Source organism: Procambarus clarkii, chromosome 47 (genome assembly GCF_040958095.1).
Source record: "Procambarus clarkii isolate CNS0578487 chromosome 47, FALCON_Pclarkii_2.0, whole genome shotgun sequence".
Lineage (NCBI taxonomy): Eukaryota > Metazoa > Arthropoda > Malacostraca > Decapoda > Cambaridae > Procambarus > Procambarus clarkii.
In genome coordinates this window covers 7,735,435-7,807,523 of record NC_091196.1, presented here as the reverse complement: position 1 = coordinate 7,807,523, position 72,089 = coordinate 7,735,435, and positions in this window count along the sequence as shown.

The following is a 72,089-nucleotide window of genomic DNA, read 5'->3' as shown; positions in this document are numbered from 1 at the left end:
CTGGGAGTATGGGTTCGAGTCACTTCTGGGGTGTGAGTTTTCAGTCGCATATAGTCCTGGGGACCATTCAGGCTTGTTCGCATATATATATATATATATTATAGGGAAGGGAGTACCACCTCTGGCTGGAAGAAGGGGGACCCATAGCCTCGGAGGAAACCACACATAACGCATTGGAGGGAATGTAGGTCCCCTCCAATACAGTTTCTGTGTGCTTTTCTCCTACCACCCCCTTCCCTTTTTTTTTCCTTTATTGTGTATTTAAAGGTTACAAAACATACATATATATGTATATACATATATATAAAACAAACATATATATATATATATATATATATATATATATATATATATATATATATATATATATATATGTATATATATATATATATATATATATATATATATATATATATATATATATATATATATATATATATATATATATATATATATATATATATATATATATATATATATATATATATATATATAAGGCACAACTCTCCTAAACACGAGAGTGAAGTATACAACTTTAGAACACTTTCCCACCAGGAGACTCGAATCTCGACTTTCGAGTCTCCTGGTGGGAAAGTGTTCTAAAGTTGTATACTTCACTCTCGTGTTTAGGAGAGTTGTGCCTTAAGCATAGACACAGTGTTCTCCCATATTAACAGGGACTGGATGAAAAAACGTACAAATGACCCCTCACTTGCTCTAGTGCTCTTGGGAGGTGGTATATCTTTGGAGTGTATAAATACTCCGAATTGACCATCTCTTTTAAGGGTCTGAGCAGGTGGTGGAGCGGGTTAAGGCGTACCTGTTATGCCAGTTGCTGGAAGGCTTCTGTGCTGGCTATGGTTCGAGTCTCCTGGTGGGAAAGTGTTCTAAAGTTGTATATATATATATATATATATATATATATATATATGTCGTACCTAGTAGCCAGAACGCACTTCTCAGCCTACTATGCAAGGCCCGATTTGCCTAATAAGCCAAGTTTTTATGAATTAATTGGTTTTCGACTACCTAACCTAACTTTTTTGGCTACCTAACCTAGCCTAACCTATAAAGATAGGTTAGGTTAGGTTAGGTAGGGTTGGTTAGGTTCGGTCATATATCTACGTTAATTTTAACTAAAATAAAAAAAAATGACCTCATACATAATGAAATGGGTAGCTTTATCATTTCATAAGAAAAAAATTTGAGAAAATATATTAATTCAGGAAAACTTTGCTTATTGGGCAAATTGGGCCTTCAGTATATTACCATTTTTTCCTAAATTTTCGGAATTATGCCCCCTTAAGTCAAAGTTGGAAAATATTCCAAGATTCAGGTTTGAGTAGCAACATTTGCAAATTTGCTGATGATACAAAAATCGGAAGGGAAATAAACACGGAAGAAGACTCACTATCACTTCAAGTCGATCCTAAATAGGGTTTTGAATTGGTCAAAAGATTTGCAGATGCAGTTTAATGCTGATAAATGTAAAGTTTTGAGGCTAGGCAATGATGACAGAGTTACAAAATATGAGCTAGATGTGTTGAGATTGCGAAGTCGGATTGCGAAAGGAATCTGGGAGTTATGATTAGTAATAATTTATAACCAAAGGAACACATGCATGAATGTTAGTAATAAGGCAAATAGGACACTGGGATTTATTAATCAAAGCGTTAGTAACAAGATAGGCGCAGCAACAGTAACAAGTTAGTTGCAGTCAGGCGCAGCAACAGTAACAAGTTAGTAGCAGTCAGGCGCAGCAACAGTAACAAGTTAGTAGCAGTCAGGCGCAGCAACAGTAACAAGTTAGTAGCAGTCAGGCGCAGTCACAGTGAGAGGGTGTGTTAACTGGATCTCCGATTGTTGTAATATTATTATAGCAATAATGGAAGGTGTAGTGAAGGAACTGTTGAATCTTGTTGGAGCTCTGAGGACAGAGTTGGATTCCCTACGAGAGGAGGTACGAGAGCAGAAACAACATCAGGAAGAAACAAAGGAGGCGACCGGTATTAAAAAGACCTCGTCTTAGCAAGTTGTAAAGGACAGGGGCCTATGAAGACTTTGACAAAGGCGCCTACTGATATCCTAAGGACTTCTAATGCATTTCCCGTGTTGGAGGACGAGTGCTGTGGTGAGCCTGCAGTTCGTTCGAAAGGCAAAGCAACGAAGTGCAGGACCCTCAAGGTGCTCAAAAGGAAAAGTAAGGCACTAAGCGACTTTTGGTTGTGGGAGATTCCCAGGTGAGGTATTTAGACAGGACGTTTTGTGCCAGAGATAGGGGAACAGATTAAGGGTCTGCTATCCGGGAGCTGGAACTGGAGATATTGTTGGCAACATGAATGATATTATGATGGGAAATGGGAACAAACCCATTATTTGTATTAGTGCAGGTGGAAATGATGTTGGACGAGTTAGGAGTGGGGAACTGATACAGAGGTTTAAGAAAGCCATCCATAGAATTAGTTAAGAGTAAGGGAGGAATCCCGATCATATGTGGCATTCTTCCAAGAAAGGGAGTTGGAAATGAATGGTTGTCGAGGCCACTTGGTGTCAATTGCCGGCTGGAAAGATATTGCAAATCAAATGCAATATCTTTCCTAGATAACTGGAAACACTTCTATGGAAGAAATTAAATGTATGCTCGGGATGGGTGCATCTATCGAGGGCTGGGGTTGTTGTTGTTGTTGCGAACTCGTTGGAACCAGTAGTTGGATGCGTTTGTTTGGGTTTGGGTTTAAACTGTTAGTAGATAGTGGTATGGGAATTCATATGGAGGAAGGAGGTAAAAAAAAGTATGTGTTTGTGGGAGAAACAAATTGGCAAAATGATCAGGGAAAGAGAATGGCCTCAAAATAACAATTCACTTAGGGCATATTACACTAACAGTAGAAGTCTAAAAAACAAAATAAACGATTTAAATGCTCTTGTCTGCACAGAAAAAAATAGATATTTTTGCAATTACCGAAAATAAGATGAATGTAGAAAATAGAGAACTATTAGCTGAATATAAAAAAATGGATTTAAGCTATTTCACACAGACAGATATATTAGACGAGGAGAGAGAGTAGCCATATATATATCAGGGAAAATTTGAGAAGTAGTCTCAAAGAGGGATTCAAAACTGAGCAACACACAGAAATTATTTGGATAGAATTAAACGAAAGAGCAAATAATCTTATAAAAGGAGTTATATACAGGCCACCAAAGTTAAACAGGATCGAAGCAAAGCACCTATGGGATGAAATAACTAGAGCATCTAGGTCTAGCAATATTTGTGTCATGGGTGACTTTAATTTTAGTGGAATAAATTGGTTTAACAGAGCAGGGAATTATGAAGCAGAAGATTTTCTAGAATTAATTGATGATTGCTTTCTTAGCCAACACATTAAGGAACCAACACAAAAAATAATATTTTAGATTTAGTGTTAACTAACAGGGAAACACAAATTAATGACATCGAAATAGGTAGTAATCTAGGGAACAGTGATCACAAAGAAATCCGATTTAGCATAGAATGGAATAGATCTGTAGGAGAAAATTCTGTTAAAGTGCCAGATTTTCGAAAAGCTGATTTCAATAGCCTAAGAATTTTTGGGGGTCAAATAGATTGGAAAGTGTTGGGCATGGGGGGTGGGCATGAATGCACATGAACCCAGCGATAGGTGACATAAAAGGGGATTTCGATGTGAATTCAAAATATAACATATTTAAAAATATTCTAAGCAAAACACAGAAACGTAGTATACCATACAAATTGAAAAGATTGAATACTAATGACCCAAAGTTGATAACAAAGGATCTGAAAAACCTTATAGGAAAAAAGAGAGCATGCTACACAAGTATTAAGAATGGGGTAGTCAGTTTAGAACAGAAATTCGTTCAACTGATTAGAAATGTTAAAAAAGAGATAAAGAAAGCAAAAAGAAACTATGAAGTTCGCCTAGCAGGGCAAGCAAAGACTAATCCTAAAGGTTTTTTTTCAGTTATATCGAACAAAGACTAGGGAAAGGATAGGTCCATTAAAAACTGAGACAGGTCAAATAACGGATAATGACGAGGAGATGAGTAGTATTTTTAATAAATATTTTGTATCTGTATTTACTAAAGACGAACTTAACAATATGCCTTCAGTGGAACAAGTCTATGTGGGTGGGGACGAGGACAGGTTGATTAGTTTAGCAGTTACCAGGGAGGATGTAATTAAACAAATAGTAAAACTAAATCTAAACAAATCCCCAGGGCCGGATGAAGTGTTTGCCAGGGCGATTAAAGAATGCAAAGAGGAGCTTTGCGAGCCACTGTCTATCATATTTAATAAATCAATAGAGTCAGGCAGAATGCCAGAGTCATGGAAGGTTGTTAATGTGGTACCAATTTTTAAGAAAGGATATAGATCCCTTGCATCAAACTATCGGCCAATTAGCCTAACGTCTATTGTGGGAAAGTTACTTGAATCGATAATTGCAAATACAATTCGTCTTCATCCTGAAAAACATAAATTAATTAATGAGTCACAACATGGTTTTACAAATGGCCATTCAAGTTTAACAAATTATCAATCTTTTTATTCTAGCATAGTTGAGGCCATTGATAGTGGTAAGGATTGAGATGTTGTGTACCTTGACTTTAGCAAAGCTTTTGATACAGTGATACATGAAAGACTGATTAAAAAGATAGAGGCTCATGGTATTGGGGTGCTATGTTAAGTTGGATTAGGGCATGGCTATTCCAAAGAAAACAGAGAGTTAGTATAAATGGGGTTAAGTCGGAGTGGGATAATATTGTAAGTGGAGTGCCTCAAGGCTCTGTTGTTTATAATATATATAAATGATTTAGATTCAGGTTTGAGTAGCAACATTTGCAAATTTGCCGATGATACAAAAATCTTAATGGAAATTAACACGGAAGAATACTATCACTTCAAGTTGATCTAAATAGGGTTTTGAAATGGTCAAAAGATTGGCAGATGCAGTTTAATACTGATAAATGTAAAGTTTTGAGGGTAGGTAATGATGGTAGAGTTAACAGATACCAGCTGGATGGTGTTGAGATTGCAAAGTTGGATTGCGAAATGGATCTGGGAGTTATGATTAGTAAGAATTTAAACCCAAAGGATCAATGCATGAATGTTCGTAATAAGGCAAATAGGACACTGGGATTTGTTAATCGAAGCGTTAGTAACAAGACACCTGGTGTTGTTCTTCAGCTATATCTTGCTCTGATTAGGCCCGATTTAGGTTATGCAGTTCAGTTTTTGTCGTTTTTTATATAGAATGGATATAAATTCACTTGAACATGTCCAGCGTAGGATAAAGTTAATTCCCCAAATTAAAAACCTGTCACATGAAGAGAGATTATTTAAGATGAGACACAAGTGATAGGATTATGTCAGGTCAGTCTGATCTGACTAACTGATAGGGCTAGTCAGGTCAGACGAACAACACTGGGTGAGGAATTCACTGAGGTTATCCTCATTTGAAATTATTTGAGAAATTTATTAAGGTTATCCTCATTTCAAATTATTTGAGAAATTTATTAAGGTTATCCTCATTTGAAATTGGCTAAATTTGGAGCCAGTGTATGGGAACCAATACCATTCACAAAGTGGTTATGGGGTCCACAACCCCCTCCCCCCAAGGAATGGGAATAGGGACCATTACACCCACAGGATGGGTATTAGGGTTCAATACTACCAGCACATGTACTCTGTACCACCACATGTATCAAGATAAACATACAGCTCTAACAGACAGAACTGAAGAGGTTGGACCTGTAGATGGGGTGTAGGAAGGAGCTGGGACCCGCCTGACATCCTAAAAGTCTCGTCTTGAGACATACAGAATACTCCAGGTGCTTGAGGAGTACCTTGTGAGTATATGTAATATACTTATACACCTTGGGAGTATATGTAATATGACAGGAATATACTTGGAGTATATTCCTATCTCCCTTTCTCCACAGACAGGAAGAGCGAGGAAAGTGACAGGAAAACTTTTGAAGACGAGAGTACCTCCCATTCTCCACAGACAGGAAGAGCGAGGAAAGTGACAGGAAACCTTTTGAAGACGAGAGTACCTCCCATTCTCCACAGACAGGAAGAGCGAGGAAAGTGACAGGAAACCTTTTGAAGACGAGAAGAGCACCGAGGATCCACCTGGCATCACGTGGTGATCGTTGAGGACGCCACTTGAGCAGAATAATATTCTGAACTATGTCATCCTGGACGTTAATAGTTATTATACATCATAAATGTCCACACCTCAATAAGTTAAAATCACTTAATTTGTCATTAACTAGCAATATCTTAACAAAGCTTAAATTGCATTCACTGGAAAGGCAAAGAGTTAAGGGTGACATGATAAAGGTTTACAAGTGAATGAATGGACATGACAAAGGGGATATTAATAGGGTATTAAAAGAACCAAGGGGATATTAATTGGGTATTAAAAGAACAAAGGGGATATTAATAGGGTATTAAAAGCATCAACACAAGACAAAACCCGAAACAATGAGTATAAATTTAATAAGTTTAGATTTAGGAAAGACTTGGGTAAATACTAGTTCAGTAACAGGGTTGTTGATTTGTGGAACCAGTTACCACGTAACGTGGTGGAGGTGGGGTCCCTCAATTGTTTCAAACGTGGGTTGGACATGTATATGTGTAGGATTGGGTTTTTATAAATAGGAGCTGCCTTGTATGGGCTAATAGGTCTTCTGCAGTTACCTTTGTTCTTATGTACGTATGTTCTTAGCCTCTAGGCCCGGCGGAACTGCTTCTACCAACAGGAGAAGGGGCGAAGGCGGGCCTTCTGGCGCCTTAAAACCAGTTGCTTTGGGCAGATGGGACTCGTCAGCCTGGGAAGGCAGCTCATCTGGGGAGAAGGAAAACCCCGAATTCAAACCTCTGCGGTCTTGTGGCTAAACCCACTAATGGGAAAGGCTTCAGGAGTCAACGCCGAGGCAAAATCCGGAATTGGAGTACCTAAGGGAGTTTGCAGCTGTTTACAGCTACATTCCTGAAACTCCTGCGACGATACTAATGTCAAGCGTATCGGCGCCTGCCCTTCCCTTGGATCACATCGGTGGTGTGGAGAGGGTGGGTCTGCTGCATGGGCAACAGCCAGTTCTCCATAACTACTGCCAAGGCCTGTTCCCGAGACAGGGTGGGTCTGCTGCATGGGCAACAGCCAGTTCTCCATAACTTCTGCCCAGGCCTGTGCCCGGGAGAGGACACTCCAGTGTCGCCTTGGCGACGGCTCAACACGGGAAGCGACAGTTACTGATGATAAGCCTACCACTAAATTGGCGTAGAGTGAGGTGCCAAGGGTTGCTTCCGTCGGTGGGAGAAATCATCCGATTTCATAGGACAGCTACCGTCCGCCTCAAACTGGGCAGCCCCCAGCCAATAAGGTGCTATCCCACCATTGTCCGCCTGATCCACTCGGTGCATGTGTTGTAATCCACAAGTTAGTAGGGATTATTAGCTAGAGGATTATTACTACAACACTTAACGAATGATGATTGGAAGTACATGTTAAGTAGACAGACTATGGATCACATATCCATATGTGATCTGTGGAGATCTGTCTCCATGTCTGTGGAGATATAGAGATTGTTTGGTTTGCATACTTTAGAACTCCCGACCCTCCCCCAACCTTCTGTCCTCCCCACCTTTCCTCCCTCATCCTGCCAACCGTTCCCCACTCCCACATCCCCTGATCCTCTCTACCATTCCCCCCTCCCCCGTCCCCTCGTCCTCCCCACCATCCCCCACTCCCCCATCCCCTCGACCTCCCCACCATCTCCCACTCCCCGTCCCCTCGTCCTCCCCACAATTCCTCCCTCCCCAACCCCTCGAACTCCCCACCATCTCCCACTCCCTGTCCCTTCGTCCTCCCCACCATTCCCCACTCCCCCATCCCCCGGCCTCCCCATCATCCCCCACTACCCCGTCTCCTCGTCCTCCCCACCATATATCCTTCCCCTGTCCCCTCGTCCTCCTTACCTTTCCCTCACATGAAAAACACAGTTTAAAAAAAGCATGTTTTTCCCTGTTATATGTGTGATATCTATATAGTAAGTATAGAAAACCATGTACGTATTCGAATTCAACGTTGTATCAAAATTACAAAGCAATCGGTGAAGATCTTTCTGAGATTTAAGATTTTGAACAAATGAACATTTACATTTTTATTTAAATAGATTTCTCTCTAACACACAAACACACACACATATAACCTCGGAAGAAGCCCATAGCAGCTATCTAAGTCTCAGGTACCTATTTACTGCTAGGTGAACAGCTGCATCAGGGTGAAATAAGCTGTGGCCATTTGTTTCTGCCTCCACCTAGAATAGAATCCGGGCCCCTAAGGACTACGACCCTTGAGCACTGTCCACTCAGCCGCAAGGGCCCCAAAGTATGGCACACACAGTGTGTGTGAGTGTGTGTGTGTGTGTACTCCCCCTAGTTGTACTCACCTAGTTGTGTTTGCGGGGGTTGAACTCTGGCTCTTTGGTCCCGCCTCTCAACCGTCAATCAACAGGTGTACAGATTCCTGAGCCTGTTGGGCTCTATCATATCTACACTTGAAACTGTGTATGGAGTCAGCCTCCACCACATCACTTCCTAATGTATTCCATTTGTCAACCACTCTGACACTAAAAAAGTTCTTTCTAATATCTCTGTGGCTCATTTGGGCACTCAGTTTCCACCTGTGTCCCCTTGTGCGTGTGCCCCTTGTGTTAAATAGCCTGTCTTTATCTACCTATAAATTCCCTTCAGAATCTTGAATGTGGTGATCATGTCCCCCTTAACTCTTCTGTCTTCCAGCGAAGTGAGGTTTAATTCCCATAGTCTCTCCTCGTAGCTCATACCTCTCAGCTCGGGTACTAGTCTGGTGGCAAACCTTTAAACCTTTTCCAGTTTAGTCTTATCCTTGACTAGATATGGACTTCAAGCTGGGGCTGCATACTCCAGGATTGGCCTGACATATGTGGTATACAAAGTTCTGAATGATTCTTTACACAAGTTTCTGAATGCCGTTCGTATGTTGTCCAGCCTGGCATATGCCGCTGATGTTATCCTCTTGATATGTGCTGCAGGAGACAGGTCTGGCGTGATACCAACCCCAAAGTCTTTTTCTTTCTCTGACTCCTGAAGAATTTCCTCTCCCAGATGATACCTTGTATCTGGCCTCCTGCTCCCTAATCCTATCTTCATTACATTACATTTGGTTGGGTTAAACTCTAACAACCATTTGTTCGACCATTCCTTCAGCTTGTCTAGGTCTTCTTGAAGCCTCAAACAGTTCTCTTCTATTTTAATCCTTCTCATAATTTGTGTGTATGTGTGTGTGTGTGTGTGTGTGTGTGTGTGTGTGTGTGTGTGTGTGTGTGTGTGTGTGTGTGTGTGTGTGTGTGTGTGTGTGTGTGTGTGTGTGTGTGTGTGTGTGTGTGTGTGTGTGTGTGTGTGTGTGTGTGTGTGTGTGTGTGTGTGTGTGTGTGTGTGTGTGTAAATGTGCTTTGTATGTAAAGTTCACTAATTTCAAAATATACTAATAGAAAACAGAAAACTTTCCAGCTTCATACACCAACAAATACATATATGTTTGAGACAATAATGGAGTGCAATAAATAATTTAAAGCTTTATGATGTGTTGTTTTAAATAAAATGCCACAAGGAAGAGCTAAACTGAGCCTCTACGAATTCCATCATATATCTCAAAAATCTTCAGAATGTGATCATATTTTCCTCAGCAAAAATATTGAATGGATTTATTGGAGCGGCTGACAGCGACCCGCGGGCGCCTCTGAGGCAGTCATACCAACTTTCTGCTAGAATAATTTTAGATGGGAATGCAGCAGACATGTCGGGTGAGGGGCCGGGTGGAGGATGGTGTGGTAGGTAGAATGAAAGGTAGAATTGTGGGGTTTGAGAAAAGTAAAAATCTACAATTATTGTTGTAAAAGATTTTGCAAAAAGGGAGGATAAGGATTTGTGACTGTAATTGATTGTATGTTAGATAAAAGTTGAGAAAGTTGGTGGATGAGTGAAAATCCGATTTAAATGATGATTGGCAGCCATTGAACAGAAGTTAGAGGTGTTGCGCTCTGCATAAATTTGGCATCTCAGATGCCACATTTTGGGGGGTATTACATTGGGCAAATGTTAAGGTGTTCCACGTTGCCAAGAGTATGCTGCCCAACCTTTGCCCTGGGCTACAACATTCATATTTCCTTTCTCTCACTCATGTGACAACCCAGCCTTTCAGCTAGTACGTCTCATTTTGTACGTTATGACGTCTTATTTTGTACGTCATGTTCCCCAACGTGTAGATTACAAAATACTATGTGAACTATCGGCTCATAAATATCCACGTTCTCTATGCTTCAGTAGTTAGGTTAGGTGGGTGGCTGGGAGTCTTACGTTAATAGTTACGTTAGCACGTTTGTTGGTACGGCCTGATACGTTGTTGGAAGGGGCCTGACGGCTGAGTGGATAGCGCTCGGGATTCATAGTTCTGAGGTTCCGGGTTCGATCCCCTGTAGAGGCGAAATCAAATAGGCAGAGTTTCTTTCACCCTGATGCACATGTTCACCTAGCAGTAAATAGGTACCTGGGAGTTAGACAGCTTCTACGAGCTGTTTCCTGGGGGTGTGTAACAAAAAGGAGGCCTGCTCGAGAACTGGGCCACGGGGACGCAAAGCCCTGAAATCATTTCCAGATAACCTCAAGAAGTACGTTGTAGTAAATCAAGAGAGAGAGGGCAGCACAGGTAGCTATAGCTAGCTGTAGTTAGGTCAGTTTCAATCTTATCCCTCTTGTATATGAACACTTCTGTACAACAGTAAATATTGGTCTTTGAAAACGTTAGTATTGCATCATTTGTATATTCAACCCGTCCTTTCAGTTAATACGACACATTGTGTGCATTACACCCAACCATTGTACACATTACCCAACCTACATATTACAAAGTGCTATAAAAAGCGGCGGTTGCTTGGGTTCATACGTTTCTGGTTAGGTTAGCCCATTATATTATCTACGTTGTGGTAAATCAAGAGAACAAGCTGACTGAACAATGTTATTTAAATTCTTGGTGGAGGAAACTATCATGTGCTACAACTCTCAGGGAAGTTCTGCTCTCGTTTTTGTTGATGTTTCTGGAGCATATATCTTAGAGAACTGTTGAGCAGAAAAGTATGTTCTGAAAATGCCTAGATGCTTATGTATTTCTTAATAAGTTGTTGTGAAATGGAGAAATGTCTTCTCTGAAAATGTTTCACTAAACAATTGGGTTTTTAGTCTTCTATTCTTTAATATATTCGTTGAACAATTGTTTAAAGAGTTGAAAGCCAGAAGAGCTGGCTGTCGTCATGTTATGCTATCAGCAAACAGGCCAATTTTGTCTCCTATGGTGATGTTCTAGTTCTAGCGAAATCGACGAAAGTTGCTGTGGATTTTTTTTTAACGTGAAATATAGTGCCGAGTACAACCCTTATGCTCAATCCCACCATATGTTCTGTAGTTAATTTTAGCTTACTGCACTCGTTTTATCAATATCTTAAACTAAAATATTGGGCAGAGAGATTCCCCTCAAGTATTCTGAGAAGCATCTGGGACGTTATATCCTCTGAGGGGATCCACATGTAAACTTTTCTGATGCTATAGAAGGCCTCAGAAGTGGGAACATATGTCATTACTAGTGAATTTGGTCATCGTGAAATCTGGTAGCAGGTTACGTTATTTAAGTGTTAATGTCCCAGCATGTATGGGTGTAAACTATGGGATCTACGAAATGCTCACCATTTAAGCTTAATTGTGAACGAAGGAAAAGTTTAAGACATACCTTGTGAGTCTATTCTCGCACTCAGTGCAGTCTTTTCTAGTCCCACGAGGTTGAAGGTCTTTGTAAGGTCAGTGAAGGCCATGTACAGGGCTTTTCTCTGCTCCCTGCACTTTTCTTGAAGCATTTTCAGGGAGAACACCATGTCAGTGGTCGACCTCTCTGCTCGGAAACCGCACTGTGACTCTGGGCACACTCTTTCAACAAGAATCTAAAGCCAGGACCAACAGGACCCTGTCAAAGAGTTTGCCAACGACGCTGAGGAGGGAGATGCCGCGATAGTTGTTGACATCGCCTCTGTCACCTTTATTTTTGTATAAAGATGATGTTCGCATCTCTCATGTCTTGTAGCACCGAGCCCTCCCACCAGTACTGGCACAGAAGTTCACGAAGCTCAGTTTTAAGTGTTACAGGAGCGCACTTGAGAACTTCAGGTGGACTCCCGTCATCTCCTGGGGCCTTCCCTGAGGAAAGTGAATCCAGTGCTTTCTCAACTTCTTCCACTGTCGTTTCGAGGTCAAGTTCTTCCATGCTGGGCAGGCACTCGATTGCATCCAAGGCCTCTACATTGACCAAGTTCTCTCTAGAGTAGAGTTCGGAGTAATGTTCCACCCAGCGATTCATCTGTTGATCACAGTCTTTAATGATCTCTCCAGTGGCTAATTTCAGAAGAGCCGTCTTGTTTTGTGTAAGGCCTGTTGTCTGCTTGATCCCTTCGTACATGCCTCTTATGTTGCCGACAGTGGCCGCGGTTTGGATGCTGGAACAGAGTCGGAGCCAGTAATTGTTAGCACAGCGCCTTGCACCGGCGCTGTGAACTCAACTCAACCCTTGTTGAACTCTCCTGCGGGCAGTACAGAGGGCTTGTAGGTTCCTTTCTGAGGGCAGATTCTTGTAGGCTGAAAGAACTCGTCTCTTTTCCTCTACGAGGGGTAACAGTTCCTCTGCACTGGCCTCGATTCAGTCTTCTGACTTGTTCTGCCTCTTACCGAAGGTGGACATGGCAGTGTTGAAAATAGTGCCCCTGAGGTGTGACCACCTCTCACTTGCGCTATCGCAGGGTGGTCCATGAAGGGCATTTACTAGCGCAGCAGTGAACTCCTCCACCTTGTGAAGGTCACGGGTCTTGTTTACGTTTATGCGGGATCTTCCGTTCTTCTTTGATCTGTGGATTTTCCGGAGTTGGAACTTTACTCTGCAAACGATGAGAGCACTCTCTCATCGTTTGTCATAATTTGTGCTCTGGAAGCTGCAGGTCAGTTTGACGCTTCTTAGATTGCTACGCTCCATAAGCACCAGGTCGAGTTGGTGCCAATGCTTAAATCTGGGGTGTCTCCAGGAAACCTTGTGCTGGGACTTGGTGTCGATGAAGGAATTGGTGACGCAGAGATCATGACAACAGCAGAACTCCAGACAGCGCTGCCCTTTCTTCTTCATCTTCTCAAATCCAAACTAGCCAAGGCAGGAAAGCCAAGAGCTGTGATCAGAACCAATTCTTGCATTACAGTCTCCTAAGAGGAAGACTGGCTCTTGTTGAGGTTCGCTTATAAGAGTTAGGCAGAGGTCATCATAGAACTCGTCCTTCGCTTCGGTGGAAGAGGTCAGTGTTGGTGCGTAGGCATTGATGAAGCTGATCACTCCTGCTGCTGTATGAAACTGAAATTTGATGATCCTTGCAGACCTCTACGTGGGCGGTACTATGGACCCTAACAACCTGTTCCTGACGGCGAAGCCAACGCCATGCTCCCTTACCTCTTTTGGTGGTTTGCCCTGCCAGAAGAAGGTAAAGTCTTTTTCCCGTATGCTGCCGGTCGCGAACAGACGTGTCTCCTGCAGGGCGATTACGTCCATCAGGAACCTGCGTAGTTCATGGTTAACCACAGCTGTCTTTTGGGCGTCATTCACTCCCAGTAGATCTTCCGAGGGACCCGGTGTCATGGTCTGTACATTCCACGTGCCCAGTTTGAGAGCTGGGTGGCTCTGTATGTGTTTTCTTTTGCCTGGTGCATGGTTGACGACCCGCTTGTGGATTGTGGCCTAAGCCTCATGTGTCGTGACGCTGAACCCCGGTTCATGCCGAAACCAGCAATTACACAACACATAACACCATGCCTCAGCAACCGTTACTACCACCGTGTACTTCTACACACACAAGACCCTTGAGGCGTACCACTAGGTTTGTACTGGAATACAATGAGTGAACATATGGAAGGTATTTAAAGGCCGTCGGGTTTTGTCATTTAATTACAAAGAATAGACTCTGACAAATAGTCTTTCATTCAATACTCACCTACTGCAGACTTAACTTGGTCACTAAGATCACATCAGGCTCTCGCATAGCTGTCTGCTACACTTCGCTGCTGCCACAAACGGAGACCTCGGAGGACTTGCCAGTTCCACTCCCACAACAAGACTGTCTCCAGCCAGCCATGGCCTCAAACATTTCACCACGCCTCTCAAGGAAGGTATAATCCGATTAACCATATCCCTAGAAGCGGTAACCTTGTTCCTAGAAGCCTGAGTCCTCTTTCCAGGAATTATTAGTTTGGCTAACAGCTGCGGTCTTAATCCCTTTGACCTTTCTTGGATATGTGATCCATAGTCTGTCTACTTAACATGTACTTCCAATCATCATTCGTTAAGTGTTGTAGTAATGATCCTCGAGCTAATAATCCCTACTGACTTGTGGATTATAACACCACTCCCCTCCTTAGGCCGGCCACACACGTGCAGTTTTAACTGACAGTTATAACTGTTCAGTTAAAACTGTCAGTTAAAACTGCACGTGTGTGGGTATCTTGGGTGCTCATTTCGTCAGTTCAACAGAACTGTATAGTTAAACTGCGACAAATGCAATGTTCCATATTTTTAACTGAAAGGAGTAACTGAACTGAGCGTGTGTGGGGATTCGTAACTGTACAGTTCTTAACTTTTCATTTGTACAGGTGGTAGCGGTGAGTGCAGTTTGAGATGGCACGTAAACAAAACCAAATGATTGTTGAATTCCTTTAACAATTTAATATCAGAACATTGATTTCGCCTTAGTAACCACTTTTTAACAACCACTGCTTACGCTTCTTAGTTTTCTTTTTTCTTTTTGCTTGTAGCATTACAAAGAATACACCAAGAGCAGCAAGATCGTACTCCTCGGAATCCATGGTAAAACTGAGGGATTGAACTGTGTGTGTGTGTGCATTTCATTTTTTACTGACATCAGGTTAAACTGTGACAGTTATAACTGAAGAGTAATAACTGTCAGTTAAAGCTGCACGTGTGTGGCCGGGCTATAACACGCATATGTCCCCATATGCATCATTGCAATGGTTTCATTGGTGCAAGGACCTGGAGGATGCACCCACTATATATGTACAACTAAAAATTTATCCAATAAGTTCATCATGCACACGATGAACTAATTTAAAATGTTCCCCGACGTGACTCACAACACTTCTACAACATATACATTATATTCACATCATAACATAGGTAAAATAGTCTGTAATATTTTTTCCCATCTCCAACAGTGCACATATACCTAAACTGCTGACATAAAATTACATACAGACATAATCATAAAATTACATGGACCAGAATGCTGGCACTTAAACAGAAATGACACTAGTCATTATTAAATATTTTGGTGACAGATAGAGCCACCTATGTAAGGCAATCAGATAAAAAAATCAGAAGCAGAGTGCCACATAGTGCCACTCCATATTAGGTCACCCAAAGTGTGGGTGGTAGCAGTCGAAAAAACAGTGAAGATAGGTATCTATTATGTACCACTATGATCATGTTCATTTATACAGTAAAATATGACAGTATATTTAAGTAAAAAATGAATTTATTTGTATAATAAACACACATGGGTGAGTGCCAGTTACACCCCCCACATTCCTCTATGGCGCAGGTGTAAAACAGGTTCCTCTCAGTAGGGGTGGTCGCCTGTACCTTACCTCACACCTAATGACCTTGACTTTACCGTAACAGAGTTCCTCACCCAGTGGGGTGGTGTGGGTCTTATATAAGACTATTAAATTATAAATCTCCTCCAGGGGTTAAAAAAATTAAAGAATTTATTAATGTTTTATTAGGTAAAAATCACAAATGATATATAAGAAGTTAATTATGATAGGTAATAATTTTGTTATGGATTCCTCACCCCCCTCCACCTCCCCATCCTCATCAGAGTAGAATTCTGATGTCTCCCCATCTGTGGTGAGTGGGGGGGGGGAGGTCTTGACCCCCTCCTCCCTCTCTTGGGGGTGTGGGGTGAGTTGGGTGGTTGCCTTTTGCTTGAGTTTCCTTCTCCCCCTCATCTGAAGCGTTCTGGAAAGAGATGTGGGAAATAATTTATAGAGATTAAAGGTTTTTTTTATAGGATTATATCTTTTATTTGAAAAATATTCTATTTCCTCTAAGAACAGCTAGTACATACCTCTCTCCCTGCAGGAGCGACCTTGTGTCCTCTACAGCTGGCATAATCAATTAGGCTATGTAACAGCATCTTGTTTGGGGCAGACCCCCCACGTAGAATTAATACTATACAAATGTGGACGGGTTTAAAGAATTGCACTGAAAAAAGAAGAGGTAAAATAGAGGTTGTACAAACTTTCCATTGTGGGAAAAAAATAAATCTTTACCAGAAAGTGAGGGTAATACTAACCAGGCCCTTCAAGGACTTCAATCTTCCCTGCGGGTGTTTTTGGAGAGACACCTTCCATTTGTAGAATGAGGAGGTTGGAGGTCTTCTAGGGAGGTTGTGGGGTGAGAGGGGTTTTTATATGGGGGGTAATCCCCTTGTTAGGTAGGTTGCCTAGCTAACAAAAATATTCTCTACACCACCTATAAGAACCAACCCCTACACCTATACAAAATGTCCTAACACAATGATGTTTCATAGGAAAATATCGTCTCGCATAAGCGAGGGCGCATTTATCATTTAATTTTAAATGAACGCTTGAAAATACATTATGTAAGTAATGTACTGTTGAAGGCAACCCCAGGTGACTTACCCTATGAACAAACATGACGCAATAGAGCCCACAGGCAAGAGTAAAATCACTCTGGAGTCTGTAGCACATTCCAAACACCTCTGTTATTTTGTTAGTTTTTAATAAATCCCTGAAAATAATGTCCATAAGTAACCGCCGACATTGCATAACTATCGAAAAAAAACATTCGATGTTTAACTTTATCAACATAAATAGCTACCCAATGTCCCATAGTTAATCTGCTGTGTGATGGTAAAATATTAGTTATGAGGACGATAGGTTTTCTTGATGAGATATTTAAATGTTCTATCTCGTCTGCATTATAACACCCTAGGTAGAGCGCTCGATCCCCTAGAATATTTTTTAAATTAATATTTATATCATAACAATTCATTATGTTTTTAAGCTCGCACGTCACATAGAACAGTTCTCTGCCCGTCGATGGATCGTTTCCCCAAACAGTAAAACCAGTCTGTTATATGTAACACCGCCACCAAATTCAAGCTCCATACGCAAGTTGCCAGATTTCTCCACAGGGAGGGAATTTTTTGTTTGAATGGTGGTTAAGTCAAAGGCAAATATTGATCTCCCCTTATTAAAAGTGTCATAGCCTAGTAGTGAATCACGCTCTAACTCTAATGTCTTCAAAGTTTCGTAATAAAGGCGGGAATAATGATTGTCGAAATCACCACCAATTCGGTAAATTGCGTTATTGTTCAAATACATAGCAATATTTTTCAGCTTTGCATTTTCAAAATATAATCCATTACCTTGGTGAAGGCCGGCGAAATAATTCATTGGTACAATTACCATGAATATCTTGTGGGGAATTACTTGCGCCCAAGGCTGATCAATTAAGAGACTAGTTTGATTCCCTGCTAGGACATATGTTTTAGAAATGGTTCTATTGAAAGTATAGGTTATGGGGTCAGGAGATGCTAAAAGTGAGCTGTTTAAGGCTAGGTAGGCACTTGGGCAGGGGAACACTCGTGTTACCCATAACTTAGCATAATCTATATGCAAGCGATACTTAGAGCCATCGTCCATGCTTGTATTTAGCACCCAAGCATGTGGGGAGAGCTCCAATCTTAGACGCACATCTATATTATCTAATATGTATTGGTCTAGGGTTGTTACGTACAGTAATAGGGGAAAACACATTGACAATCCTTTACCATTTAAATCGGACATAAATTTTTTATCCTTGGCGGTTGGTCCAGTAAAAAATGTATTAGTAAATTCGTTAGGGATTACACCATCATCACTCCAGTCCCTACGAAAGGCTCCAATTCTCCCCAAGGAAGACATTTTTGATGGAGGTAGGGAGATAATTAATTTAATAAACGACCAATAATTAAAATTAGAATTTGTTTCAACTACCTGCTCTCCTAAAAACACCTGATCACCTTTAAACATGGTATTTGACAACCCATTCACAAATTCCACATAGTCATCCTCTTCCAATGTTGTGGTATCGTCATCTTTCGTTAAAGATACCTTAAAATCTATAACAATATTAGCTAGATCTAAGAAGGCGCCCTGGGTTCCAGGGATGTGGAATTCTAAGTAATTATCCTGCAAACGTTGATTAATTGGGAGGGTGACAGGTAGAATGTCTATTTGCTGCATAGAGGCAATTGAACTTTCCACATTACGTATTCTGTTACTTCTAGGAAATTGGTCAATAATACTGGAGCTATAATATTCTAGTGGTATTTTCAGCCCAGCTCCACTAGCCTCCGCCATGATCTCCGAAAGGTGAAGTATGACTGCTTACTATAGTGAAAATACGTCATTTTTATACCCAAGGCCTCGCTTACATTTTTTATTTTTATTTTTTCTTCTCCTAGAGAGTCTTTTAATTTTCCCGCCTGTTACCAATTTCTTCCCCATAGTCTTAAGAGCATCAATACCATGAGTTCTCAGAGCGCTCTTTACATCCCGTTTACCACTGGTTAAATCACCAAGAACATTTTTCCCAAAATCGATAGCAGTCGGTGTTACAGTTTTCATGAAAAATGGTATGGCCCGTCGAGCCAAGCCAGCCAAGGTTCCAAAAAAAACACCACCAGATAAGGTGCTTGGAATGTACGTATGTCATTCATCGCTTCCCCTCTCATCCCATGTCTCCTAGAGAGGGGGAGAAGATCTCCCCATAGTCCTACTGAGAAGGTGTGTGGAAAGGTACACACATCCCGACACCTCTTCTTATAATAACCGAAGACGTGGGTAAACACTTCTATATATATTTATATTTATATAGATTATATTGTTATACCTTAGGGCGGACGTGTAAGACTGCCGTAACAGACCTCCCATCTTCAAAACTAACCATTCGTCCAAACTGATCTGTTATTTTAATACTTACTTTCTCCAACGTGTTAGTATTTAATGTCTTGTACACTAGGGGATGAGCTCCTCTAGAATATGAGTCATGATAATTGATTGCATCTAAGATATTTACAATTTGCCCCCCCCCCCCCGTATCGATCCGGCTCGATGACGTCACTATAAATGAGTAAATAGTCACAACCTCCGTCATTGTCTGGGGGGAATGAGGCCACGACCTTTGAGGCTATTGTAATGTCATCTGTTTTTGCCCGATAAATGGTGCATTTGCGACTGCTGTCAAAACCAAGTACATTAGCTATTCTGTGTTTAAATTGAAGGCTGAGAGAATATAACGAACCAGTACCTTCATTGTTAAGAGTGGAGGCTAGTAATACTCGCTCTAAGGATTGATCATAGGTGAGGATTGCTTCTCTTTCTGAGAAGTATATTTTGAAATCACTCCTGAAACTTAGTTTCATGTCGGTGATTATTTGCCGGCTAAGCTCACCCGTGATGAATGTGATGTTTCTGGATAATATGTTGGCTTTGGGGAGGAAGGTATAAATTAGATGTTCTGGGCGTTTAGAAAGAGTTCCTCGTTTAAAAGTAGCATAGACGTCTATGCCAGACTCCCCCTCATCCTTGATGATGGCGTTAATTCGCCTGGGTAGGAGTATGTTGACTAAGGCCACTTCATGTTTAATGGAAGGGTTTAAATGTAGTGTGGGGATGGTGTTTGTAAATGCTGAACTTGTGTTGTTGTATAAATCTTCTTGGTCGAGACTAGTAAGGTATATGTAATGTTCCTCGGCCATTGTTCACTTATGTACTAATTGGGGGGGAAATAAAACATCATTACTTATATTTTATTTTATTAATCTACAAAGGAAATATTAGTTTTTAAAAGAACTACAACAGGGGGATTATTCCCCATATCAAATTACATATAAAGAACAGCAGCTGTTGCTGCTGCTGTCGCCGCTGCTGCCGCTGCTGTCGCTGCTGTCGCTGCTGCCGCTGTTGCCGCTGCTGGAAACACCACTGCCACCGTTGATGGTACTGCTGCTGCTGCTGCTGCTGCTGCCACCGCTGGAGCCGCTGTAGTTGGTGGTACTGCTGCCGCTGCCGCCACCGCTGCTGGAGCTGTTGGTACCGCCGACACTGCTGCCACCGTTGATGGTACTGCTGCTGCTGCTGCTGCTGCTGCCACCGCTGGAGCCGCTGTAGTTGGTGGTACTGCTGCCTCTGCTGCCACCGCTGCTGGAGCTGTTGGTACCGCTGACACCACTGCCACCGTTGTTGGCGGTGCTGCGGCTGCTGCTGCTACCACCGCTGTCACCACCACTGGAGCTGCTGTAGATGGTGGTACTGCTGCTGCTGTTACTGTCGGTGGTGGTGCTGCCACCTCTTCTTTATCTGGGGGATGGTTACAGCTTTCGTTGTTTTTTCGGTGGGGAGGATAACAGGAATATTTCCTGTGACTCTCCATCGAGGATGGTGTCAATACGATGATTTGTGTGGGGGTCGAAGTCGATAGTGGTTTCGATCCGTCGTTTGGCTGTGGTAGATGTTGAGGGTGGAGGTGGAGCGGTGGTGAAGGTGGAGCTGGATGAGTACTCCTGTAGATGTCTCTTCTTCCTGGGGGTAGCTGGTGGTGGTGCTGGTGGTGTAGAACGAGAAGAGCTTCCTGGGGTGGTGGCCCCCTCCCCCATCACTGCGTCTAGGGTGATAGTTTTACTATCACCCTCTCCTCTGGGATCATCAATCTGGAGGGGTACCATTGATGGGGTAACAGTAGTGGGACGTTTGAGGATTACCAGCTCCTTGTTATGCTTGCTCAACTCGTGATGAAGAGAGATCAGCATGGGTCCGATCTTTCTTGTGCTTGTGCCAGTTGTCCATACCACCACGGGAAGTCCCTAGACCATGAGGCACCACCAACCGAAACATGGTGGGGGTTCTCACCATTAGATTGCCCACCTTTGTTAAGGCACATTTGAGCCAAAACAAGCGGTTTTTGGCAGTATCCAGGGTGACATTGGTGATGTAGTGGATGTCGGCGGAAGACTGCACTTGATCCTGAGCTATAGGGTTGGACTCGAAGGGTGCTCCTGCACCGAAAGCAGAAATTTGCGCCACTATGGTGAGACGGAAGAACAATAATATAATAATAATAATAATAATAATTTTTATTTAGGTAAGGTACATACATAAAGAGATTTTACAAAGTTTGCTGGCTTTATAGATAGAGCTAGTACATACAATGCCTAAAGCCACTATTACGCAAAGCGTTTCGGGCAGGAAAAACATTAATGACTAAAGCTTAAAACTAATGGGTAAAAAGAAAAGATGTGATGAGTACATATAAAAAATAGAGGTAAAAGAGGGGAGAACATTGTTGAAAAAGCAGCACAAATACAATTACAAATTATTACAGAAAATTACATTCAAACAGCGTTGATTTGAAAAACAAAAAAACAAAAAACATACATGGGTTGACAACAGAGGGATAAGGTGGGTTACATGGAATTTATTAGGTATAGCTTCATTTTTAACTTAAACTGGTTGAGAGAGGTACAGTCTTTAACATGGTTGGGAAGGTCATTCCACATTCTGGGCCCCTTGATTTGTAGAGCATTTCTGGTTTGATTTAGTCGTACTCTAGGAATATCAAAACTGTATTTATTTCTGGTGTGGTGCTCATGGGTTCTGTTACAACCTTCTATGAAGCTTTTGAGATCAGGATTGGCATTATAGTTTAGCGTTTTATATATGTATAATACACATGAGAGAATGTGCAGTGACTTAATGTCTAACATATTCAGAGATTTGAGTAGGGGTACCGAGTGATGTCTGGGGCCAGAATTGGATATTGTCCTAATAGTAGCTTTATGTTGAGTAATTAGAGGACGTAAGTGATTTTGGGTAGTAGAGCCCCAAGCACAAATACCATAGTTGAGATATGGATAGATAAGGGAGTAATAGAGAGTCACCAGGGCAGGGCGTGGTACATAATATCTGATCTTAGAAAGAATGCCCACAGTTTTTGAAACTTTTTTTGATATGTTTAGAATGTGTCCCTGGAAATTCAGCTTGTGGTCAATGAGAATGCCAAGGAATTTGCCATCTAATTTGTTACAAGTTTGGGTATTGTTTATTTTGAGATTTATTTGATTAGAGGATTTATTGCCAAACAGAATATAGAAAGTTTTGTCAATGTTAAGGGTGAGTTTGTTGGCAGTTAGCCACAGATGGACTTTATTAAGCTCAGTATTTACTGTGGCATTTAGAGCAAGGGGATCAGGACTGGAGTAAATGAAGGTTGTGTCATCAGCAAATAGAATTGGTTTGAGGTGTTGGGAGGCATTTGGAAGGTCATTAATGTAGATGAGAAAGAGGAGAGGGCCAAGTATGCTGCCCTGGGGAACACCAATGTTGATGGGTAGTGTGGGAGAAATTGTATTATTCACAGAAACACATTGGAGCCTGTCAGTAAGGTAGGATTTGAGGTATTGTAGGGAGTGTCCTCTGACAACATAATGATGTAATTTAAGAAGAAGGTTTTGGTGGTTGACAGTATCGAAAGCTTTACGCAGGTCCACAAATAACCCAACAGGGAACTCATTTTGATCAAGAGCTGTATGAATCGAGTTAAGCATACTAATAAGTGCATCGTTAGTGCTTTTTTTGGGCCTGAAGCCATATTGGCAAGGGCTAAGTATGTTGAGTTTGGCTAGATATGAGTAAAGCTGCTTATAGATTAGTTTTTCAAAAATTTTTGACAAGTTTGGCAGGATTGATATAGGTCTGTAGTTGTTAACATCTGTGAGATCACCACATTTGTGGACAGGCGTTACTCTCGTTTTTTTTAGAACATCTGGAAAGGTTTGGAGTTCAAGTGACTTGTTGAAGAGCAAAGCAATAGCAGGGGCTAAAGATCTGGAGGCTTTTTTGTAGATTAAAGTTGGTATCTCCTCAAGGGCACCAGACTTGGTTTTAAAGGAAAGGATTATCTCATTGACGTCAGTGGAATTAATAGGCTTTAGGTACAGAGACTGTGGATAGTTACCTGTAAGATAGTCCTTAATGTCAGTACTGGAAGATGGAATATCATTAGCAAGGGATGAACCAATGGAAGAGAAGAACCTATTGAACTCAATACCAGAATCAGAGGCTGAAAGCTGACCATCGTTATTAGACAGGAGTGTTGGTTTGTTATTTATAGACTTCTTTGATCCCAATATTTGTGAAATTGTTCTCCAAGTTTATTTAATGTTGCTCTTTATTTGGGTAAATTTATCTTCGTAGTATTTAGTTTTGGCTCGTCTAATTATCTTAGATAGCAATAATGAGTAATTCTTTGAGAATTCTTTGGAGACAATTCCTAACCTATACTTCTTCTCAAGGTCATGTTTTTTATTAATAGATTTAAGTATTCCCTTTGTAAGCCAGGGATTGTTAAGCCTTTTGGTTGTGACTTGTTTTGTAAGCATAGGACAGTGGGTATTATAAAGGCTAAGAGTTTTTTGAAGAAAAGATTGAACTGCTAGGTTGATGTCCTCTATGTTACCTAACTCGGACTCCCAGTTGACATTATCAGTAGCAGTTATAAAATTGTCTATAGCAGTTTCATTGTGTAGTCTAAAACGTATCTCTCTTGACTCAAGAGGTGGTTTGCTAATGTTAGTTAAGAGAAATGTGGGGTAATGGTCTGTAGTGCTATCGGTGATTATACCTGAAGTAAGCGGAGAGGTTATGTTTGTCCAGATGTGATCTAGAGTCGTGGCAGTGCTATCAGTGATTCTAGTAGGTCAAGTGATTAAGGGTATGAGGAAGCAGGAGTTCATACAGTTGAGGAAGCTAACAGCAGTAGGGTGTTCTGGCTCGCAGAGGTCAATATTAAAGTCCCCTGCAATAATTAGGTGGTTTTTGTTCAGTCTGTTATCAAGTATTAGATTTCTAAGGTTTGAACTGAATTCGGACACATCAGTGTTAGGAATTCTATAAACTGCACCCACAGACAGGACAGACTCGGCACCCTTGACTCTGAAGCTGGCGAAGATATACTCCCCATAGCAGTCTCTAGTTCTAATTTCTTTTAAGCATGTTAGTTCTTGGTGGTAATAAAGAGCAGTGCCACCACCTCTCTGAAGTTGACGACAGTTGTGAATTGCTGAGTAGTTAGGCATGTTAAAGAGTTGAGTAGTATCCTCTTTCAACCATGTTTCAGTAAGTATAATAAAAGAAAATTTGTTGTCAATAGCTTCAATCAAGGCACTAACATCATCGAAGTGTTTACCTAGGGATCTAACATTCAAATTGATTACAGAGATATTGTGATTATGAGTTACTACATTGTTTACATCATGTGCTGCAAAATATCTGCAATTTAGATCATTAAAGTGATTATTGTCATAGATAGTGGATAAGAGGTTAAGTTATGGGTCTATACTTGACTGCATTAAAAAAAGCTGATTGCAGGAAAAACAAGGAAAGAAAGGCAGATTACAAGGTAGAAATAAGCTATAAAATAGGGGGGGAAAAAAATGTACACAATACTGTGCAAAACAAACACAAAAGGGGCTTACAGGGGTACAATGGAGTAAGGGAGTATGGCTAGGCTAGGCAACCTAGGTAATAAATGAGATTAAAGAAAAAACATATAAACATGGACTATACAAAACACAAGATATAGATATACAAAACAAAAATATAAACAAGACTAAGCAATACAAAAACAAATTGAGCAAAAATGAAAAATGAGGTAGATTGCTTACAAGTGCTCTCAGGTACACTGTAAGTAACAATAGATAGATAATATATATCAATATAGATAAGAATGTCACGATACAATAAGATGAGCAGTTGGCTCTTCAACAACACTGGCTCTTCGACAATGTCTTGACCATCGGAGGGGTAGGGGGCTATCTTCACTTCAATGTCCCCTGGGGTAGACCGATAACGTATTGTGGCCCTGTTGACATTAGTCAGACATTCACGTTCCACACGGGCGTAATTATATGTTTTCCATAACACGCTCACCAGCCCATAGGGACGCACAACAGCGGCAGGTAAGTCGTAGACGATAACATCACCGACCCCCAAGGCGTGGGTGTCGGTGATGTCATCGTCTATTGACTTGATGGAAGATAACGACATGGCGAAGGGCGGCTGTGAGGAGTGTGTCGACGACAACTATAGTGACCAGGAGCGACAGTGGGGGACCTTTAAATACACCTGTGTCCCCACCTGGAGGGAGAGGAATGTAGGGGTTAGGGGTAGAGGCCGCCTTCCTCACCTTAAAAACCCATAGACACTCTGCCCAGTCTCGAAGGCTGTAATCTGGTCTCGATGTTGGAAGGTTAATTTTTCCATTTGCCATATTAACCTTCCAACAAGCACGTAAGCCTATCTGCAAAGATGCCAATTTTATAGGAAATTGGTTGATGTCAACCTAACCAACAGATGGCAGCACCTTAGACTTTATTTTTTACTAATTTATTTTCAAGTAACATAAACGTTCATATAACTCATTGTTAATTCAATTTACATGAACCTTACACCTTGTATGTGGAGCTTTATGTCTCTACAATCTGTTTGGAGCTTTTTTTCCCTATGTTCATTTATTGATTTTATAATAGTAATAAACATGGCATATTTGCATAATTTTTGTGGGGAACTTTGACTATTTGTATTAGTAAAACTAAACATATTTTGGAAAATCCGCTTAATCAGATCCTTTATTATATGCTAATGTGATAGAATAGTGTCATAGAAATGATTTCATTTGAAACTTGTGATAATAGATCCTTATTGAAAATGTGTAAATTTCGTTGAAAACAAAAATTTCCCCTGTCTATTTAGGCTGCGATACTGAAACTTGGAACAGTTGCAGCCCTTTTCATATACAACTAGTTAAAAAAGATTTGTTGACATTGAACAACGTTTAAAAAACTAACTAGTGCCCCCTTAAACCATCCCCCCCCCAACCAATCTGCCCCAACAAACCTGCAGTTTTCCAACCATTAAAGACCCTCTACATACAATGACCCAGCAGAATGAATAATAATAATTAATAATTAGTTATATTATTATTATAATAATATAACTAATTATTCTAATTAGTTATATTATTATTATAATAATATAACTAATTATTCTAATTAGTTATATTATTATTATAATAATATAATTAATTATTCTAATAATATAACTAATTATTCTAATTAGTTATATTATTATTATAATAATATAATTAATTATTCTAATAATATAACTAATTAGTTATAGTTATAACTAGTTATTCATAGTTATTATTATAATAATAATTTTTGTAATTACTAATTATTACTCTGCCTTCTGCGGGGCCGTGAAGGAAGCCGGCCTCGGGTGAAAGGGGGCTGTGACGATCTCTGTCTGGAACCCGTAGGTGCGGGGCTCGGAAGTCCACTTCCTGGGGCTTGTGCGTCGCAAGCTCTGCTTTATGAGGCTGAAGTCGTTCTTGCCCTTGCTGGGGTGGTCCTTCTCCGGCCTCGACCACGGCGGTCTCCGGGTTTGGTGTCCTTGTGCCTTCTTTTACCAGCTTCGAGGTAAACTCCGGAACTGTAGCCCCTAGGGCAGTTCGTTGTTGCCTGCAACCTCGTTCTGACAGCTCCTGCCACGGCGCTGGAACCAATCGTATTTGCGTTTGCCTTTCCATTGGAGACTTTTGGTGGCATGGAGAGGGAGGGGGACCTGCTGCTTGGGTGACAGCTTCCCCTGCATGTCAACCTACCCTGGCTTTGATCCCTTGAGAGGCCACTCCAGACCGCAAATCGGTAGTCTCCTATGACTGATGGATGCCTACTACTACTACTACAGACAATGCCCGCCCTGATCTCCTACCCAGGCCCCCCCCCCTGCGCTGCTTCTTCCGCCATTACCTTCAACACCCCATGCCTTCCTTGTAACTCCACCCTATGCCCTTCCCAGTTCTCCTACCCCAGTCTTCTCTTCATTCCCATCTCCATCCCTCCCTGCTCCCACATTCCATCCCCCTCATTGCCCCACACCCCCAACCATCCCCCATCCCATATTTTCCCAGTCCCCCATTCTAGACCTTCCATGCCCTCCATCCTTGACCCTAGCTGACCTTCAACCCCAATCCTCCCTGTTCCCTGTCACCCTATTCCTTAGGCATCACATGAAACTGAGAAGTCACCTGGAAAGGAATGTACTCAAACATAGATAGGATTACAAACAAAGAAAGTGAACTTCGGGAAAGTGCACAAGCAGAGAATCCAGATGTAATGAATAAGAGTTTGAAAACAAACTCACGAAAACAAAACTGTTAGGTATCAGAATGAAATCACAATGGCATGATATATCAATCAAAATCATTTTGAGGCAATGGAGTGACTTCAACCGTTCCTTTCCCCCCTTCCCATCCCAAATCCTTATCCTAATCCCACCCAAGTTTTATATAGTCGTAATGGTTTAGCACTCTCCCCTTCCTCTTGAACCTGCATTCTGAAGATTCTCAGACACCTGTCCTGACCGACTCAGCCACAGTGGTACAAAAGTCAACCAATTCAGAATTAAACTGAATTCACTGGGCGGTTTTGGAGGGCCCAACTGGAGCCCAACCAGGGATTTACAGACGACCCGATCACACTCTGGCCTACGGCAATGACGTTCACACTCTTATGCCACACTCAGATCCCAGGGCAATCATAATGGCGTAAAATATAATTGTAAATCATTTTGAGCCAATGGAGGGACTTGAACCCGCTTTCTGGTGATTCAAAGACACCTGCCCAGAACCTCTCAGTGAATTCAGTTGAGTTCTGGGTTGGTTGACTTTTGTACCAAAGTGGCCAAGTCGGTAAGGGCGTCCTGGGAATCACCAGAACACAGGTTCAAGTCACTCCATTGCCTGAAAATTATTTTAATTTATATTAAAAATCACCATTGTGATTTCACTGTAATCTGAGTGTGGTGTTTGAGTGTGAACGTCATTACCATAGGCCAGAATGTACTCGGGTCGACTGTAAAAGATTAGTTTTACTCCGGTTTGGTGCCCTGCAGAACCTCCCAGTGAAATCAGTAGAGTACCTGTTTGGTCAACTTTGGTACCATAGTGGCCGAGTCAATTAACAAATATGGAGTCAAGGACCCTCTTGGGTGGTGGTGGGTGGTGTCCACCTCTGCTAGGCTTATGGCTTGTTCCCCAACACACCCATGTTTCGTAGTAGGTAGTAACTGTATCAACGAGGTCTCTGGAGAAGGCCTGTACATTCGTTATTGTGTCATCTTGATATTATTTTGAAATACATTTAATAAAGTTGTTATGTAAACTATATGAAATATTCATTTTCCGTCTCTGATGTCTATTAGGTTCTTCACACTGTACCTTATAGGAAGCAGAAATTGCATGTTGACCAAACCACACTCTAGAACGTGAAGGGACGACGACGTTTCGGTCCATCCTGGACCATTCTCAAGTCGATTGTGATGACCAAAGGACTGATTGATAAAGATTAAGCCACCTAAGAGGTGGCACGGGCATGAATAGCCCGTAAGTGATGAGGAAAGTTGTGTTGTTGTTTAAGATTTGCTACTTGGAACAAAAAGTTCAAAGTCGCACGGGTTATGTTGAGCCCGTGCGGGTAAGTCGCAGTGGACTTACCTGGCACAGGAACGGGGCCGTAACTAATGAGGAAAGATTGATGATTGATAACGATTAAGCCACCCAAGAGGTGGCACGGGCATGAATAGCCCGTAATGATGAGGAAAAGAGGTGAAGGCAATAAATAGGCAAGAGAGAGGGGTTATCTTGAGGTTATCTTGAGATGATTTCGGGGCTTTTTAGTGTCCCCGCGGCCCGGTCCTCGACCAGGCCTCCACCCCCAGGAAGCAGCCCGTGACAGCTGACTAACACCCAGGTACCTATTTTACTGCTAGGTAACAGGGGGCATAGGGTGAAAGAAACTCTGCCCATTGTTTCTCGCCGGCGCCTGGGATCGAACCCAGGACCACAGGACACAAGTCCAGCGTGCTGTCCGCTCGGCCGACCGGCTCCCAAGGCGAGGGGTAAGGCGAGGAAAATCTTAGAGAAAGAAAAAGCAAGGCAAAAGGTACGAAAGGTAAGGTGTTATAAAGGGGACAGTAATATGAATAGGAACATAAGAACAAAGGTAACTGCAGAAGGCCTATTGGCCCATACGAGGCAGCTAATATTTATAACTACCCAATAAGAAGGAGATAGTCATAGAAATAAGAAGGGGATAGTAATAGGAATAAGCAAGGGATCGTAAGAGAAAACAATGGAAAGAAAAATAAATAGAAAAAAGAAAGATAGATAAATGGAAGGGTAAGCTTATGTTAAGCTTAATTGCATAGTGATCACTAACCAATGGATTTACCAACAAGCATTCCATATTATCTTGCACAAGGTTTCAACTCATTACATAATCAATTCTGCCTTCCAATAAATGAGTTTGGGTATTCGTAATATACACAGTTAATCTGTTGTCATGAACATATTTGGTAAATTTGCAGCCATTATCGTTGTTAGTATTGTCTCCCAACGTGATATGTCTAGCATTAAAATCACCCATGTATACTGTTCCATGATTGTCAAGATCTGGGAGAAATGTTACATTGAGTTTCTGACTTCTGGCATATACGTTGAGGAATGACAAGTGTCCTGCTGCTGTATGTACATGGAAGTGATGGTACTGTGTGTACACATTGTGTGACGTGCTCACAAGAGCATGTGGTAAATCACTTCTGATGTATGTTAGTAGGCCTGTGGCATTACTCTTTGTATAGGATACATACCCTGTGATCTTTGGTGGAGTTTTGTTGATCATGTTAGACAGAGGGCTCCTGTATAGCAATTATATAAATTTTGTTGCTAGTAATATGTGCAATTAAGTCATTCAGTCTTCTGTTGATTCTACGAATGTTCCAACTAAGAAACCTAATGTTCCTTGTGTCAGCAGCAGCAGCCACTGTGGTGGTTTTGTTCCTCTGTGGGACTGGTGGTCCCTTTGTTGTCTTTGTCCCACTTCCACAGTGTGTTAATAAGTGACTGAACGACATAAATAGCCATGCCAACCTGGCGTCTGGTTTCTTCAGTAACGTCCGGTAATGTCATCAGTCTCTCGCTCACTGAAGAACTCGGGATGGTCTGTGAGTGAGAGTTCTCTGTAACTTCCATGGCATAATCACTGTCAGACAGTGGATTTTCATTTTAAGTCTGGTACTTGACTTGAATGCGTTCGTTGCCTACTTCAATATATGCTGTAGTGGGTCGACTTCTTTTTACAGTTGCACAGTCTAGTATTATTATTACTGGTGGTGGTACTAGTATTACTGGTGGTGGTACTAGTATTACTGGTGGTGGTATTAGTATTACTGGTAGTGGTACTAGTATCACTGGTGTATTAGTATTACTGGTGGTGGTACTAGTGGAGCTGGCGGTGGTACTAGTGGAGCTGGTGGTGGTATTAGTAGTACTGGTGGTGGTAATAGTAGTGCTGGTGGTGGTATTAGTAGTGCTGGTGTGATATTAGTAGTGCTGGTGGTGGTACTAGTATTACTGGTGGTGGTACTAGTGGAGTTGTTAGTGGTAATAGTAGTGCTGCTGGGCTGGTGGTGGTATTAGTAGTGCTGGTGGGGTTACTAGTTGTGCTGGTGGTGGTACTAGTATTACTGATGGTGGTACTATTAGTGCTGGTGGGGTTACTAGTTGTGCTGGTGGTGGTACTAGTATTACTGATGGTGGTACTATTAGTGCTATTGGTGGTTCTGGTGGTGGTACTATTATTACTGGTGGTGGTTCTAGTGGTGCAGGTGGTGGTATTAGTATTACTGGTGGTGTACTAGTATTACTGGTGATGGTATTAGTATTATTGGTGGTTGTACTAGTATTACTGGTGGTGGTACAAGTATTTCTGGTGGTGGTACTAGTATTACTGGTGGTGGAACTAGTATTACTGGTGGTGGTACTAGTATTACTGGTGGTGGTACTAGTATTACTTGTGGTGGTGCTAGTATTACTGATGGGGGTACTAGTATTACTGGTGGGGGTACTAGTATTACTTGTGGTGGTGCTAGTATTACTGGTGGGGGTACTAGTATTACTTGTGGTGGTGCTAGTATTACTGGTGGGGGTACTAGTATTACTGGTGGGGGTACTAGTATTACTGGTGGTGGTGCTAGTATTACTGGTGGGGGTACTAGTATTACTTGTGGTGGTGCTAGTATTACTGGTGGGGGTACTAGTATTACTGGTGGTGGTGCTAGTATTACTGGTGGTGGTGGTGCTAGTATCACTGGTTGTGGTACTAGTATTACTGGTGGTGGTTCTAGTAGTGCTGGTGGTGATACTAGTAGTACTGGTGGTGGTAGTAGTAGTGCTGGTGGTAGTACTAATAGTAATTGTGGAGGTACTAGTAGTACTGGTGGTGGTACTAGTAGTGGTGGTGGTACTAGTAGTGGTGGTGGTACTAGTAGTACTGGTGGTGGTACTAGTAGTACTGGTGGTGGTACTAGTAGTACTGGTGGTGGAACTAGTAGTGCTGATGGCAGTACCAGTAGTGCTGATGGTGGTACTAGTAGTGCTGGTGGTGGTACTATTAGTGCTGGAGGTGATACTAGTAGTGCAGGTGGTGGTACTAGTAGTCCTGATGGTGGTACTAGTTGTGCTGGTGGTTGTACCAGTAGTGCTGGTGGTGGTACTAGTAGTGCTGGAGGTGGTACTATTAGTGCTGACTGATACTAGTAGTGCTGGTGGTGGTACTAGTAATGCTTGTAGTGGTACTAGTAGTGCTGGTGGTTGTACCAGTAGTCCTGATGGTGGTACATTTGTTGCCAGAGTGTTGTGGTTTCAGTGCTAGGGTTAAGCACTGTATTGTGTTACTGTTTTTGTGTTAGTCTACGTGACCCGGTGTTGTTTGATTTGTGTTCATTATTGTGAAGTCAGTGTTATTGAATTAATGTCATTTGTTCCCGTCTTTATTGATGCTAGGGGATTAGCTATCGTGTTGATTAATCAGTGATTGTCAAGCGGTCTCAGTGATCGACTAGTATTAAGGGATTGTTACTGTAACGTACGATTATGTTACGTTGTTGGGTTGATTAGATACACAGTGTTTAGTGAGTTTCATATTTATTTAGTAGTCCTGGATACAGCAGTGTCGTAGACGTTGAGACGAAGCCAGGAGCAGAGCAGAGAGCTGAGTGAGGCCGGAGTCGTGGAGCTCTATGTGGGAGAGAGTGGCGGCTCGATTGAGAATTGTGAGTGTCTGAACTCGGGGAGCGAGAGCGTGGCGGCTCGATGCGGTTGTAGTCTGCTGTCTGCTCTGTGTCGAAGCTGTAGCGTCTTGGGTCGATTAGGACTGTACACGCCGAGTGCTACATTGTTGACTGTGGAAAATTGAACTGACTTCGATGATTAAGATTAAGCCACTAGAGAGGTTGCACGGGCATGAATAGCCCGTAAGTGGTGGCCCTTTTGAGCCATTACCAGTATCAATAGATGATACTGGAGATCTGTGGAGATGCGGCTGCACCCTGCGTGACGGGAGATGTCCGTGTGAACTGTCTTCTATTCATCGTTGCTTATATGGTGATTACACCTCAGCTTCCTTCAACAAGGTGAGAAGAGTATTACCTGTAATTGGGGAAAGGATTGTAGCTTCTGTAATTAGTTATGTTATTAAAATAATGAGATAATGGGGCGAGTATAAGATTAACTCGCTACATTACTCAGGGGTTGCTAAATTAGCTAATAGCTAATTACCCAGTGTTTATTGATTGACTTTGTTAAGTCTGGTTTGGTTGCTTAACTGTCTGTGTTGACAGAGTGTGATTAACGTAGTTACCTTGTGTTGGTTTGACTGTCTTGGAAACAGATTACCGTAATTGGATTTACTAAGTAACGTAGTCATATTGTAATTTATCGATTGAAATTGATTAGATCAATTGTCATCTGTCTTTGTGTCATAACGTAATTAACTGAGTGTTGCTCGGAAGATTGTCTCGGTGACAGGACTGTCTGTGGTTTGTTTATTGTTGTTGTTATTATTGCTTGCCGCAGTCGTAACGAACTGCTACTTGCGTCTGGAGTGGTCAACTACTGTGTTCAGTGTTGTGAAAATTGGAACCGCGAGTGGTCCGGTAACGGAAGTGCGTTACTTCCGGCTTGTCTAGTGTTGACAGCACCATTACGGACCTTAACGTAACGTTAAACTATTATTGCCTTGTATTGCTACTATTAATTTTTAAGAATAAATTGTTATTGTTGAAACTACAAGTGCCTTTCCGTTCACACCTTCTAAGACCCTTGTACCATTTATTGACTCTGCCATTACGCTTGAAAGTGACTCTTGGTGTTGTTCTGGTTACTTGGTTCGAACTAATTTCATAGTCACACACACCAAAGAAATCTTTTGGCGTAAGACACCATCGAGCTAATAATTGGTGTTCCCTAACTTCCCTTGCCACTTTGAGGGGGGGGGTATAGGGTGTTTATGTCGCTTCAGGACACCAATCCCCCCAGCCATTGGGCAAGGCGAGAAGGCACCCCTAAGCATACCTAATACCCTATCAAACACAAACTAAAATACACATAAACGGCAGATCTCATCACAACCCACAAGAGTTAAGACGATGATAATAAAATGCAATAATAATCATAGCAATAATAACATACACAAAATGGAAAATATCTGTTTTATTTCGTTTTCTTATATGGGACACAGCACACAAAGGGAGAGCTGCACAGTATATCATTAAAAAGAACTAGAGCTAAAGGCAAAACAACAAGCTGCCTAAGCGGCAGGATTGGTGACTTGACATCAGCATACATGGAAAAACTATTCATAGTGGAAGCTCCTAACAAAGGCCCCGGAGCTGGAGGGTTATCATATATGCGCATGGGGGTCCTTCCAGCCGCTGCCTTACCCACTCGTGGGCTCCGGCCAGGTCATCCACTCTTTTGCAAGAAATCATTTGGAGAAGTGGTACTCCAGATGACGACTATGCAACTGACGACTATAAGGTGGTCTGCCCCTTGATGTGGTCTTGGACCATATTCTGTAGATGTAATATATCCAGGTTAGAGCTTTCACATAGCAAATCTCAAGGTCGCTCTTGGTGAGTTCCATATCCTGAAGACCACACGCACTCTCCTTGCACCATCCTCCTCCCCAATTAAGGGATATCGAAGAGGCGGATGCTGTGTGCTTCCCGGTATATTCCCTAACCTTTTGAAGGATCTCTGGGGTGCCGTACTTGTTGCACTTGCTCTGATGTAGACGGGAGAGTGGGAAGTTATCAGCAGAAACCTGGGTGTCTAATATAAAGGCCTCATCACCTTCAAGCTATGACGTTATGCTTGGAGATGGTCCCTCCATCCGGTATACGGACTTCACGTTCCACCTCTAAACCTATCTGCCGCAGGCGGCCGGCTGCGAACCGAGTGATATCGTCATGACGTTTCACCCGAGCTCCATGTGTCTTGTAGCATGCCTGGGATATGTGGCCCAGGGTCCGTGGTTTTTGGCAAGCATCACCGAGACCAGAAGCCTCGGGTCTACCTCTAGCTGCTCTAAACGAAGTGCTACAGCGTTTGCCCTAATCTAGATGGCATGAGCAAAATCTCCTCCGCTTAGCATGCCGGTACCAGATGCGACCCACTTGTGGCAGGAAGGAACCTCACAAGAGGACGCAAGGCCGGCACCATCAACCATGCTGTACAGTTTTGCTTTCCACCTTCTAGAGTGCTCAGTCGTTCTGTTAGAAGGGGTTCCGGCGTCCGTGGTCGGGTCTACCCATCGACGCATTTGCGCTTGGAACACGGGTAGGAGAGCCGCTGCTACTACCACTGGATCCTCCGACTCTACTAACGCCCCGCAAAGCCGCTTGTTCTTCTTTAGGCGGATTGATGTAGCAAAGTCGGGAATTCCTAGTCCACCGTCCTTTACGTCGGCATGAAAGAAGGCATTAGGGGTATCATGAGGCAGTCGCAGCCAGTCACGAATGGCGTGCCGCATCTGCCTGTAGAGCCTCGCTAACTCCGTCTTGAACACTTGTCCGAGAACAAGTCGGTGAATCTTGAATGAACAAGCCTAATCTTGGGGATTAGGTAGTGTTTTAGTAGGTATAGCCTCTGTTGGGGGTTTGAAGGGGGAGCCTGGGTGATGTTAGGGAGGCCGTCCTCAAACAGGAAACCATAGGATAGGCGTCTGCCCCTGGTTCCAATAAGTATCCCTAAATACTTGTATTCATCCGCCACACTCATAGTACCAATTTGATCGTCCTCGAAGTAGTATGCACTCCTGGTAGGGACATGCCATTTCTTACGATGCACATCGTTTGCTATGCTTAGCGTACGGCACTTCGCAGCATTTATTTTAAGACCAGAGCCATGCAGTGTGTGGCAAATACTTGTTATACGTTTCTGTAATCCGGCAGCCGTTTCTGCTGCCACAACCAGATCGTCAGCGAATGCCAGGGCTGATACCTTTTCGCCCCCCAATCCAACCCCTAGCCCCAAATCCTTAGGCCTAGTAATTGCCTCATCAGTTATTAGGTTAAAGAGAAATGGAGACAGGGGGGTCACCCTGTTTCACTCTCCTAGTGATCAGGATGTCCTTCGACTTCTCCCCTTGTCTGGTTATTACAGTTGAGGACTGATCATAGTCTGACATGATGTATGTCCTTAAAGGCTTTGGAATGCCTTCATGCGTCATGGCCCGATGGATGGCCAGATGGGAGACACTATCGAAAGCCTTCTTCATATCCAGAAATGCTAGGTGCGTGTTGTGCTTGAGCGCACGAGCCTGAGCTAGGAGGGCACCCAGGATCACGAAGTTTGAGGACATCCGTCCACAGGGACGAAATCTTTCTGCCGCCTGTCGATCCTGACTGCCTCGGAGAGTCTGCTGCTCAGAATCTTATGGAACAGCCTCACTATCGTAGATGACATGGTTTTGGGATGATAGTGGGAAGGAGAGTCTGGGTTAGGTTTCTTAGCTAACTGTCTTATTCTTGTGAAAAGGTTGTGGCAGCGATTAGTTTACCAACCACAGATTAAACAACTTTGCAAACACCCTGATTGGTATAGACTTGAGTAAACGTATAGCAATACCGTCTAGGCCGGGAGCAGCATTGCTACTTGCCTTGAGAGCAACAAGGATTTCCTCTTGTGTTATAGGGTCCCCTAGTTGCTGATTAACTGTATCACGGTCACGAATTGGGCGGCGGTCGGAAGATGTGGGTCTAGAGAAGAGTGTCTCCCAGAATGGAAAGAGACGAGCTGGCTCCACCTCAGTGGGGGTTACTTTCCAGTCTCCAGAGAGGACGTGAGCAACGGGCTTGGAATGATCCTTCTCACACAGGCTCTGACACAGAATGTACTGTGCTCTTTGCTCCCTCTTTCGTCCTGTCGGAGGTTGGTTTGGATCGGCACGATTAATCGGTGGAGGTTTCTGTCTATGCGCAGGGCGAGGGCGCAGTGTGTGGTCACAAGATCTTTCGGCAGAAGTAACCACTCGAGCATGGCGCTCAAGGATCCTATCCACGTTATGGTCGTTACCACTGATCAGGTCAGTGATTGCCTCATCAAAGAGTTCTTCCCCTATCCAGTTTCCTGGCCCTTGGGTGCAATAGCTGCAAGGAATTCCACCATAGTGTTCTTGCAAGAAGCTTCCTGAGGGATCCTATCGGGGGGGGGGGGGGGAAGGGGGGAGGCATGACTGGTTCGGCGCCATCTGGGGTGCCCACCTTTGCCCTGATATTGCCTCTCCGTCTCTGATTCCTTAATGGGCTAGGCTGCTCGTCCTCCCTGTCTGAGTTAAGACTGAGCCCTAGCCCTCCGCACGATTTCTGTATTCCACCACTAATTCTTTGTACTCATTCCTTTTCCTTTGACTCTTATTGGATTCCAAAGTTCGCAAAGGAAAGTGCTGTTGCAGCGTCTGATTCATACCTCCCCAGCTTACCTGGGGTCTGACAACAACTATCGGACAACTACCTTCAGTAGTTACAGAAGCTCCATGACTCAGTGGATCAAGTGTGCTAAGCAAGATTCTGGAATCTGGCAGTGGCTCTACGCCTCTCTGCGCAGTCTTCAAATAATAAGCTGTCATTACAGCATTTTGTTTGTTGCTAGTGCAGTCCTTTTTTGACTGAGGTCACTTGTATTAGTATCATCACTATTACCAGTGACTAATATATATTGCACAAGGGGAGAAACCTCACATCTGGCGTTAGTGTCATCACTATTACCAGTGAGTAATATATATCTCACATAGAGTAAGACAAGAAAATAACGTTTCAGAGTTCTAGCTCCAGTCCTCCACCTTACTTCATTTGTACAACTACATTGTTATCCAATCAATATCTTTGAGATTTGAAACATAGTTATTTCGAATGCAGTAAATCCGATCAAAATAGTAACCAAGTTCCAGCTCTGGTCTCTTGCCTTACTTTACTTCTGTGGGAAAAATGACTCATGGGATTTATATATTGCAATTTATATTATTGAATTTTAAATTCTATTAACTTATATAGTAATTTATATAGTGCTTTATATTGACGTTAATTTATTTATTTCGATAGCAAACTGTATGATGTTTAAAGTGGACTGTATGATTTAAAATTCCCACAAATTGCTTTCATACACATTCTGAGGGGATTATGGTTGATATATATAGCCTATCAGTATAAATTATTGATTAGCAGACATTCACTAAAGTATAACACTAAATATGTTAGTAATTAAATTTAACACAACTACAGCGTATCTGTATAGTTGATTTTGGCCTAGACAACCAGAATGAACACAGATGTGCGTGGCTGATAGCGTGCATTAATGTGGTTTTCGAACACTCGCAAAACAACATAAAAGTTTACTGTTTACTGGACAATTATTTTTAAGACCCACTCAGCCCCGTTTGTATCGGCTGTCAGGCTGAGGGCTTTGATCAATGATTCTACCTCCAGCTTGAAGAGTTGGAGTGAATCAGCTGAAGTCTCCTGTGGGGGTAAATGCAACAGCTCATGAACTAAATGTGATGTTCTTACTTCTGGATCAGCATAATTATCCTTGAGGAGTTGTACTGCCAGATCATAGCCGTCATTAGTTAATCTCAGATGGGATACTACTGTTTTATCCTCACCAGATAATTGGCCTTGAAGATAAGAGAATTTACTACTCTTAGTTAAAGATTATTTTGAGTCCACAAGGTCAACGAATTTGTTCCAAAATTCGTCCTAATCTTCCTCATCTTTTCCTGAGAAAGTGGGTAAATTAATTGGAGGGAGTCGAGCTTCTGCTTGACTCGTATTAAATGCAGCTATTGTTGTTGTTGTTGCCTTGTTCTGGGCAATTAATTTGACGTAAGGCTGTAATGTGGCCTGAGTGTGATCTTCATAACTCGCTACATCAACCATAATGTCGACTATTTCTGTTTCTGATAAATTGGTGTTGGCAAGTTCAGCCACATATGTTGTTATTTGGCATTTGATTTGCTCAAATTTACCTGCAGTTGCTTGATAACAGCTTTCCAGGTCAGCATAATTAACTGGTGATTGTTGTGACAAATCTTCACATTTCTTGAGCTGTCTTGATAAGTGGCCTTTAAGATCTGCAAGGGTTCTTTTCATTCTCCCTGCATTATCCATATTGGCTAGTTGGTTAAGCCTTGTGGGGCTTGTACTTGGGTTGCTCATAATGCTGAACAAGTACTAATGGTAGCCTAGGGTAAAAATTCTGCAATCACTAGGCTATAATCCTACCTCTACTAGAGGTTAGCACTTAAAATTAATACACATTATATATATATATATATATATATATATATATATATATATATATATATATATATATATATATATATATATATATATATATATATATATATATATATATAATCATACACACTAATGATATGAGTGATAAACCAGTGTCACTGGAAGTACCTTTAGGCTAGCTCCTCGATTATCACCCTAGGATGGTATAGACACTAGTTAATCACTCAAAGGTGTAATGATCATAAGTAAATTATTATATATACACAACTCAACTCGAGCTGGTAACAATTACACACAAAATAGGGTCTGCACCATTCATTAATGGTGCTAGGTTGTTCAATATAGTACAACTAGACTATGATAATAATGGGACTAGGATGAACAATAAATAGTTCAACTAGTCAATGGTAATATCCTACCCTGTTGTGGGTTGGCAATTAGTAAATGTTGTATTGTGAACACTAGTGCAATATATTAAATAATTCTCTATTTTGGAAAAATAATATACACAATTATTGATGATAGCCTCTTAATTGTCTCTATGAAACTTCTAATATTATCAAGAAGTATTAAATATTATTAGTGACCTCGCGAAATTAACTCCACAAAATTCGTGGATAATCTCTCGCGAAATTAACACCACGAAATCCGTGAACAATCTTGTAAGGACACAGCCACTAATTAGGCTGACTTCAATATAAGCGCTGTCATTTCACGGAATAATAACCCACCAAATCTGTGGGTGACCATGAAATCACTGATGAGGCTGGACTGAGCTGAGGGAGTCGTGAGCTCTTCGAGGCTACGCTGCCGGTCTTTGACTGGCTTTGTATTGTTCACTAATTTATTACACTAGTTTATTTAATTTGATGACAATCTAGCTCTCTAGATCATCTAGGTTCGAAAGACCATTTAATCTAGGTTCAGAGGACCAATTAATGTGGGAACCGACTTGTGAGATTTATATTTAATTTATATGAATTTATATAGAATTTATATTTACGTTAATTTATGTATTTTGATAGCAATTGGTATGATGTTAAGTGGACTTTATTTCTGCAATAACCTCACAAATCGATCCATACACATTAGGGGGGTTTATATTAAATTTATATTCATGCAGCCAATCAAACTACAGTATTAAAGTACATATATTGGTATACAGTGAGGATTTTCCTTATCTTATTGTACAGCAGGCTTAGTCCACCAGGTATAACTAGGATGTAGACACCAAATTATCCTCGTTTGAGGCTAGCTTCCATCACCCAGTAACTGATGTATCAAGTCTTGCTTCCTCTTCTTGTTCCTGTCAAAGGGCGCTAGCTGTAAAGCCGGAATCCTAATATATGACAGCTATATCAGAGAAAACATTGAATAATAGATCAGATAAGGACCAAGGCTTAATTACCTTTTTTGAGTCGATCATTTGTGTTCTCACCGGTTCGCCCAATATCTACCTAACATTAATGGCCAAAAATGATTAGATAAACGGGTTTCAGAAAGACACCTTCCTTGTGTTTGTTGACAGCGTGTTGATGATGGCAGAACTTTGGTCTCCATAATACTTCGTCCAAGAGAATTTATAGGAGCTGTACTCGCTCCAATGACTCTGGTCTTAACAACAATGGCTGACCACTTCCTCCTCACCACTGACGCCTCCCTCACTTTGTAGAGATGTCAGTAACTAATAGAAGGGTCACATTTACTTTATTTTGATACTGATAATTAAGTTAATTTAAATGAGATGTTTTTATGATGGTAAAAGTCCAAAGACTAATATATTTAAGAATAATTCCCAACAGAATAGTTGGTGAATTTATAATAGTATGTGGCCAATGTACTGACAACCCAACATAACACACACGCAAACAAACAACACATACAAAAATGTCAACCCATGGTGGACAGGCCACCGAACTTTCAAACCTCCTCTCTCTCTGCACCCGCATCCTCTTCCTGAATTTCATCTCCCCATCCCTCTACCTCCCCCATCCTTTCCATTCCCTATGGACATCAAAGAAAGCAGGCAATGATATTCCGTTTTCTATTGATGAAAAATTCCACTACAAGCTACATTTCTATGGGTAACTTGTGTATACAACACAGCAGCAATATTATCTGCCTGCTGAATGTAATATTATTATATGGTGTCCGGTTTTCCGACAAGTGCTTACCTCTTGTGAAAATCGTGAAGAGTTGTTTAGTCAGAGTTGATTTGTTTTTTGTACTGAGGCTGGTATTTTGTACCTTGATTCCATGAAAGTCTAACCATCCTGTGAGATGGGAGTATTAGATAAACTTATAGCTAGTTTTTTATCTACACTGTGTAATATTCCATATAGAATAGGGTAGCAGCACATTGCTGTGTATACCTAATCTTCTTAATAAAATAAATCATTAATAAAGATTTTAAATTATAGTTTGTATTATGACAAGTACTGTATTTTTCTTATTAAATCAAGTTAACCAAGTATCATTAAGATCTCATGTTGATATGTAATAGCCATATTTCTTTTGAACTGCTAATCCATTCTAATAATTTTTTAATTATTCATTAAATTGTGCATTATGTCTCAATTTTTCACTTCCTTGGATATATTGTACAGTACAAAGAGATAGGATAAAAATAAACCAGTAATATTTCTTTCATTATATTTTTTATTTGAATAACTGCATTAATATTATTACAGCTGACAGGATTTGTTTTACCATACAGGTGCATCATTTGTTAAAAAAGATTTGGTTTATTTTTACACACAATGGTGCTACATAGCCTTCCCAGCTTGGTGCCTTCTTTTAACACTTACTTACTGATTAATAAATAAATAATAATATATACATTTTATTCAGGAAAGGTACATACAGTTGATTTACAAACATAATGATGGATTTATAGACAGAGCTAGTACATACAATACCTAAAGCCACTAATACTCATAGCATTTCGGGCAAGGTGTGGGGGAAAAAACACTTAGACTAAAACTTAATAGTAATCGGGATTAGGTATAAATTGTGTTGAAAGAAGGAATAAAAAAAGGGGGAGGGAGGGTAACATTGCAGAAATCAGCAATTGTACACGTTGGTGAGTAAACAGCATTGTTTAAAAATTATTCAAACGATTCTTCACGGCAGGGGATCGTATTCCAGGGACCATAGAATTAAGGACCTGCTCGAAACGCTACGCGTACTAGTGGATGTACAAGAATGTAACAACTCTTGTATATATCTCAAAAAAAAAAAAAAAAAAAATAGCAAGACATGGGTTGACATTTAGGGGGTAAAGTAGGTTACATGGAGTTAATTAGGTAGTACTTGGTTTTACACTTAAACTGGTTGAGAGAGGTACAGCCTTTGACATAATTCGGGAGGTCATTCCACATTCTGGGTCCCTTGATTTGTAGAGCACTTCTAGTTTGGTTACACACAGCCAAATTGTGTAACAGGAAGAGGTTTTGGACATAAATTTGTTCCATGCAAATGTAGAGGAATCAGCTGAGTAGTACTCAAATAATATAAGTTGCCTCAGCTTATAAGGTAAATAAAATAAGCATTTCTCAAATAAGTAGCTGCCTCACCTTACTGCTACATAGCCTTCCCGGCATGGTGCCTTCTTTTGATTGACTTGTTCCACACCCAAGTTGTGTAACAGAAAGAGGTCTTGGACCCCTACTTCCCTCTTTCTTTTTTAATAGTCCATATAGTCATAATTATAGCTTTAAGTATTCAATGAATAAAGTTTTTGACATTTTTACCCTTCTCCTTACCTAACATCATTTGTGCAGCATATTATTATTTTATGTCTCACCCAGATTTAATTTCAAAATAAAACCAAACTAAATAAATTAGAAATGGGTATACATAGCTAAGGTACACCCTTACTGCTAGGTGAACAGGAGCATTTGGTGATAGTAAATGATCCAATCCGGCAGGGCTCATCACCTCTCATATTCCATGTTCACCTGTGTTTATTTACTTAATAAGTACGGGTATAATATCTTGATATTATAAAACTAATTCTACTATCATAAAAGACATATTTACTCAAAGTTTCAAGCAGATAATGCATATATAACTAACACGAAGGACTTCTCTTCACGAGATTCGCCAACTAATAATCTTTTGTTATATTAAAATCGATCCCAGTGTTATGTAGTAGAGAAAAATTGAGTTATATCCAGTTTACGTAAAACTACGAGTGGTCGACACCACACTTAGATCCCGGACCAAACTTACGAAGGTTTTTCAACTTAGTGTAGCTACCTAAATACCGACGTAGCCGCCATGAAGGCGCTAAGAAGGAAAACATTCATAGCTAAGAAGAAAAACCTTCGTAAGTACCTTCGTGAATCTGGCCCCAGGCCATCCTCAAACGGTGGTGACAAGTCCTCAACAATAGGCTAATACAGGTAAATCATGATAGTAATGTTAAATTAGGTATGCTAGGTTATGTAAGTGACCCATGAGGTAAGGATGGGTAAGTTACTTCAGATAGGGAGGAATTGGTAAGTTACATTAGCTTGTATGAAAATGAAAGCTTGTATGAAAAATTTAACTAGTTACTTAAAGATTCGTGTTTTTGTGAAAGAGTTATTATGAACAGATATGAGAAACATGGTAAAATGCCGATAATATACTGGTCTTAGTACATTTGTATTAAGTTGACGGAAAGTTCTCTTAATATTTACATGACACATAAGTTTATTAGTACATAAAGTTGTGCATTTAGTTATAATATTTTAAGTTGTTTGCAACTACATAATTAAGTGTCATAGTAAGTTTAATGCACACTATAGTTTAAAATATGACTAGAAAAAGTTACTCTTGACTATTGAAGGTGCAATTTTAAATTAGGATGTGTCATAATAAAGACTACTTTAAGATATTAGAAGTAATGACATTAGAGTCCTGGAAAGTGAAGATGTTCTTGAATGTATCCTTTTTAAGTATATTCAAAACAGAGAGTCTTATAATGCTTAAAGAGTATTCTTATTGTTTAAGTGATTACCTTTGATGACTTTGATTGTGACAATGATGATTCTGATATTAACTTTGATGTCTCTGAGAATTATTTTGATGACTCGAATAATAATTTTCATGTTTTTGAGTGAGTACTTAATGTTTCGAAGAGTGTCTTTGATGGGTTTGAGTGTTATCTTAGTGTCGTTGAGATTATCTTTGATTTCTCCGAGAGCAGTGTCAAGGTTCTCACCCCTTCCTACCTTGTATAGTTAGGGCTGCTCCCAAGGGTCTTCGCCCCTCTGTACCTGGTGCCACTGCTCGCCCCGAGGCTCCCCAGTCTACCAAGGGCTGGCCTTATGCCCCTAGTGAGTGGAGAGTTTCAAACCCTTCTATCACACAGCTGAACCTGCCCGTCTTGACACTGGGATACTCTCTCTATCTCTATCTAGTCTGTTCAAGATCGCCAGCTGGGTGTTTATACTCGTGTCCCAGCAACACGTCAGTGGTCTAATTAGTTATCTTAAATCACGGATGCAATCTCATGTGCAGTGCAAGGTGACATAAATAGTTTCACTCAAAATAGCCCTAGAGAATGGAGTCTCACTCAAACGCATTGGTAAGATTAAAAGTTTACTGAAGAAAATATATACACTTACATAAAGAAAGAATACAGGTGGAATTGTCCGATGGCGGCAACACTCCTCTCGTCGCGTCTCTGGCAACACAGTCAGGTGACTGGGTCCACTTGTCAGTCAGGGGGCACAAACCTCGCACCTCGGGCAACACGATCAGCTGGCTGGGTAAAACTATCAAAATCGGCAGGGACACACCCTGCGCCTTTGGCAACACGATCGGCTGGCCGATTCAAAGTTCGTTTCTGGCTTCTTGAAAACCAGCCACTGCTTCCAGATACACTAACATCACCGCATCTACATATTTACGTTCCACCACCAACTCATGCCTACATGAGCTCCTTGGCTCCTAGCCTAGCACTCTGTCACATAGACAGTAAATGGTAATAAGAAATGTTCATGATATACAGAATATCCTTGCTCGCCTAGATCAAAGGGGTAAGGGAAGGGACAATTATCTACCTTACTTCATTCTGTTACGAAGTCGACACGTCCTCTGGCGAGGGATGCTGGTGTTCGTGGTACTGGCAAGTGGTCTTCTGTTGATCAGATCCACACACACACAAGTTCCTCAGTCGTCCTTGTAGTAGCGCGTCTACGCCATCCTCATACCCAGCAGGAACGGTCATCCTCCTCCTCTTCTTCGGGGTATTGGAGTCAGGTACCTGCGCCGTCGTCCTCTTCCTCCTCTCACTGGCACTGTAGACACAATTTGCAGTCCAGTACAGCTTTCCCCTTGCCTCACTTCCAGTAGATTCGGCTCGGCTGTCGCTACTCGCTTGAAATGTAGAACGTGGTCTGCTGAGCGTCCCAGACGTCTCCAGCCCAACGTTCGTCCCTGATGCAGACTCGATAATAGAGCTCTTGACTCTCTAACCCCGCCAATCCTTGCTTCTTGGCACTCCACAGGATGTCTGCAGTATCAAAGCGATGCTTAAATCCACTAGTAGGGGATCTCTAGCCTCTAGATCTGGAGCTCACTGGAGCGCGTCCACTCTGTGACAGTCCGTGACGTACACTGCCCGCCTGGGCGCCAGCCGCCCTGGGAGCCCTCCACCTCATGACGTCACACCACCCAAGGGCCCTCGTCATTAGTCATTTCCGGCACATGACCCTACCTGGCCAATGAGGTGCCGGCAGACGCCGTGATGCTTTGGCGGGAAACAGAATGGCTCGGCGCCATCTTGTGACTCAAAAGGGCGTAAGCCCCTTGCATAATCTAACTTAAACGGCAATTTTACAGCCAACCTGATAACACTCTACACATATGAAAATGTTCCCTGAATATCAGAAAACGCTCAGGTTATGGAGATATGACTCTGTAAGCTGGGTTAGGAGAAATATCAGGGTGGGACACCATCACATATCCCTCCCCTTAAAATAAGAGTCATATATGATCAGTGCACACGGGAAAGGGCATCTGCCACTACATTCTCTTTTCCCTTAATGTGCTTCATCTCTAACCAATACTCTTGCAGAAGTAGCGCTTATCTCGTTAACCTCTGGTTTGAGTTCTTCATTTTGTATAGGAAGGTCAATGGGTTATGGTCAGTGAATAAAGGTACAAATCGCGCACTTCTTCCCACGTATTCATCGAAATACTTTAAAGACATGACCAAAGCTAGGGCCTCCTCGACGGTACTGTAGACGCGCTGGTACTTTACAAATTTCTTTGAGTAGAAGGCCACTGGTCTGTGTACCTCGTTTCTTTCCTGGGCCAACATGGCTCCTATTTCCACGTCATTGGCATCGACATACAGTATGAATCTCGCTGAGAAGTCTGGAGATATCAGAACAGGGGTCTCTGTCAACAGGCTCTTCGTCTTTTCAAAAGATTCCTGGCAGGCCTCTCCCCACTTCCATCTCTTACTCTTGGATAACAACTCCGTCAGAGGGTGGGCTTTGGTGGAGAAATTCTTACAGAACCCCCTGTAGTAGCCTATCATTCCCAGATACCGAAGTAATTCCTTCTTTGTTCTGGGCACCGGGTACTCCTTGATTGCCGTCACCTTCTGATCAAACGGGGTCACTTCGCCTTGTCCTATAATGAACCCCAAGTACTCCAAATGAGCCTTTCCAAACTCGCTTTATGCCAGATTCACTGTCAAGTTTGCTTCATCAAGCCTCCTGAATAATTCCTTGAGTCCGACCAAATGGGTTTCCCAACTGATGGCGTACACCACGATGTCATCTATGTACACCTTGCATCTTTCGGCCCCCCGAAGCACCTCGTTCATCATTCTCTGGAAGCAACTGCTGCTGTTCTTCAATCCGAACGGCAGCACTCTGTACTGGTATAGCCCGTCCAATGTGACAAAAGCAGAAATCTTCCTCGATTTCGGAGTCAATGATATCTGGTAATATATCTTCAGGAGATCGACCTTCGAAACGTACCTGGCGTTGCCTATCTGGTCGATACAGTCATTCACGCGGAGGATAGGATGGAATCCGACACAGGGATGGCGTTTACCTTCGGATAATCCGTAAAAAAACGGAACATCCCATCGCTCTTCCTTACCAACAAACAAGGCGAACTCCATTCACTGTTACTGGGCTCCGCTAGTTTGTTCGCCAGAAGATATTTCACTTATTTCCTCATTAACTCCCTCTTCTCCGGGCTGACCTGATAAGCACTTTTCACCTCTCACTTCCACTTCGTGCATCACACTCCTGTGGCGTCGGGGCACGTCCATGAAAAGAGACTCATTCTCCTTTAAAATGGTCATCAATTCGGCCATCTGCTTCCTTTTCAGATGTTGTAACTTCTCTCCGATGCTTCCTAGACTCTCGGTGTTGGAGAGATGAGTGCCATCAGCACGGGCCCATTTTCCTTCCTCCTCCGGTAATTCTTGGCTCAGCCTCATACACATGACTACTCTCCTTTCGCCCTTGGGTCGCATCGTCCCGTTCCGAATGGTGGCCTTTCCTGCTTCCTGGAAATACGGCTTCAGACGATCTATATGACACACCTGCGTTTTACGGGGTCGGTCCGGCTTGCTGATTTCATAATTCACCTGGTCCATACGCTTCACAACCCTGTACGGTCCTTCAAAATGATGTTCAGTCACCTTGCTCTTTCCGGATAGCAGCACTACCATCACCCGGATCCCAACCTAAAACTCCCTTGGGACGGCCTTCCGATCATACCAATCGGACATCATCCTCTGGGCCTTCCTCAGATGCTCGGCTGCCAACTTCTTCGCACTTCTAAGTAGTTCCCTGAATTTACACACATATTCGTCGACTGATTTCATGGCCATTCCCGACATCAGCTGTTCCTTCAGCATTCATATGGGACTACGCACCTCGTGTCCATACACGAGTTGAAACGGTGAGAATCCCAGAGACTCTACCACTGCATCCCGTATCGTAAATAATGCTGGATACACGGCCTCATCCCATTCTGCTCCTTGTTTGGTGAAGAACACTCTTAACATGGTCCTCAAGGTCGAGTGGAACCTTACGATCGCTCCTTGCGACTGCGGTCTGAAGGGCGAAGACCGAATTTGGGTTATCACCAGGAATCCTTGCCAAGATTCCAGGTTCAAATTCTGGCAAGGTCGCCACTGTCAAGGTTCTCACCTCTTCGTGCCTTGTATAGTTAGGGCCGCTCCCACGGGTCTTCGACCCTCCGTACCGGGTGCCACTGCTCGCCCCGGGGCTCCCCAATTTACCAAGGGCTGGCCTTATGCCCCTAGTGAGTGGAGAGGTTCAAGCCCTTCTGTCTCACAGCTGAACCTGTCCGTCTTGACACTGGGATACTCTCTCTATCTCTATCTAGTCTGTTCAAGGTCGCAATCTGGGTGTTTATACTTGTATCCCAGCAACACGTCAGTGAACTAATTAGTTATCTTAAATCAAGGATGCAATCTCATGTGCAGTACAGGTGACATAAATGGTTTCACTCAAAATAGCCTTAGTGAAAGGAGGTTCACTCAGACACATTGGTTAGATTAAAAGTTTACTGAAGAAAATATATACACTTGCATAGAGAAATAATACAGGTGGAATTGTCCGATGGCAGCAACACTTCTCTCGTCGCGTCTCTAGCAACACGGTCAGCTGACTGGGTCCACTTGTCAGTCGGCGGACACACTCCTCGCGCCTCTGGCAACACGATCAGCTGGCTGGGTCCAACTGTTAGACCGGCGGGCACACACCTCACGCCTCGGGCAACACGATCAACTGGCCGATTCAAAGTTCATTTCTGGCTTCTTGAAAACCAGTAACTACTTCCAGATACACTAACGTCACCACATCTTCATATTTATGTTCCACCACCAACTCATGCCTTCATGAGCTCCTTGGCTCCTAGCCTAACTCTCTGTCACACAGATTGTTAAACAGAGAGAAAGATCTGGGGCTTGATATCACACCAAACCTGTCCCCAGAGGCCCACATCAAAAGGATATCATCAGCGGCATATGCTTGACTGGCCAACATAAGAACTGTCTTTAGAAACTTGTGTATGGAATTGTTCAGGACCCTGTATACCACTTATGTCAGACCAATCCTGGAATATGCAGCTCCAGTCTGGAGTCCATATCTAGTTAAACACAAGACAAAGTTAGAGCTGATTCAGGACATGCCACTAGGCTCGTCCCGGAACTGATAGGTATGAACTACGAGGAAAGGCTAAAGGAGCTGAACCTCACGTCCCTGGAAAACAGAAGAGTAAGGGAAGACATGATAACTACCAACAAATTTCTCAGGAGAATTGACAGGGTGGACAAAGACAAACTCTTCAGCACGGGTGGGACATGAACAAGGGGACACAGGTGGAAACTTATTACCCAGATGAGCCACTGAGATGTTAGAAAGAATTTTTTTTACTGTCAGAGTAGTTAATAAATGGAATGCACTAGGAAGTGATGTTGTGGAGGCTGACTCCATACACAATTTCATATGTAGATATGATAGAGCCCAGTAGGCTCAGGAATCTGTACACCAGTTGAGAGGTGGGACCAAAGAGACAAAGCTCAACCCCCCGCAAGCACAATTAAGTGAATACAATTAGGTGAGTACAGACAATAAATGGTAAGAAGAAATGTTCACAATATACAGAATATCCTATCTCGCCTAGATCAAAGGGGTAAAGGCAGGGAGGGACAATTATTTACCTTACTTCATTCCATTACGAAGCCGACTCGTCCTCTGGTGAGGAATGTTGGGGTTCCTTGTCCTGGCGTCTGGTCTTCTGTTGATCAGATCCCACACACACAATTTCCTCAGTCATCCTTGTAGTAGCGTGTCTTCTCTGTACTCACACTCGGCAGGAACAGTCCTCCTTCTCCTCTTCTTCGGGGTACTGGAGTCATGTACCTGCGCCGTCGTCCTTTTCCTCCTCTCACTGGCACTGTAGACACAACTTGCAGTCCAGTACAGCTTCCCCTTGCCTCACTTTAAGTAGATTCGGCCCGTCCATCACTACTTGATTGATATGTAGAACGTGGTCCGCTGGGCATCCCAGATGTCTCCAGCCCAACGTTCGTGCCTGCTGCATACTCTTGAAAATAGAGCTTTAACTCTCTAGCCCGTCCAATCTTTGCTCCTTGGCACTCCACGGGATGTCTGCAGTATCAATGCGATGCTTAAATCAACTGGTAGGGAATCTCTAGCCTCTAGATCTGGAGCTCACTGGGTCGCATCTTACTCTCTGTGACGGTCCGTGACGTACTCTGCCTGCTCGGGCGCCAGCTGCCCTGGGAGCCCTCTGCCTCGTGACGTCACACCGCCCGAGGGCTCTCGTCATTGGTCATTTCCTGCACGTAACCCTACCTGGCCAATCAGGTGCCGGCAGGGGCCACGACGCTTTGGCGGGAAACAGAATTGCTCGGCGCCATCTTATGACTCAAAAGGGCATAAGCCCCCTTGCATAAACAAACTTAAACGGCTATTTTACAGCCAACCTGATAACGCTCCACACTCTCACACATATGAAAATATTCCCTGAATATCAGAGAATGCTCAGGTTATGGAGATATTACTCTTTAAGCTAAGTTAGGTGAAATACAGGGGTGGGACACCGTCACAGCAGTTGCACACTTGACAGGGTGAGACACCTGTTATTGCACCAGATCTGATGTAATGGGTGTTGTTATCAGATATGTTCTCTAGGAACATGCTTTGTGCACACATTAAGTGCGCTTATCAGTACTTAATCGCTACGTAAATGTGATTATCAGTGTTGGGTATCAGGGTTTATGTGGTGTAACCCAAATTGTGCTTACGGGGGGTCGAGCTTCAGTTCTTGGATCCCACCACTCAGTGGAAGATGTTTTTTTGTGTGTGTGCGTGTGCACGTGCACGTGTGAGTGTAACCTCACCTAGTTGTACTCACCTCGGTGTTTGAGGGGTGTAATCCTAATTGTGCATACGTGGGGGTTGAGCTTCAGTTTCTGGACCCCACCTCTCAAAAGGATGAATGTGTGTGTGTGTATTTACTATTTGTATTTGTTTTACATTTGTGTCTGTGCCTGGGTAGAGCTTCGGCTCTTTGGAGCCACCTCTCAATAGTCAAACATGTTTAAACTTGTGTGTGTGTGTGTATGAGTGTGTGTGTGTGTGTGTGTGTCTTGTGTGTGTATGTAAGCTCACCTAGTTGTACTCTCCAATTTGTCACCTCTCAATGGTCAAACATGTTTAATGTTTTACATTTGTGTCTGTGTGTTTGTGGGTTGAGCTTTGGATCTTTGGTCCCACCTCTCAACAGACGGAAAGTAATTTATGTGGTGTTATCAGAATCTTACTTGTGTCTGGGAGTTAAACGGTTTCTCTCTCTCTTACTAGAGTTTATCGTTGTTTGACATCAGTTTTCAGGTATCATTAATGGATGGTAAGTATTTGTGTGGCATTATCAGTATAAGAATCTTTTTTATCTCTGAAAGCTGCCCAAGACTGAATCAAAGGCTACTTGTTTAAATGAGTGAGTGTGTGTTTCCATCCATCCTATAACTACAATTATTCAATAAGGAAAAGAATAATCAATCAATCGCTTAAAAGTTTATTAATGGCACTACTATACAAAGTCCCTAATAAAGCTGTCATTGTTGTGATTCTGGAATATCGCTCTGCTCCCCCTCTGGTTCATTCTCTACCTCTGGACGTTTTGCTTCTTCAACCACATCTTCAGAGACAAGTGTCTTCTCTACCACATCGTCCGAGATGACCTATATCTCGACCTCTTCCTCTACGTCTTCATTTCTTAATTTGAATTTTCTTTGAAGGGAAATTCTAGTCATCTTCCTTATTATGCATGGTCACCCCTCCCTCGGCGAAGGAACTGGCACCCTCCTAAAAAAAATTAAGATTTAGTATATATATATATATATATATATATATATATATATATATATATATATATATATATATATATGTATATATATATATATATATATATATATATATATATATATATATATATATATATGTATATATATATATATATATATATATATATATATATATATATATATATATATATATATATATGTATATATATATATATATATATATATATATATATATATATATATATATATATATGCGGAAAATCCACAGAGAAATATGAAATGAGGTGAACGTTTCATATATATATATATATATATATATATATATATATATATATATATATATATATATATATATATATATATATATATATATATATGTATATATATATATATATATATATATATATATATATATATATATATATATATATATATATATATATATATATGTCGTACCTAGTAGCCAGAACACACTTCTCAGCCTAATATGCAAGGCCCGATTTGCCTAATAAACCAAGTTTTCCTGAATTAATATATTTTCTCTAATTTTTTTCTTGTGAAACGATAAAGCTACCCATTTCATTATGTATGAGGTCAATTTGTTTTTATTTGAGTTAAATTTAACGTAGATATATGTCCGAACCTAACCAACCCTTCCTAACCTAACCTAACCTATCTCTATAGGTTAGGTTAAGTTAGGTGGCCGAAAAAGATAAGTTAGGTTAGGTTAGGTAGGTTAGGTAGTCGAAAAACAATTAATTCATGAAAACCTGGCTTATTAGGCAAATCGGGCCTTGCATAGTAGGCTCAGAAGTGCGTTCTGGCTACTAGGTACGACATATATATATATATATATATATATATATATATATATATATATATATATATATATATAAATATATATATGTCGTACCTAGTAGCCAGAACTCACTTCTCAGCCTACTATTCAAGGCCCGATTTGCCTAATAAGCCAAGTTTTCCTGAATTAATATATTTACTATAATTTTTTTCTTATGAAATGATAAAGCAACCCTTTTCTCTATGTATGAGGTCAATTTTTTTTTATTGGAGTTAAAATTAACGTAGATATATGACCGAACCTAACCAACCCTACCTAACCTAACCTAACCTATATTTATAGGTAAGGTTAGGTTAGGTAGCCAAAAAAAGCTAAGTTACGTTAGGTTAGGTAGGTTAGGTAGACGAAAAAACATTAATTCATGAAAACTTGGCTTATTAGGCAAATCGGGCCTTGAATAGTAGGCCGAGAAGTGCGTTCTGGCTATTAGGTACGACATATATATATATATATATATATATATATATATATATATATATATATATATATATATATATATATATATATATATATATATATATATATATATATATATATATATATATATATATATATATATATATATGTCGTACCTAGTAGCCAGAATGCACTTCTCAGCCTACTATGCAAGGCCAGATTTTCCTAATAAGCCAAGTTTTCCTGAATTAATATATTTTCTCTAATTTTTTTCTTATGAAATGATAAAGCTACCCATTTCATTATGTATGAGGTCAACTTCTTTTATTGGAGTTAAAATTCACGTAGATATATGACCGAACCTAACCTAACCTAACCTATCTTTATAGGTTAGGTAGCCGAAAAAGTTAAGTTAGGTTAGGTTAGGTAGGTTAGGTAGTCGAAAAAACATTAGTTCATGAAAACTTGGCTCATTAGGCAAATCGGGCCTTGCATAGTAGGCTGAGAAGTGCGTTCTGGCTACTAGGTACGACATATATATATATATATATATATATATATATATATATATATATATATATATATATATATATATATATATATATATATATATATATATATATATATGCATTTGATGGTTACAAGATATACATGGGTTGATACAAAAATAATAATGCAAAAAGGTGCTTAAAGGTTATGGATCTCTTGAAAAACACAACAATGGGAAACATTGATGAATGTCACAGACGGGTTCGATCATTGTTGCAAGTCAAACACTTCTTCGAATTCCTCTGAAGTTGTACTAGTGCCCAAGACGCAACAGGCATTTCCCCTCTGAATCGCAACACTGAGGCGCTGGAACAAGAAACTTTTTGCTCTCTGGTCTTTTGTTGCGCGGATCAATTTGTCCCCCAATTCCTTCAGGAACATCAATGCACATTTTCCCCACGAACCGAGGGTCTCCGAGCCGATCGGAACAAAGCTGTAGCAGTGTGCTAGACCTCTGTATTTAATAATTTTCTGCGATTCCCTGAAAGAAGCTGCACCACCGCTTTCACGTGTGCTGTAGTGGAGGTAGGTACTGGCCAGTGTGGCAGCGCACGTGTAGTCCCATACCACTTGCTTACCATCCTTCCAAGGTAGCAAGGTGACCCCATCAGGGCGCTTCTGAGGGTCGTTAGGTCTGGATAAGTGTGGTTCTCTTTGTGCCGGACTTTGTCTTTGTGCGTATATATATATATATATATATATATATATATATATATATATATATATATATATATATATATATATATATATATATGTCGTACCTAGTAGCCAGAACGCACTTCTCAGCCTACTATGCAAGGCCCGATTTGCCTAATAAGCCAAGTTTTCCTGAATTAATATATTTTCTCTAATTATTTTCTTATGAAAAGATAAAGATACCCATTTTATTATGAATGAGGACAATTTTTTTTTATTGGAGTTAAAATTAACGTAGATATATGACCGAACCTAACCAACCCTACCTAACCTAACCTAACCTATCTCTATAGGTTAGGTTAGGTTAAGTAGCCGAAAAAGTTAGGTTAGGTTATGTTAGGTAGGTTAGGTAGTCGAAAAACAATTAATTCATGAAAACTTGGCTCATTAGGCAAATTGGGCCATGCATAGTAGGCTGAGAAGTGAGTTCTGGCTACTAGGTACGACATATATATATATATATATATATATATATATATATATATATATATATATATATATATATATATATATATATATATGTCGTACCTAGTAGCCAGAACTCACTTTTTGGCCTACTATTCAAGGCCCGATTTGCCTAATAAGCCAAGTCTTCCTGAATTAATATATTTTTTCTAATTTTTTTCTTATGAAATGATAAAGCTACCCATTTCATTATGTATGAGGTCAATTTTTTTTTATTGGAGTTAAAATTAACGTAGATATATGACCGAACCTAACCAACCCTACCTAACCTAACCTAACCTATCTTTATAGGTTAGGTTTGGTTAGGTAGCCGAAAAAGTTAGGTTAGGTTAGGTTAGGTAGGTTAGGTAGTCGAAAAACAATTAATTCATGAAAACTTGGCTTATTAGGCAAATCGGGCCTTGAATAGTAGGCCAAAAAGTGAGTTCTGGCTACTAGGTACGACATATATATATATATATTTAAGACGGTAAAGCGTTGGTGTTCGGCTGTTTCAAAAGCTGAGGGCAGGGCCTCGTCACATAAAAAAAAAAAAGAGAAGTTTGTCCTTTTGCTTGTGGTAAGGTAATGGGAAGACACACAAAACACAAAGTATAAACAATGAAATTTTTAATTACTCTAGAAAACAAGATATGAATAAAGACAATCTCGTAAAATTCAAAACAAGTCAACAAACAAAACAACATGAATAATTACTGGCAATGAAAAGTTACTCTAAGACAAGTAAGTGCAAGTTAAAAATCAAAGCAGGTGCTGAGAATACTGGTTTCAAGCTGCCACCTCCCTTAGTACACGACAGCCAAGGCTTGTCTACTATAGAGAGATGTCAACTCCAAGGAGCACAGGGATATTCTGAGGAGTCGGCGAGCTGCTGGCCCAGACGTCGACTCATGTGGTGGCGTGAGTGCAGGTGCGACGACACACCAGCCAATCAGCAACAGGCAGGCGGAGAATGAGTAGTTTGCTGGTTGACGGCGGCCGGTAGCCGGTGTGTCGGATTGTGCTTGGTACGCTTTGCTTCCTGGGCAAAACGTTTGGCGATACTGGTGGACGTATCTTCAACATAATATCTTGTACTTGAACGACGTAAATGTGTAGGGAAGAGCAGGCTCAATCTCTCTTGAAAGAGATTATCGTCACAATATATATATATATATATATATATATATATGTATATATATATATATATATATATATATATATATATATATATATATATATATGTATATTGTGACGGTAACGCGTTGGTGTTCGGCTGTTTAAGGCTAGGGGTATAGCCTCGTCACATAGTTATAAAAAAAATTAGAAAACTGGAACTTCGTCTGTGGTAAGGTAAGGAGAAGACACACAAAACACCAGTAAATTTTAACAATGAAATTTTAATTACGTTAAATAAATCAAAACATGAAAAAATGGACAAACAAATTCTTATAATAAAATCAATCAATCAAAATAATAAGAATAATTAAATGACACAATGAAAAGTTACGTTAAGATAAAATAACAAGAAGTGCAATACAAAATAAAGGGAAGGTGCTGGAATATTGGCTTAAAGCTACCACCTCTCTCAGTACACGCTAACGTCTAGCCGGGAGGAGTGGTAACCACGAAAGCACAGAATATTCTGAGGTCTGAGGTCGTGGCGACCCCAGACATCAAGTAGTATGGGGGGGCGAGTGCAGGTGCAGCCAGACCGGCGACCAATCAGCGGAGCCGGTAGCGATCAACAGGTAGTTTGGCGGTTTGAGTCTGAACAGGTGTCTCTGGCTGCAACGTTTTGCGCTCTGGCAAACCTTGCTGGTGTTGTTGTCGTTGTTGGACATTTCTTCCATAGTAGTATTATATAATTTCAACGACGTAATTATGGAGGGAAGAGCAGGCTCAATCTCTTGAAGGAGATTATCGTCACAACTCTCCCCCGAAGCCTGCGGTTCTGGAAGAAGTACGTTGTTATGTGGTGGAGTAATGGGTGGAGTTGCTTCTACTTCATAAACTCTGGAGAGATCATGGGCTAAGATGTTGTCAGACTCTTGGTATAGCGTGTCTCCAGGTTGAATTTCTGCAGTTAGCAAGCCCATAGTAGAAGACGTTGAGATGAGAAGTGGGCGTGCTGCAGGAGGTGTAGGGTGGTGTGGTCCGTGTTGATGGTGGACCGAGCACTTTTCAGGTGTGGAGTGAAGTGCTGAAGCTTCAGGATGAGGAAGAGTAGCTCCTTGCCAATTGTTCCGTAGATCCTTGTAGCAGTAGTCGCTGACAGGTGTATTCTTCTCGCCTCGTTGCTGCATCACGACACCACCAACGTCGGTACCATTGGCGTCGACATGGAGGATGAAGGGCTTATCTGACGAGGTGAGAGTGGAATTAGAAGAGGGCAAAGGAGCACGATTATTATCCTGAAAGCATTTGGGAAGATCATTAAGGATTTCGGAATTAGAAAGCGCTGACTCCTTGTCAGTGCTTTCGGGAGGAGAAGCCGGGAAGGTCTCACTGTGGATGTAGGGTTCTGTGAAAGTAGAATAGTTAGTCAGGACAGTAGGAGGAGTACCATCATATTGCTTCAGGAGGTTGACGTGGCACAGCTGGGTCTTCCGCCGCCTATCTGGAGTCTCTATCACGTAGTTGTTATTATTCCTGCACTCTTTGACGCAGTAGGGTCCTGAAAACCTGTTTTGTAAAGGTGAACCTGGGATAGGGAAATAGGCAAGGACGAAGTCTCCCGGCTTGAATTTTCTTACTTTGCTGGTCTGGTCGTAATGAGTCTTCATTCTCACCTGGGCTTTCAATAGATTATCATGGGCAAAACGGTGGACTCTCTCTAGAATGTGTTGAAGGTTTTGAAGAAACTGGGGCACATTCTGATGCTCACTGAAGGTGGCATCTCTGAGAGAGTCTTTGAAAGCCTTAAGGGGAGTACGGCACTTACGGCCGTAGAGCATCTCATAAGGAGATACTCCTAGGGACTCATTGGGGAGACTTCTGAAAATACACATTATAAGGTCAATCTGCTTATCCCAATCCTTCGAGGTTTCACTACAAAACTTTTTCAAGAGTGCTTTGATGGTCTGATGACTACGTTCAAGAGAACCCTGTGAAGCAGGATGATAGGGGCTGGACAATACCTGTTTGATGTTGAACTCCTCCAGTGTCCTTTTGAAGAGATCACTGGTGAAGTTGGTACCACAGTCACTTTGAATCTCCCTGGGAAATCCGTATTGAGTGAAGATCTTCAATAGATGTTTTATAACCGTAGCAGCCGTGATGTTTTTCACTGGAACTGCTATGGGAAATCTGGTGGTAGGACACAGGATGGTTAGGATGTAGGCGTTACCTGAACTGGTCCGAGGTAAAGGACCAACACAGTCTATTATGAGTCTGTAGAAAGGTTCCGCAGGCACCTGTATGGGAATCAGTGGTGCTCTGGGAATGGAGACGTTCGGTTTGCCTGCCATCTGACATGTATGACACTGTTTTACGTACTGTTTGACGTTATTTACCATACCTGGCCAGTAGTAGTCTTGACGAATCCCATGGTAAGTCTTGTTGAAGCCGTAGTGGGAGAATGCTCCGTGGGCCAGGTGTAGAATAGTGGGCCGCAGGCTGGTGGGAATCACAAGTTGTTCGATGTTGGCCCAATCGTCCTCCTCCTTCAGTTTACTGGGTCTATATCTGCGGTAGAGCAAGTCGTTCTCTAGGAAGAACCCAGGAATACTGTCGGGTTGAGTCTCAGCCTGGAAAAACAATGGTGTTAAAGTAAGATCTTCCCTCTGCAACTTACGGAACTCCAACTTGGTCAGATGCGGGGGTAGTTTCTGAGGGTCTTGAGGGACAGCGGTAGCAGTAGAGTCAGCTGGCTGTGGACGTGCGGCTTGTGCACGGGTGGTCACGAGAACCGGAGGAGAAACTTCATCACTCTCTTGAACCTCTGCTGGAACATACTCTAGAATAGGGTTTATTGGCACAGAGTTACACACCTGGGGTTTGTCCATGACGATCAGGTTGGTCGGTTGCAGGTCTTCTGCCAAGTCGTTGCCTAGGAGAAGTTGCACTCCAGGCATGGGAAAAGGCTTTTCCCTGACGGCGACTTGGACTTCCCCGTTCACGTAGGGACAATCCAGGTGGACTCTGGCGAGAGGGTATGGAGTGGTAGCAGTGAGGTCAGTGATGAAGACAGTTTCTCCGGTGTAGACGATGTTGGGCACAGCCGACTTCAAGATGATCGATTGTAGAGCCGCTGTGTCCCTCAAGATCTTCAATTTGAAACGTCCCTCCGGATTTGAACCGTTGGCAGAGACAGTTCCAGTATACAGGTGGTTACTGAAAAGAGAAAGATCATTAACATCAACACCAACATTCATCACAGGCTTACCGGACTTAGGAGGAGTTGGTTTGGGTCTTTGTTGGTCAGTGGTTCCCTTGTATTGAGACTTACCACACTTGTCTATGGTATGTCCATAGAGTCTACAATACTTGCAGTACAGTTGTGAACCAGCTTGATCGGGGCTCACCTTCTCGTAACTGTACCACGACTTCTTACTGGAGGATGGTTCAGGTGTCAGCCGGTGGATGAGGCTGTAAGTGTCAGCCGACTTAGCACACTTCAGGTAGTCGGTTTCTTCTTTATCTGCTAAGTAGAGGCGGACAGGAGGCGGCACACGTCTCAAGAATTCTTCAACAAGCATCAGGTTGACGAGTTCTGTAAAAGTAGAGACATGTGCTGCTTCCAGCCATTTCATGAAATACCTCCGTTTCGTGTTAGCAAACTCGAGGAAGGTGGTGGTACTTGCCTTCAGGTGGTCACGGAATTTCCTTCTATAACTTTCCGTAGAGAGGAGGTAGGCGTCCAACACTGCTTGTTTCAGAGTGTGGTAGTCATTCTCAGACGCCAAAGTACTGAGTGTGACTGCAGCTCTACCTGTAAGATGGACTCTGAGAAGTGTGGCCCATTGGTCGACAGGCCAACTGAGTTGATTAGCAAGGGTTTCAAAGGTGGTAAAGAACACATCAACTTCTGCTTCTACAAAGGATGGCATTAACTTACTTGCATGTGATATATTAAAACTGACGGGAAGATTGGCAGTAGCTTGCTGGCGTTGAGTGAAGTGTGAAGTTTCCAAGGCGATTTCGCGTTGACGACACTCTAGAGCCAGAGTCGCTTGTTGCTTGTCATGTTCGCGTTGCATCTCCAACTCGCGTCGTTTGGTTTCAAGCTGTACTCGTTCCCGCTCCTGGAGTAGTGCAACCTCACGTTCCTGGAGGGCGAGTCCACGTTCGTGTTCTTCTCTCCTCAAAGCAGCCTCGCGTTCTTGTTCTTCCCTTCTTATGGCAGCTGCTTCCCGTTGCTGTTCGCGGGCTTCCCTTTGCTGCTCACGTTCAATCTTGGCCAGTTCCAATTGGAGTTTCATCGTTGCCAAATCAGTTTTTCCTGCAATATAGTAAGTTTCATGAGTTTCAGAGTCTATCTTACCTTGCTCTAAATAATAATCCAGCAACAGGTTGTGTAGGTCATTTTTGTTGGCTTGGTAGGGAACTTCTAGTTGATACTCATGTGCAAGAGTTTGTAATTCAGTCCTCTTGGCACGACTTAAAGTCCCTATTTCACCTGCTGGATTTGTATGGAAAGCTTGGAGACGAAACATGGTGAAATTAGCAAATAAAGGTACACGAATATTCAATAGTGAATGTCAGAAACAGGACAACGTGGCAACTGGTACCTATCCTGTGTGATCTTTAACAATTAAAGTTAAGTAAAAGATGTTAAATGATTAAATTAAATCAAGGGCGCAGGAAATCTTGTACCCGGTACTCATGTAAGAGGATAAGGGCAAGAAAATCCTACTAACAAATGAAACAGTTTCGAAAACAAATGAAACAGTAAATTGTCTCAAAAGTAAAATTGGTAGTCCAAGGATGTAGGCATACCTTGCCACGTCTCTATAGGACATAAAGCAAGTTTTTCCTACTGAATTTAATATGATACTTACAGAATTAGCGAACTTTTGTGCTCTGAAAAAATAAGCTAATTCCCTACCGTTGTATGTATCATCATCTCTGACTGACGTGTAGGGGTGCGAGGTGTCAACTGGTGACGAGAACTGCTGCTGAGGTCCCAATTCAGCAACTAAAGTTCGAGCTAGAGGAACTATGGCCCTCTTTGTCCTCCTACAGTCAGATTGCAGAAGATTGGGTACTCTTGACCCGGGGCAGACCACAGTACCAGGGTACCAATATGATGATCTGTCAAAATGAGAAATATTCAAGGGACATAGATGGTAAACACGAGTAATAACACGGAGGGAGAGATGACCAATTAAGAGTATGACTGCGGCCTACAGTCACCACGTAATCCAAAGTTGTCTCACCTTCACTATATGTTACTCTCGTAATGCACAATACACCGCACCTTATAAAAAATGAAATTGAATATGAAAAATAGTAAAGCTACGTTAACAAAGTTAAATACGCTTACCATAAATTACCACTTGGCACCAGTACCTGAGTGAAGCTCCTAGGACAGGCCCCCATATATCTTGTGACGGTAACGCGTTGGTGTTCGGCTGTTTAAGGCTAGGGGTATGGCCTCGTCACATAGTTATAAAAAAAAATAGAAAACTGGAACTTCGTCTGTGGTAAGGTAAGGAGAAGACACACAAAACACAAGTAAATTTTAACAATGAAATTTTAATTACGTTAAATAAATCAAAACATGAAAAAATGGACAAACAAATTCTTATAATAAAATCAATCAATCAAAATAATAAGAATAATTAAATGACACAATGAAAAGTTACGTTAAGATAAAATAACAAGAAGTGCAACACAAAATAAAGGGAAGGTGCTGGAATATTGGCTTTAAGCTACCACCTCTCTCAGTACACGCTAACGTCTAGCCGGGTGGAGTGGTAACCACGAAAGCACTGAACATTCTGAGGTCTGAGGTCGTGGCGACCCCAGACATCAAGTAGTATGGGGGGGCGAGTGCAGGTGCAGCCAGACCGGCGACCAATCAGCGGAGCCGGTAGCGATCAACAGGTAGTTTGGTGGTTTGAGTCTGAACAGGTGTCTCTGGCTGCAACGTTTTGCGCTCTGGCAAACCTTGCTGGTGTAGTTGTCGTTGTTGGACATTTCTTCCATAGTAGTATTATATAATTTCAACGACGTAATTATGGAGGGAAGAGCAGGCTCAATCTCTTGAAGGAGATTATCGTCACAATATATATATATATATATATATATATATATATATATATATATATATATATATATATATATATATATATATATATATATATATATATATATATATATATATATATATATATATATATATATATATATATATATATATATATATATTGGTGTATACTGGCAGCAGGTTTTCTTTCAAACATGTTTCATTGAATATGACCGCATATTCTGTATTTATTATTTTCTGGTTTAGGGCTTCTATCCCTCTAACTATTTTCTTAGCATCAGGGCTTAATTGAAATAGGAGTTCTCCAAAACTCATTTTCGTACTTTTAAGGTGAAGAAAAGAAGTGATTTACTATAGAGTGTATTACACTTATTTGTATAATTTGCACGACGTTTCGAACCTCCATGGTTCATTCTCAAGTGAACAGATCTTACAATACTAGTTGATTTTATACCCGCATTAGGTCAGGTGATAATACAATGAAGGTGAAAACATGGGGGGATACATAAGGGATAAACATAGGGGCTGCAGAAGGCTTATTGGCCCATACGAGGCATCTCCTATCTAAACACAAAGATTAATCCAGTGTAATTGGCCTGTTATGTTGGACATTGTCTTCTGTGTTGGCATCGATATGTTCTTGTCTTGTCCTTACAAGACAAGAACATATCGATGCCAACACAGAAGACAATGTCCAACATAACAGGCCAATTACACTGGATTAATCTTTGTGTTTAGATAGGAGATGCCTCGTATGGGCCAATAAGCCTTCTGCAGCCCCTATGTTTATCCCTTATGTATCCCCCCATGTTTTCACCTTCATTGTATTATCACCTGACCTAATGCGGGTATAAAATCAACTAGTATTGTAAGATCTGTTCACTTGAGAATGAACCATGGAGGTTCGAAACGTCGTGCAAATTATACAAATAAGTGTAATACACTCTATAGTAAATCACTTCTTTTCTTCACCTTAAAAGTACGAAAATGAGTTTTGGAGAACTCCTATTTCAATTAAGCCCTGATGCTAAGAAAATAGTTAGAGGGATAGAAGCCCTAAACCAGAAAATAATAAATACAGAATATGCGGTCATATTCAATGAAATATATATATATATATATATATATATATATATATATATATATATATATATATATATATATATATATATATATATATATATATATATTCATATATATATATATATATATATATATTCATATATATATATATATATATATATATATATATATATATATATATATATATATGTCGTACCTAGTAGCCAGAATGCACTTCTTGGCCTACTATGCAAGGACCGATTTGCCCAATAAGCCAAGTTTTCCTGAATTAATATATTTTCTCTAATTTTTTTCTTATAAAATGATAAAGCTACCCATTTCATTATGTATGAGGTCAATTTTTTTTATTCTAGTTAAAATTAACGTAGATATATGACCAAACCTAACCAACCCTACCTAACCTAACCTAACCTATCTTTATAGGTTAAGTTAGGTTAGGTAGCCGAAAAAAGTTAGGTTAGGTAGGTTAGGTAGTCGAAAAACAATTAATTCATGAAAACTTGGCTTATTAGGCAAATTGGGCCTTGCATAGTAGGCTGAGAAGTGCGTTCTGGCTACTAGGTACGACATATATATATATATATATATATATATATATATATATATATGTCGTACCTAGTAGCCAGAACGCACTTCTCAGCCTACTATGCAAGGCCCGATTTGCCTAATAAGCCAGGTTTTCATGAATTAATTGTTTTTCGACTACCTAACCTACCTAACCAAACCTAACTTATCTTTTTCGGCCACCTAACTTAACCTAACCTATAGAGATAGGTTAGGTTCGGTCATATATCTACGTTAATTTTAACTCAAATAAAAACAAATTGACCTCATACATAATGAAATGGGTAGCTTTATCGTTTCACAAGAAAAGAATTAGAGAAAATATATTAATTCAGGAAAACTTGGCTTATTAGGCAAATCGGGCCTTGCATATTAGGCTGAGAAGTGTGTTCTGGCTACTAGGTACGACATATATATATATATATATATATATATATATATATATATATATATATATATATATATATATATATATATATATATATATATATATATATATATATATATATTAGTATATTTTGGTAGCAGTCTTTCCTGTAGACATATATTATTAAATATGACCGAAAAAGTAAGATTAATAATTCTAACACGAATTTTCTCAATCTTTCGTACATTACGCTTCACTGTTGGAGGTAAATCAAAAATCACTTCTCCAAAATTCATTTTTATTTCTAGTCTGACGCGACATGGGCGCGTTTCGTAAAACTTATTACATTTTCAAAGACTTCACAAATACACAACTGATTAGAACGTATCTCTGATTTTATATCTACATTTGAGTGAGGTGGGAAGGGTGATGTGGCATTAACACAAGACAGAACAGGAGGGGATATTAATAGGGTATTAAAAGTATCAACACAAGACAGAACAGAAACAATGGGTATTGAATAGAAGTGTTTGTAGAAAGCCTATTGGTCCATATTTCTTGATGCTTCTATATTGGAGCGGAGTCTTGAGGTGGGTAGAATATAGTTGTGCAATAATTGGCTGTTGATTGCTGGTGTTGACTTCTTGATGTGTAGTGCCTCGCAAACGTCAAGCCGCCTGCTATCGCTGTATCTATCGATGATTTCTGTGTTGTTTACTAGGATTTCTCTGGCGATGGTTTGGTTATGGGAAGAGATTATATGTTCCTTAATGGAGCCCTGTTGCTTATGCATCGTTAAACGCCTAGAAAGAGATGTTGTTGTCTTGCCTATATACTGGGTTTTTTGGAGCTTACAGTCCCCAAGTGGGCATTTGAAGGCATAGACGACATTAGTCTCCTTTAAAGCGTTCTGTTTTGTGTCTGGAGAGTTTCTCATGAGTAGGCTGGCCGTTTTTCTGGTTTTATAGTAAATCGTCAGTTGTATCCTCTGATTTTTGTCTGTAGGGATAACGTTTCTATTAACAATATCTTTCAGGACCCTTTCCTCCGTTTTATGAGCTGTGGAAAAGAAGTTCCTGTAAAATAGTCTAATAGGGGGTATAGGTGTTGTGTTAGTTGTCTCTTCAGAGGTTGCATGGCTTTTCACTTTCCTTCTTATGATGTCTTCGATGAAACCATTGGAGAAGCCGTTATTGACTAGGACCTGCCTTACCCTACAGAGTTCTTCGTCGACTTGCTTCCATTCTGAGCTGTGGCTGAGAGCACGGTCGACGTATGCGTTAACAACACTCCTCTTGTACCTGTCAGGGCAGTCGCTGTTGGCATTTAGGCACATTCCTATGTTTGTTTCCTTAGTGTAGACTGCAGTGTGGAAACCTCCGCCCTTTTCCATGACTGTTACATCTAGAAAAGGCAGCTTCCCATCCTTTTCCGTCTCGTAAGTGAAACGCAGCACGGAACTCTGCTCAAATGCCTCCTTCAGCTTCTGCAGATGTCTGACGAAGGACACTACAGCCGAATTAAAAGCAAAGGTCAACAAACTGATCGAAACTGTAAACGCCAAGAAATCCGGACTCCACCTGCCAAAGATCATTGGGGAATATAAACCTGGATATGCGTATGGAAATGTCAAGACGCACAAGCCTGGAAACCCACTTCGGCCAATCATTAGCCAGATACCCACACCCACGTACAGACTGGCAAAGCGACTCAACGGCCTGCTGACTCCTTATGTTCCTTGCGCCTTCAGCCTGAAGTCTCCAAAGGAATTTGTGGACTTACTGCGGGGCACACGGGCCACAGGGATAAGAGCCTCGTTGGACGTAGAATCGCTGTTTACCAACGTACCTGTGGACGAGACAATCGGAATGATAGCCGACAGAGTGTATCGTGATCCAGCCTGTACTCCTCTTGACATGCCAGAAAGTATTCTGAGGAAACTACTCCAAGCTTGTACTAAAGAGGCACCCTTCTTGAGCCCGGATGGGCACATGTATAAGCAAGTAGATGGGGTCGCCATGGGTTCTCCCCTAGGTGTCCTGTTTGCAAACTTCTACATGGGTACCATCGAGCAAAAAGTCTTAGTCGACATGAACTTGAAACCGGCCATATACTGCAGGTATGTTGACGACATTTTTACACAGGTACCTGATGTCAGACATCTGCAGAAGCTGAAGGAGGCATTTGAGCAGAGTTCCGTGCTGCGTTTCACTTACGAGACGGAAAAGGATGGGAAGCTGCCTTTTCTAGATGTAACAGTCATGGAAAAGGGCGGAGGTTTCCACACTGCAGTCTACACTAAGGAAACAAACATAGGAATGTGCCTAAATGCCAACAGCGACTGCCCTGACAGGTACAAGAGGAGTGTTGTTAACGCATACGTCGACCGTGCTCTCAGCCACAGCTCAGAATGGAAGCAAGTCGACGAAGAACTCTGTAGGGTAAGGCAGGTCCTAGTCAATAACGGCTTCTCCAATGGTTTCATCGAAGACATCATAAGAAGGAAAGTGAAAAGCCATGCAACCTCTGAAGAGACAACTAACACAACACCTATACCCCCTATTAGACTATTTTACAGGAACTTCTTTTCCACAGCTCATAAAACGGAGGAAAGGGTCCTGAAAGATATTGTTAATAGAAACGTTATCCCTACAGACAAAAATCAGAGGATACAACTGACGATTTACTATAAAACCAGAAAAACGGCCAGCCTACTCATGAGAAACTCTCCAGACACAAAACAGAACGCTTTAAAAGAGACTAATGTCGTCTATGCCTTCAAATGCCCACTTGGGGACTGTAAGCTCCAAAAAACCCAGTATATAGGCAAGACAACAACATCTCTTTCTAGGCGTTTAACGATGCATAAGCAACAGGGCTCCATTAAGGAACATATAATCTCTTCCCATAACCAAACCATCGCCAGAGAAATCCTAGTAAACAACACAGAAATCATCGATAGATACAGCGATAGCAGGCGGCTTGACGTTTGCGAGGCACTACACATCAAGAAGTCAACACCAGCAATCAACAGCCAATTATTGCACAACTATATTCTACCCACCTCAAGACTCCGCTCCAATATAGAAGCATCAAGAAATATGGACCAATAGGCTTTCTACAAACACTTCTATTCAATACCCATTGTTTCTGTTCTGTCTTGTGTTGATACTTTTAATACCCCTATTAATATCCCCTCCTGTTCTGTCTTGTGTTAATGCCACATCACCCTTCCCACCTCACTCAAATGTAGATATAAAATCAGAGATACGTTCTAATCAGTTGTGTATTTGTGAAGTCTTTGAAAATGTAATAAGTTTTACGAAACGCGTCCGTGTCGCGTCAGACTAGAAATAAAAATGAATTTTGGAGAAGTGATTTTTGATTTACCTCCAACAGTGAAGCGTAATGTACGAAAGATTGAGAAAATTCGTGTTAGAATTATTAATCTTACTTTTTCGGTCATATTTAATAATATATATATATATATATATATATATATATATATATATATATATATATATATATATATATATATATATATATATATATATATATATATATATATATATATAAGCCTATACTTGCATAAACCACAAGTGAAGATAAACAATCTTTGGACAACACCCACCAGTGGGACTCGAACCCAGAAAGCACAACTACCTTCCAGTAGCTGGCATAACTAGTATGCTTTAACCCACTACGCCATCAGACCTTACAAAAGAAGTAGATAGTTCGAGATATATATCTCAAACATCTCTACCTCCCGAAGGCACCAGATGAGTGAGGGGTCAGTCTGCATTTTTCGTCAAGCCACTGTCAATGTGAGAGAACTCGTGTCCAGCTTATAAACAAAGCCGAAACGTTCACCTCATTTCATATTTCTCTGTGGATTTTCCGCATATATATATATATATATATATATATATATATATATATATCTCCAGCTCTCCAGACACAAAACAGAACGCTTTAAAAGAGACTAACGTCGTCTATGCCTTCAAATGCCCACTTGGGGACTGTAAGCTCCAAAAAAACCAGTATATAGGCAAGACAACAACATCTCTTTCTAGGCGTTTAACGATGCATAAGCAACAGGGCTCCATTAAGGAACATATAATCTCTTCCCATAACCAAACCATCGCCAGAGAAATCCTAGTAAACAACACAGAAATCATCGATAGATACAGCGATAGCAGGCGGCTTGACGTTTGCGAGGCACTACACATCAAGACGTCAACACCAGCAATCAACAGCCAATTATTGCACAACTATATTCTACCCACCTCAAGACTCCGCTCCAATATAGAAGCATCAAGAAATATGGACCAATAGGCTTTCTACAAACACTTCTATTCAATACCCATTGTTTCTGTTCTGTCTTGTGTTGATACTTTTAATACCCTATTAATATCCCCTCTTGTTCTGTCTTGTGTTAATGCCACATCACCCCTCCCACCTCACTCAAATGTAGATATAAAATCAGAGATACGTAAGTTCTAATCAGTTGTGTATTTGTAAAGTCTTTGAAAATGTAATAAGTTTTACGAAACGCGCCCGTGTCGCGTCAGACTAGAAATAAAAATGAATTTTGGAGAAGTGATTTTTGATTTACCTCCAACAGTGAAGCGTAATGTACGAAAGATTGAGAAAATTCGTGTTAGAATTATTAATCTTACTTTTTCGGTCATATTTAATAATATATGTCTACAGGAAAGACTGCTACCAAAATATACTAATATATATATATATATATATCTATATATATATATATATATATATATATATATATATATATATATATATATATATATATATACATATATATATATATATATATATATATATATATATATATATATATATATATATATATATATATATATACACATATATATATATATATATATATATATATATATATATATATATATATATATATATATATATATATATACATATATACATATATATATATATATATATATATATATATATATAAATATATATATATATATATATATATATATATATATATATATATATATATATATATATATATATATATATATATATATATATACATATATACATATATATATATATATATATATATATATATAAATATATATATATATATATATATATATATATATATATATATATATATATATATATATATATATATATATATATTTACTAAATCTTAATTTTTTTTAGGAGGGTGCCAGTTCCTTCGCCGAGGGAGGGGTGACCATGCATAATAAGGAAGATGACTAGAATTTCCCTACAAAGAAAATTCAAATTAAGAAATGAAGACGTAGAGGAAGAGGTCGAGATATAGGTCATCTCGGACGATGTGGTAGAGAAGACACTTGTCTCTGAAGATGTGGTTGAAGAAGCAAAACGTCCAGAGGTAGAGAATGAACCAGAGGGGGAGCAGAGCGATATTCCAGAATCACAACAATGACAGCTTTATTAGGGACTTTGTATAGTAGTGCCATTAATAAACTTTTAAGCGATTGATTGATTATTCTTTTCTTTATTGAATAATTGTAGTTATAGGATGGATGGAAACACACACTCTCACTCATTTAAACAAGTAGCCTTTGATTCAGTCTTGGGCAGCTTTCAGAGATAAAAAAGATTCTTATACTGATAATGCCACACAAATACTTACCATCCATTAATGATACCTGAAAACTGATGTCAAACAACGATAAACTCTAGTAAGAGAGAGAGAAACCGTTTAACTCCCAGACACAAGTAAGATTCTGATAACACCACATAAATTACTTTCCGTCTGTTGAGAGGTGGGACCAAAGATCCAAAGCTCAACCCACAAACACACAGACACAAATGTAAAACATTAAACATGTTTGACCATTGAGAGGTGACAAATTGGAGAGTACAACTAGGTGAGCTTACATACACACACAAGACACACACACACACACACACACACTCATACACACACACACACAAGTTTAAACATGTTTGACTATTGAGAGGTGGCTCCAAAGAGCCGAAGCTCTACCCAGGCACAGACACAAATGTAAAACAAATACAAATAGTAAATACACACACACACATTCATCCTTTTGAGAGGTGGGGTCCAGAAACTGAAGCTCAACCCCCACGTATGCACAATTAGGATTACACCCCTCAAACACCGAGGTGAGTACAACTAGGTGAGGTTACACTCACACGTGCACGTGCACACGCACACACACAAAAAAACATCTTCCACTGAGTGGTGGGATCCAAGAACTGAAGCTCGACCCCACGTAAGCACAATTAGGGTTACACCACATAAACCCTGATACCCAACACTGATAATCACATTTACGTAGCGATTAAGTACTGATAAGCGCACTTAATGTGTGCACAAAGCATGTTCCTAGAGAACATATCTGATAACAACACCCATTACATCAGATCTGGTGCAATAACAGGTGTCTCACCCTGTCAAGTGTGCAACTGCTGTGACGGTGTCCCACCCCTGTATTTCACCTAAATTAGCTTAAAGAGTAATATCTCCATAACCTGAGTTTGGTTTCTAACTGTAACCCGGGTTTGGGTTCCTCTCACTACTTCTCTTCCTTCTACTCCCTCTACCCGTATTCTTACTTTTTATTCTCTACCAAGGGACTCCAAAACTTTTACCAAAGCCAACTCCACACCACGTGGTCCTAAGACGATTGACCGACTTAGGATTCTACACCCAGTATGACGTGACCTAGGCTCTGAGCAAAACTCTAGAGTCGCCTCTACGCTGCCACCACCAGACCAGTAACACAAGAGCAATGATCGAGGTCTGGATCGATCACGCTAATTAATCAACCTAGGGGCTTGATCCCCACTAGTAGTTTATAACCTCGGAAACTTGAGTGTGGAATTAATTAGATGGGGATGATGAATTCCGATCCGATGTTAGAATCGGCGCCCAATCCAACTCTGCCTCGTGTGGACCACGTGACCAGGACAAGTGTACACATAAAACACATGGAAACAATAAAAATGCAAATTCTTAACTTAATTAATTTATTAAAATAAAACTAAAACAAAAAGCTAAATATGTTCACTCCCTGTCACTTTAACACTCCCTACTTGACCTGAATGGCAAATGAGACTATTTCTATACGTAACCATAGCAACTATACCTCTATGTTTTCCAGCTAAGATGTTGGGCTGGTCTCGGGGAGAGGTAAGATGTTTGACCTCTCCCAGCTGCTTCCGTGACCACACTGACTTGTCCTCGTCTGGCCTAGCCCAGACTAGAACATTGTATCCTTCCGCCTAGTCAAAGTTTTACCAAGTTACTAGCCAGGTTTAAGTTATAACAATTAACCTCTGTTGTACTTAATTGATCCAGACTGGTTGAATTATTTTACTGAATTAAATTACAAACATCTAACGGCAGAGCTGTTCCCGATCACAAAAATGGTTATTAAAACTTTGAGAAATAGTAGACCTGTCAACCCCTGATGACCTATGACCGCCGGTCACTCCGCTTTACAAGTTAGATCTGATTCGTGATGTCACTGATGGTGACTTAAACTCAATAATTAGAATACTCTTGATATTGTACCCAGTACTATTATACAATACAATTTTAATGCAAAATGAATAAAGGCTAATTTTCTCTAAATTACTGAATACTATAGGATGGTTCATTATACGCAGCTATGAACAAAGCGTCGGTTATTTCCACCGCGAATTCCCCTGGGGGTCAGGTCACCATGCGGGCTCAGCTTCCCATTCTCTTTTGTCGATAAACCACTCTGGATAATTCTTACAACAGCCTAGTTTGTTACAACCCCCCCCCCGCACAAGCACTTAGTAAACCTTGTTAATTTGTTAAAATTCACGAGGTTTAGTATCCAAACCCACAATTCAACTCATGCCACAAACAAAAGCTAACCTAACTAATAAAATTTGACAAATATTAGTCCAACATCATAATAAACATGTTCATATTTCATAAATTTCTCAGCTGTCAACTGACAGCAATCCTCTAACATCAGGAAACATACATCCTATTCTTACTGACATAGC